The sequence below is a fragment of the Nicotiana tabacum genome, chromosome 10, assembly GCF_000715075.1.
Source record: "Nicotiana tabacum cultivar K326 chromosome 10, ASM71507v2, whole genome shotgun sequence".
Lineage (NCBI taxonomy): Eukaryota > Viridiplantae > Streptophyta > Magnoliopsida > Solanales > Solanaceae > Nicotiana > Nicotiana tabacum.
In genome coordinates, this window is record NC_134089.1 from 129,406,419 (window position 1) to 129,478,507 (window position 72,089).

General features: G+C 38.8%; 3 protein-coding genes and 1 pseudogene across 3 annotated transcripts; 2 read left to right on the forward strand and 2 right to left on the reverse strand.

Annotated features, from left to right (window-relative positions):
- Window positions 1-17,115: 17,115 nt before the first annotated feature.
- LOC107795827 (uncharacterized) lies at window positions 17,116-18,822 on the forward strand. Its single transcript, XM_016618533.2, has 3 exons — window positions 17,116-17,600; window positions 17,700-18,444; window positions 18,637-18,822. The coding sequence occupies exons 1-3, from the start codon at window positions 17,116-17,118 to the stop codon at window positions 18,820-18,822; spliced, it is 1,416 nt and encodes a 471-aa protein (XP_016474019.2).
- Window positions 18,823-36,752: 17,930 nt separating this feature from the next.
- LOC107821876 (ketol-acid reductoisomerase, chloroplastic-like) lies at window positions 36,753-41,923 on the forward strand. The gene is made up of 10 exons (XM_016648333.2): window positions 36,753-37,212; window positions 37,392-37,484; window positions 38,472-38,537; window positions 38,693-38,833; window positions 39,342-39,569; window positions 39,658-39,775; window positions 39,847-39,986; window positions 40,100-40,267; window positions 40,820-40,975; window positions 41,360-41,923. Exons 1-10 carry the CDS (start codon window positions 36,916-36,918, stop codon window positions 41,717-41,719), a joined length of 1,767 nt encoding a protein of 588 aa, XP_016503819.1. The 5' UTR covers window positions 36,753-36,915; the 3' UTR covers window positions 41,720-41,923.
- A 1,490-nt stretch (window positions 41,924-43,413) lies between these two features.
- On the reverse strand, window positions 43,414-50,649 carry LOC107821877 (bifunctional riboflavin kinase/FMN phosphatase-like; annotated as a pseudogene).
- A 16,964-nt stretch (window positions 50,650-67,613) lies between these two features.
- Window positions 67,614-71,612, reverse strand: LOC107821878 (14-3-3 protein 9). The gene is made up of 7 exons (XM_016648334.2): window positions 71,435-71,612; window positions 70,478-70,784; window positions 70,276-70,363; window positions 69,454-69,563; window positions 69,197-69,345; window positions 68,085-68,140; window positions 67,614-67,975 (listed from the first exon to the last, which is right to left on the reverse strand). The coding sequence occupies exons 1-7, from the start codon at window positions 71,505-71,507 to the stop codon at window positions 67,973-67,975; spliced, it is 786 nt and encodes a 261-aa protein (XP_016503820.1). The 5' UTR covers window positions 71,508-71,612; the 3' UTR covers window positions 67,614-67,972.
- Window positions 71,613-72,089: the final 477 nt, after the last annotated feature.

Here is a 72,089-nt window from a genome sequence, read left to right on the forward strand (position 1 = left end):
TCGGATTTGCGTGTTGATCGGATTGTGGATAATAGAAGAAATTGGGAAAAGAAAATAACAGTGTGAAGACTCAGAGAGATAGTTACTTGTTTTGAAAAATCAGTGTCCAAAATATACCGAAACACTGCCAAAATTTTGAAAGAAAAAGAAAAGAAGAAAAAGAAAAGAAAAGTTTTGTCTTTAAAATTAGTTGGTTTTCATTTGTGTCAAATCTTCCCGAACTACGCCAGTTTGATTCTCACCAGATGTGGGATACGTAGGCAACCCCCATCGGGTCCAACTTCCCTTTTGCAAAAATAGCCCAAAAACAACAAAATTTTATTTTTGTCGCAAATAAGCAGGGTGATGCTATTCTTGTTAAAAATAAGTCGAATGTCCCCAAAAGGGCGTCGGAAGGCTGTTTTTGCAAGAACAACCAATTTTGTTCATTTTTTATTTTTCAACCAGTTAACAGGCACAACCTTAAAATCTTCTTCCCCGAAGTGTTGAAAGGCCGTATCTGCAAAAAACCGGGTTTTATTTTTGAAGTAAAATTTTGAAAAAATGGTATTACTTTTTTTTGGGGTCAAAATAAGTTATTAAATCACCTTAATAAATGTGCAGGATGAGCACAAATGAAATTGAACCCTTCACAGTCCTTAAAGAGATCCCCTTACAGCTCCACATATGGTGGAATGATCTAGGAAAAGGCAGTAGAGAAATCGTGGTAAAGGTTCTGGGAGGTCTCGTCGGACTATTGAACATCAAGCCAAGGTTGGACATAATTGAAGCATTAGTACCTTTTTGGGCTGACTTTGAGCTCACACCCACTGTCACGACCCAATTTAGGATTGTGACCGACACTTAGGAGCAAGTTCTCCCAAGTAAGCCTTATCGGTATTTTACAAAAAATCGAACAGAGTTTCCCCTGTTTTTGGACTATCCCAAAAAATTTCCTGTCTCAAATCAACAACCAAACATCCTAATAGCAATTCAACCAATAGACAACTTATCAATTAACCAAAATAGTCTTCACCATTACTAGTCAACCCACTAACAACCAGAAATACTAATTTATCTCCGACTTTGATAATAAAGAACGATACTTGACATAAGACTAATAGCAAAATAATACTCATGACACTAAAAGAATAACTATGGAGCGACTCTAAGAATTCAAAGAAAAGACCATAACAATTGATAAAACAATTTCCGCCCACGCGAACAAGTGCGAGGCTCACCAAGAATTCTCAACCTGTGCGCTCTAATTAACGAAATTCTCGTCTGCGTCAACTGTTGTCTCTGTAAACAAAATTAGCGGGGAATGAGTCGCTAGCTCAGTGAGTAATAACACTTAACCTCAACCATTTTTATTTGGGGACAAGTCAGAAAGCATGCTAGTATATTAAATAGAAATTATCATAAAAATGCCCCTTTCAGAAATAATAAATAATTTTCAGTCTCATCATGTTTTTCTTGTAGTATAACACAATTGACAACTCCGTAATAAGCTCGGTAACCACTGTATAATGTCAATATTCATATTTTGGGAGGTTTCAATGAACGGATCATGTAATCGGTGTAACTGTGGAGTTCTTCGCAAGAAGTCAAATATAACGGTAGTCCATACTCGAGGAAAATTGGTAACGGTATGCTAGTTCTACCTTCCCACTAGCGATGGCTATAATGGTAATCCGTAATTACAAAGTGCACCAGGTCTAACGAACCCGTCGTTAGCTACGGGATCCTTCAATATCTACTCCCATTTATACTTGTCTCCGTAATCCGTATATACTCGTAGAAAATCTTTTAAATCAATATAGGGAATTTTAATTCTTATCAAATCATATAATTTCATTTCGATAACAGTAAATTCAAGTAACAGTAAAACAGATCTAGTGACAACGGAAATATTTAAAACCACGGTAACCATCTCAAATAACTATTTCGGTATCATATCGAGTAAAAGACTTGTCCCACATACAACTCAAAATAATCGGTAACATATTCATCTTAAAAATCATGTGTAAATCATGCAAGTTATGAAAACACAAATTGCGGTAAGATTACTACTCACAGTACTCGTGCCGATATACCAAATATGCTTTACCTCGAGCAATTCGTACAAATTTCTCAAATCAATCTATAATTATATAATATCGATCTCATGTTAATTGCCTCATTTAGGCTAAATCCATCACTAATTTAGAATACTCAATCATCAGGGTTCTTGTTTGAGTCTTAGTTTGTGGATTTATATTTAATCATAGAACTATTCCATAATTCTATCAATTTCAAACTACTTAGTATAATTTATTCCTCTAAAATTAGACCTATCAGTGCTTAAACCAAACCTTTATAGCCTTATTATCTCCATAGTAATTGTATCTTTCTTTTATATAAGAGAAAGTTGATATTGAATTCTTTTGTATTACATGAAATTGCGTAGATGCAGTGAAATAATTCAACAGATGAGGAGAAGAAGGTTAACCTCTTGAGTCGAAGGAAAGCTTTAATACTTTTAATTTGAACTCTCAATTCTTCTTAAGGCCTTTGCCCAAATTCTTCTTCTTCTTCTTCTTCTCGTTTCTTTTTCTTTTTGCCGTTTACTTCTGCTTTATTTCCTCCAGATAGGGGTTTGAAGCTTTTTAACACTTTTCACTTATTTCTAATAGGCTTTGGCCCTTGTTTTAAATTCCTTACCTTTTTTTGTTTTGTTTATTTGTTTAGTTCTTCTTTTATTTTTTTATTTTTTATAGATAGTTTATTATTATTATTATTATTTTGCTAATGACCAATACACCCTTATTAAAATACAGGGTATTACACCCACGCTGGAGGAAGTTTCGGATTATGCGGGCCTTAATGGAAACCTTAGAAGTCGATATCCAGTGTCACCAAGACCGGTATCTCTCCACAGATTTCTGGATCTGCTGAGTATTAGTCAGGATATTCAGGATGGAAATTTATCTGAAGGGTATTGCACTCTCCAATTCTTGTATCAACGCTATGGTAACCCCCGAGGTTTTGAAGAGTCGAACACTAGTTTGACCCATGACGAAAATAAAGACAAATGGGAGGCAAGGTGGGGTTTGGCTTTTATAGTAGCCTTTGTGGGTGTTATAGTCTGTCCGCGAAAAGATGGTAATATAGAGGTGGGTCTCGTAGGAATGATCGATGTTGCAATCAAGAAAGCCAACAACACTGTGGTTCCCCTGATCTTATCTGAAATCTACCAAGCCTTGACTATCTATCGGGAAGGGGGAAAGTTCTTCCAAGGCTGCAATCTGTTACTACAATTATGGATGTAGGAACATCTCTGCCACCGGGTTGGGTATATGAATTACGGTATGACCGGTTTGAGTTGCATTAAAGAATTTGAAAGCCGAGTAGTGGGTATTGAATTCCCCGAGGGTACTGAAGCTTGGTTTGCACATTTGAGCTCCTTGACCGCCGATAAAATTGAGTGGGCGTTCGGATGGCTTCCCGTCACCGAAGCAGTATACATGTCAGCTGAAGTGTGTTATCTCCTCCTAATGGGCATCCGGAGCATCCAGTCATATGCCCCCACATGGTTTTGCGTCAATTGGGAAGATTTCAAACCGTTCCCCATGACGAAGATTTGAGTAAACATGTCATTGAATTGGGCCCAAAAGCCGTATTTCCAGAAGGGAGAATTCGCCAGGTATGGAATGAATGTAGATTTCTTGAACCTAAGACTATGGTGCGGGATCTAGCTAGAGGTGAAGTAGACCCCAAGTACATTATTTGGTTCGGTAAAAGGTTCCATATTCCGGAGAGACCTGCTAAGAGAGCTCATGTTTAGCAATTCACCAATGACTCGCAAGAGCAGTGGGGCTGGTTGGCAAAAGAAGAAACCTATAGGGCCAAAATAAGTAAATTAGAGGGACAAATCAGGGACCTTAAGTTTGGAAACAGTATCCAGGCAGCTGCAGATGAAGGGGAAAAGAAAAAGCTAACTCAGGAAAATGAAGCCCTCAAAGCTCAAATCCAGAAAATGAGAATAGCTGCTAGAAACCCGAAAAGAAGTCGAGCGGATGAAAAGCTTATAAGCAGTCTGAGAAAGAAAGCACTTGAGTGTCAAGATGACCTAGAAAAGTCTGAAGCCAGTCTAGCAAAAGTCCAGGCTCAATTAGCGGAAAATGCAAAAGGTTGGACACAGTTTGTGCAACAACTAAAGAGAAAGTATGAAGAGACAATCACCAACCTGAGAAGAAAGGTAACTACTCTTGAGAATGAGGCAACCAAGCAGGCTAAAGACTTCAAAGCTGACAGGGAACATTGTTATGATTTAATGGCTCAGATGGAGGAAGGAATACAACAGTTGCAAATTTAACACCTTCACGACTCTCATGTATTAGAAGCCAGGAATCAGCACATAGGGCGATTGCTTCATGAAAAGGGTAGAATCCGAGAGAGGATTAGAGCCATTGCTGACTACATTACCGTGAAGTGCCAAGCATGCAAGGACATGACTCGTACCACCTTTTTTGCTGCAGTGATGACTTTCGTTCGCCAGATAATGTGTGATTTGGAGCGGCTGCAAGGGGATCTCACATATAGGCCCGCGGCGAGACCGAATGATGTCCCGCGGGCCCTAGGAGAATTAATGTATTTCTGATTTTCACTTTAGTCTGTTTCTGTTGGAGTCTGTCAGTCTATTTTCGAGTCTGTATTTTCTTTCTATCAGAGTTTGTTAGTCGGTTCTTGAGTCTGTATTGTCATCTTGCTATTAGAGTTTGTTGATTTCCTTTTCAAGCCTGTTAGTTTTGAGTCATTGTAATCAAAGCATTTTCTTTTTATGAAAATTTGAAAATCCCAAAATATTTTGTTATTTATTATCCCCAGAACTACGCCCGGTCTGATTCATGCGGGGTCATGATACGTAGTCAATCTCCATAGGATTCGACCATAACAAAAAAAAAGAAAAAAAAAGGATATAAAGGAAAGAATGGGAGTGGAGATAAGAAAAATGGGAAAGAAAAAGAAAAGCCGGAATGAAGCATGCAACCGTTGTGAAACATGTAGAAATACATTTAACTGTATAGGTGCATCACACCCCAATGTGCGATTGTCAGCCTGTTATTTGTTCCAAACTAACCGTTTGCTGATGTTATCTCCAGTCCAGGTTTTATAGAAAGATGGTTGATTTTGTGTTAGTCTGGCTTCGCATCCATACTTCATGAGGTCGAAAGGAAGCATTGAAATGTCTTTAGAAATGACTTTGCCAACAGTTCCTATTACAGATGAAAGTCCGTTCTCGGGCATCCCAACCTCAGAATCGGCATTTGCCGAGGAAAATAGGTTACTGCGTCTCCGCGTGATGGAAATGTGGGATGCTTGGGCAAATGGAAGAGAGCCACCAAGCGCAATCCCAGGATTCCCCTAACTCTTTCCTAGAGCAAGCGATACATCCACTGTCCTGATCAGTCACCCAAACACACCACTAGGACACCCAACTATCTCGGCCCATTTTGTGGGAACACCTTCTGAGGTTCGCCCCCAGGTGTTAATGTTCGGTGCAGCCTCAAATATCTTTACCGCTCCACCTTGCTCGGTCACGGCATAGCCTACACTGCCCAGACCTGGTTTTGACCCCTCATCTTTCACCTTCCAAACACCCACGTTCCCAATGGAACCTCCACAGTTTCCCACTTATACTTATTCTCAACCACCCCGATACAAACTCATTGTGGGGCAAGAAAAGATCACCAAAACTCCTGAGCAAGAAGAGATTGCGAAGAAGATGAGGAGTATGGAATAGAGTCTCAAAAGCATACAGGGCTTGAGTGGACAAAAAAATGTATCCTATGACGACTTATGTATGTTCCCTCATGTGCATCTACCATTGGGATTCAAAACCCCAAAATTTGAGAAGTATGATGGATACGGTGATCCTATTGCTCATCTCAAGAGATACTGCAACCAGCTGTGAGGAACCGGTGGGAAGAAAGAACTCCTTATGGCATATTTCGGAGAAAGTCTGGTCGGCATCGCATCTGAGTGGTACATGGACCAAGATATATCCCGCTGGCACATCTGGGATGACTTGGTTAGAGATTTCGTCAAGCAGTTCCAGTACAATATTGATATTGCTCCAGATAAGAACTCATTGACAAACTTGAAGAAGAAATCCTCGGAAAGCTTCCGAGAGTATGCAGTTAAATGGCGTGAATAGGCCTCCAGGGTAAAGCCTCCGATGGATGAGGTTGAAATAGTCACAGTTTTCCTCCAAGCTTAAGAAGCTGAGTACTTCCAAAATATGATGTCCGCAATGGGTAAATCGTTCGCTGAAGCTATCAAGATTGGCGAAATGGTGGAAAATGGGTTGAAAACGGGTCGAATTCTAAGCCAATCCGCCATCAGAGCTACCTCCCAAGTCATTCAGGGTGGGTCTGGAGGAGTGGTGAAGGGCAAGAAAAAGGAAGAAACATCCATCGCAGCGTCGGGGGAAAGAAAACACCGTACTCCTAGAACCTTTTTCTCAGAAAGGACCCCGCAACACTACTACCCCCACCAAGACGTAGCCTATGCTCCTCAGCCATAACCAGTCATGAATGCTCAACCTTATGTCCGGCCACAACAACAAGCCAACCGGAACCAAGCTCCATTTCCTAGAAACTAGCCTCCTTACCAAAACCACTACAACCCCCGGCCTCCACAAAATAATTTTCACCTTCGTGAACCCCCCAAGAGCCAAATTTTACACCAATTGGCAAACCTTACTCCATCCTGTTACCAAAGCTTGTTCCAATGGGTCTGCTACAGCCTGTTCCTCAAACCAGGCAAAACCCAGCATCACCCGCTTACAAAGCCGGTACCCGATGCGCCTATCACTTAGGGCAGAAGGGCACGACACGGATGACTATTGGACTCTAAAGAGAGCCATGGAAAACTTGATAGAACAAAGGAAAATAGTGCTAAGGGATGAAGATATTCCCAATGTGACTAACAACCCGCTGTCGGCCTACAACAATAGGCCGATAATAGGAATGATTTGTGAGGACAAGGAATTTGACCCAGCATTGAAGGTCATCATTGCCATCGCTGATGTACAAAAGAAACCAAAAGCTACCCCGAAGCAAGACAAAGGGGAGAAAAAGAACAAAACCACCCTCCAAAGTCAGAAAAGAAAGTTGAAGTGGAAATTGGGGCAATGCCTCCCAAAGATGTTTTCCTCTATATCCCTCGAGGCCACAAAGAAAAACAGATGGATTTGAGTCTTCCTAGGAGATTCAAACTGAATAAGACAACCCAAATGTATGTGCCCAAAGGAGCTTATGTGATGCGGGGGCCAATTATCTACCAAGGCTGAGTGAGCCCGTTGTTATTGGCCGCGCACCACAAAAGCCTATGACGGATCCTACCGCTGTGCCCTGGAATTACAACAAATCAGTGGTGACTTACAAAGGCAAAGAGATCTCGGGAGAAGTTCAAGAAAATAACTCGGCAGAAAAGTATTTCAATCTGGAAGAGATGAACAATGCCACTAGAAAGCGCTTCTCATCTAAGAAGACCGTAAGTGACGAAGAAGCGGAGGCCTTCTTTCAAAAGATGAAAATGGCAGATTATGAGGTGATCGACCAGCTTCGAAAATTTCCCGCACAAGTCTCCTTGTTATCTCTATTGATGAATTCCACCAAACATCAAAAGGTATTGATCAAGACCCTTAACGAAGCATATTTGCCTGTTGAGACTTCTGTAGAGCAGTTGAAGAGAATGGCCGAAAGATTTTTCGCAATTAACCAGATCTCCTTCAGCAAAAATGACTTGCCACCATAAGGGGACGCACATAAAAAAGCCATGCACCTGATAGTCAAATGCGAAAGGTACTATGTGAAAAGGGTTATGTTGGAAGGAGGCTCTGGGGTAGACATTTGCCCACTCTCAACTTTGCAGCATATGGAAATTGGTACCGAGAGAATCCAACCCAACAACGTCTGTGTACGTGCCTTCGATGGTATCAAAAGGGACACAATTGGAGAGATTGATCTGATTCTGACCATCGGCCCAGTAGACTTTGAAGTAACCTTCCAGGTTTTGGACATGGACAAGTCCTACAATTTTCTCTTAGGAAGGCCGTGGATTCACGCAGCAGGGGTTGTGCCTTCTACTCTCCACCAGATGGTGAAGTTCGAACATGAGGATCAGGAGATTGTGGTTCACGGGGAAGATGAGCAATCGATTTATCGGGACCCGTCAGTCCCATGTCTTGAAGCAAGAGAAGGAAGTGAGCACATAATCTATCAGGCCTTTGAAATCGTGGTCGTTGATCAGTACGAAGAAGGAAAACCTTGTCCTCAACCCCTCCTTTCTAATGCATCAATCATGATGGCCAAACAAATGATCAGGCATGGCTACAAACCTGGGAAAGGGCTTGGGAAATTGTTGCAAGGAATAGCTGAACCTATCACCCCGACCGCCAATGAGAAGTTCTTTGGGGTAGGCTTTCGGCCTACTCCAGCTGATGTAAGATGGGCAGATGATAGAAAGAATGATGGTTAGGTCTTGCCTCAGCCGGTGCCGCATCTATACAGAACATTTGTCAAGCCAAAATACAATCAGGAAGAGGAGGATAAGGCCTTTACGGCCGAAAAAATCGAAGAAATATGTGGGGCCATGAGGAAGATACGGTATGAAGCCCACATTGTTCAACCAGGGGAAGGCTCAAGCACCGCTGAGGTGCTGTATAAGGGACCTAATGCCAAACTGCAAAATTGGAAGGCTATGCCATTCCCAATCAAGAAGGAGTCCTGGTAGACCCGTCCTGCCACTTTTTTTGCATCACGAGTTATTCCAGGGTGTAACTTGGATGTTTACTTTAGTTTCCTGTCTTTTAATTTCCAATGTAAACCTTGTTATCTTCAAATTCAATGAAATGAAATCAATATTTCATCATTCATCTTTCTTTATTCTTTCTGATTTGGTTATTTTTCTCTTTTATTTCTTCTTTCAGTTCTAATAATGCGGCTTTAAATAACATGACATGCTTGCTGACTTCATGCCCAGATCCAAACACGCTGTCTAACTATGAAGTAATGAACTAAGAGCCGGAATATGATGAAGAATAGGCTTTTAGGGAAATAAATTGAGAATTGGAACAGTTTGAGAATAAACCTAAGCCGAACTTAAATGATAATGAGCCGGTTAATTTGGGTACTTCTAAAGAAATCAGAGAAAATAAGATAAGCATTCACACATATGAGAAAACCCGGGACGCATTGATCCAACTTTTATTTGAGTTCAAATATGTGTTTGCTTGGTCATACGATGACATGCCAGGACTAAGTGTTGATTTGGTGGTTCATAAGTTGCCAACTTACCCCCATTGTCCCCCTGTCCAGCAAAAGCAAAGAAAGTTTAAAACCGATATCAGTGACAAGATTAAAGAAGAGGTCACAAAATAGTTGAAAGCGGGGGTGATCCGAGTGGTTCGATACACCACATGGTTAGCCAATGTAGTTCCAGTGCTAAAGAAGGACGGGAAAATTCAAGTGTGTGTGGATTACAGAGATTTAAACAAGCAAAGTCCCAAAGATAACTTCCCTTTGCCTAACATCCACATCCTTATTGATAACTGCACCAAACATGAGATACAGTCCTTCGTGGATTGTTAAGCAGGATATCACCAGGTGTTGATGGATGAAAAAGATGCAGAAAAGACAGCTTTTACCACACCTTAGGGTACATACTATTATAGAGTCATGCCATTTGGTCTGAAGAATGTCGGGGCAACCTACATGAGAGCCATGACTGCCATTTTTCATGATATGATGCACCAAGAGATAGAGGTGTATGTGGACGATGTAATCATCAAATCCAAAACTTAGGATGACCACGTTCGGGACTTGAGAAATTTTTTTGAGCGGTTGCACAAATATGATTTGAAGCTAAACCCGGCCAAATGTGCATTCGGGGTACCATCCGGCAAACTTTTGGGATTCATAGTTAGTCGGAGGGGCATCAAGTTGGACCCGGAAAAGATAAAGTCAATTCGAGATTTCCCTCCTCCAAGAACCAAGAAAGATGTTATGAGTTTGTTGGGAAGATTGAACTACATCAGCCGATTCATTGCTCAGTTAACATCCACGTGTGAACCCATATTCAAATTGCTGAAGAAAGATACGGCAATCAAATGGACAAATGAGTGCCAAGAGGCTTTTGATAAAATCAAAGAATATCTATCGAATCCGCCGGTATTGGTCCCACCTGAGCCAGAGAGGCATCTATTCTTGTATCTAACAGTCTTGGAAAATTCTTTCGGTTGTGTCCTCGGGCCACATGATGTGATCAGAAAGAAATAGTAGGACATTTACTATCTGAGCAAGAATTTTACCAGTTATGAAGCCACACTTTATTGGAGAGAACTTGTTGTGCTTTAACTTGGGTCGCTAAGAAGCTGAGGCATTATTTGCAAGCTTACACCACTTACCTTATAACCGGGTTGGATCCTTTAAAATACATATTTTAGAAGCCAATGCCCACTGGGAGATTAGCAAAGTGGTAGATCTTGCTCACGGAGTTTGACATAGTCTATGTTACTCGCACGACAATGAAAGCACGAGCGTTAGCAAATCATTTGGGTGAGAACCCGGTTGATGATGAATACCAACCTTTGAGCACTTACTTCCCAGATGAAGAGGTAATTTCAGTTGAGGCAATATCTGAAGACACCCATGCTTGGAAAATGTTCTTTGATGGGGCGGTAAACCCAAAAGGTGTTGGAATTGGGGCGATCTTGATCTCACCCATCAGCCAACATTATCTAGCCACATCCCGGCTTCGGTTTTTCTGCAAAAACAACATCGTCGAGTATGAAGCCTACATTATGGGTATGAACATGGCAATTGACCAAGATGTCGAAGAGTTGTTAATCATGGGAGACTCAGATCTGATTATCCGACAAGCTCAAGGAGAATGGGAAACCCGAGATGTCAAGCTTATTCCTTATAGACAACATGTGGAAGATCTTGGCAAGCGATTCAAGTCAATAGAGTTCAGGTTCATCCCTCGTTGCCATAATGAACTGGCCGATGCACTTGCTACTTTGGCCTTGATGCTGCCATACCCAGGCAATGCCCATATCGATCCCTTGGAAATCCAAATCAGGGAAAGGCATGGCTATTGTAATACAGTTGAGGCAGAGCCAAATGTTCAGCCATGGTATCATGACATCAAAAGATTTTTGAAAACCAAAGAATACCCCGAGCAAGCCAGTGGCGACCAAAAGAGAACCATTAGACGGCATGCAAGTGATTTCTTTTTGAGTGGTGATGTCTTGTACAAAAGGACCCCGGACCTCAACTTGTTAAGATGTGTTGATGCCGAAGAGGCCGGAAGAATCATGTATGAAGTACACGCAGGAGTGTGCGGACCCCACATGAACGGGTATGTTTTGGCAAAGAAAATCCTCCGAGCGGGCTATTATTGGATGACCATGGAAAAAGACTGTTTTAGCTTTGTTCGGAAGTGTCATCAGTGTCAGGTGCACGGGGATTTGATTCATGCACCGCCTACAGAACTGCATCCCATGACGGCACCTTGGCCATTTGTTTCCTGGGGCATGGATCCGATCGAGCCAAAAGCCTCAAATGGACATAGATTCATATTGGTCGCCATCGACTATTTCACGAAGTGGGTTGAAGCAGTTACTCTCAAATATGTCAACAAGAAAGTTGTGGTAGACTTTGTGCACTCTAACCTCATCTGTCGTTTTGGTATTCCTGCAACTATCATTACGGATAATGCTGCAAATTTGAATAGTAATTTGATGAGGGAGATATGCAAACAGTTCAAGATAACACATCGGAACTCTACTCCTTATCGTCCCAAAGCCAACGGTGCCACTGAAATAGCAAATAAGAACATCAAAAGGATTTTGAGAAAGATGATCCAAAGTTCCAAGCAGTGGCATGAAAAGTTGCCGTTTGCGTTATTGGGGTATCGCACTACTGTGCACACATCGGTCGGAGCAACCCCGTACCTTTTGGTTTATCTCACTGAAGTTGTAATACCCACGGAAGTTGAAATCCCTTCTCTACTGATCATTGTGGAAGCTGAAATTGAAGATAGTAAGTGGCTCAAAGCCCGCCTGGAGCAGTTAACCCTGATTGATGAGAAGCGAATGGCCGCAGTCTACCATGGGCAGTTGTACCAACAAAGAATGGCCCGTGCTTACAACAAGAAAGTGCGGCCTAGAAATTTTAAAGTGGGGCAACTCGTTCTAAGGCGTATTCTTCCCCATCATCAGGAAGCAAAAGGGAAATTTGCTCCCAATTGGAAAGGCCCATACATCATCAGAAAGATATTGCCTAGAGGAGCATTATACTTGGGAGATATCGAAGAAAATAATCCTGAGGCAGCTGTGAACGCAAACGCGGTAAAAAGGTACTATGTCTAGTCCTTCTGCAGCAATAGCACTATCCAATTGGGATGACGAAGGCTTTCATTCTCGCTACCCCAAACACTCCAATCCTTTTGCTAACCCTTTGAGCCGGTTATTTTTCTTTCATTACCCTCTTCGGAACTTGAAAAAAAAAATAATAATAACAACAACAACAACAAAAGTAAAATGTTTTCCTGAACTACGTTCGACTTGATTTCGAAAGGATACGTAGGCAGCCTCTCTCTGGGGTTCAGTCACACCAAAATAAAAATTCAAGTTCCCCAAAAAGTAAAACTGGGGCAGATTTTATAATGGTTCGGCGATGATCCCGCCTAAACGACTCCAAAGTTGTAATTCAATCCAAATTCTTTTTACCCCAAACCTTGTTTAAGTCCTTCCGATCAATCGGCGAAAGGTCTTCAAAATCGGAGAACGCAGTTGTTTGGATCAGATGCAATCAAAATGAGAGAAATAAAATGATAGAGTCTTATTGGTGAAAACTCACACGGGCACCATGAGGCGATGGTGAGTAGGGAAATTAAAAATGAGACAGTCTTGTTAGTGAAAACTCTTAAAAGAGCACTATCAGGCGACGGTGAGAAGAGAAATGAGAGAGGTCGATTGGCGAAAACCCGCGAAGGGCGCCGTCGATCAAAAAGAAGAAACCCCTTTCAACCATTGGCACTGAAAGAGTCCTGGCAAGGTTTCTCAGTTTTAAAAGACGGGTCATAATGAGTTTATGAGAAGTTGGATAGTTGTGCAGATCGGGCATCCAGTCCAAAAAGCATGTCATGTCTATTGAAGTATGCATACACTCCAGATAAGTCCTTCTTTCCTCCCCGAAAGGGACACTTCTACTTAAATTCACTTTCTTGTCCTTTGTTTATGTTTCTTTGAATCCCTTTCAGTCTGACTCTGTTCCGAAACTAATACAAAAAAAAGGTGGCAAGATTGGTTTTACAGGGTTCTGCTTAATAAAAATCGAGTCCAAAGAAAAGTACCCAGCCTCAGCGGGTGCATCGAGTGGATCCCAACTGGCCGTGATGGCTGATGCTCTGAAATCAAAGTTATTGAAAAGAAAAAAAAACAAAGGCAAAAGCTTAAAGGCGGAATAAAGTGAAAGGGTCAAAGCCCCCACGTGGGTAAGCCATTATGAAATCTTAAAGGTTGAGTCCCTTGGTTTGAAAGATAGATCAATCTTCAAAAACCAGCAAGCAGCGGAGGTTCTCACCAAAAGAGTTGAGCCGAGATCGAGTGATCAAAACAATCAAGGCCACAAAACCAACCACCGTTTCAAACTAACAATTGTTCTTTGTTTAAAATTGAAATAGGTGCAGCCCAAGGCAACCGTGCAAAAGCAGGTGCAGCCAAAAGAAAAGCTGCGCGAAAGCTAGAAACAGCTTTGCAGTAACAATCAATCCAGAAGGGAAGTTTTCCTCCAAAATTCTTTCCTGCATTTTATTGAAATAAAAAATAATAATAAAAGAAGAGAGAAGAAAAGAAGAAAATCCAAAAAAATGATAGCTTAGATTCCCAACCTCAATCTTTTACTCCTTTTTGCCAACATTAGGGCTCTAATCCCTAAGTTGAGATTTTAGACATAGGGTCTCCATTCCCTAGTCGCCTTTTTACCAACATTAGGGCTCCAATCCCTAAGTTGAAATTTTAGACATAGGGCCTCCATTCCCTAGTCGCCTTTTTTCCAACATTAGGGCTTCAATCCTTGAGTTGATGCTTTTAGACATAGGGTCTCCATTCTCTAGTCACCTTTTGCCAACATTAGGGATCCAATCCCTGAGTTGATGTTTTTTAGACATAGGGACTCCATTCCGTAGTCGCCTTTTTACCAACATTAGGGCTCTAATCTCTGAGTTGAGATTTAGACATAGGGCCTTCATTCCCTAGTCGCCTTTTTACCAACATTAGGGCTCCAATCCCTGAGTTGAAATTTAGACATAAGGCCTCCATTCCTTAGTCGCCTTTTACCAACATTAGGGCTCCAATCCCTGAGTTGATGCTTTTAGACATAAGGCCTCCATTCCCTAGTCGCCTTTTATTAATATTAGGGCTCCAATTCCTGAGTTGATGTTTTTAGACATAGGACCTCCATTCCTTAGTCGCCTTTTGCCAACATTAGAGCTCTAATCACTGAGTTGAGAATCTCTAATCTCAATCTTTTACGCCTTTTACCAACATTAAGGTTCCAATCCCTGAGTTGATACTTTTTAGACATAGGGCCTCCATTCCCTAGTCAACTTTTGCCAACATTAGGGCTCCAATCCCTGAGTTGATGCTTTTTAGACATAGGACCTCCATTCCCTAGTCGCCTTTTGCCAACATTAGGGCTCCAATCCCTGAGTTGATGCTTTTTAGACATAAGGCCTCCATTCCCTAGTCACCTTTTGCCAATATTAGGGCTCCAATCCCTGAGTTGATACTTTTTAGACATAGGGCCTCCATTCTCTAGTCGCCTTTTGCCAACATTAGGGCTCCAATCCCTGAGTTGATGCTTTTTAGACATATGGCCTCCATTCCCTAGTCGCCTTTTTACCAACATTAGGGCTCCAATCCCTGAGTTGAAATTTAGACATAAGGCCTCCATTCCTTAATCGCCTTTTACCAACATTAGGGCTCCAATCCCTGAGTTGATGCTTTTAGACATAGGGCCTCCATTCCCTAGTCGCCTTTTATTAATATTAGGGCTCCAATTCCTGAGTTGATGCTTTTAGACATAGAGATCCATTCCCTAATCTTTCCTCCTAAGGACACACGATCCTTACTTTATTGCTTTCAATAGAGAAATAATGTAGGTTTTGGTTACAAATAACTCACGAAATTTTCCTAATAAAAACTGGTGCAGAAAAATTTCGTTCGTTTGTCTGTTTTGGTGTCTGAGCAGGTTTGACCTTGAGGCGCAGGATTCGAGATGACCAAAAAGATGAGTCTCAATCCAGAACAAAGAAAGGAAGAAAACGAACAAAAAATAAAGAAGTGAACTCAAAGGTTGAAACAGAGAAGGATGCGGACTGCTCAAGATATGATTGAAGTCGCAAGCTTCGCATGTCCCGACTTGATCTAAAGCTGAAGAATGAACCAGCAGTTACAGCTAAAGAGCATCAAGATTCAGATCGGAGTCTGCAGCAATACCTAGCCAAGACTCAAGATCAAGCTTCAAGAGATTTATAGATAAGAATCTTGTAACTCGTAGTTGATAGATTTAGCTAGCTTAGATTTTGATTTTCCTTTTGGTGTAATAAGGGAGTCAACAAGCAGTAGCAACAGCAAACAGTAAAATCACAACTCCCGGTAGTTCCAGCTACCAAAACTCTAAAACTACACTGACCTGATTCCTTTATAGCCAAGGATATGTAGGCAACCTTTGAAGCAAGGTTCAGTCAGACTCTTTTTAAAAACATTTCTCATGGAGTGTCAAACGGGCAAAACTCCCTCATGATTGCTCATTTTATCTTTGCCCGAAAACCCTTCGTGTCTCCGAGCAATGAGGGGCAGCTGTGAGCACGTGATTTTTGCCTCACCTGAATTGCTCCTACATAATCCCAAGAATTAGATTTTTTTCTTTTAATTATTTGTTATTTTAGAAATTATTGTAGAATTTTTCTTTTTGTTTGCATTTTTTTTGCGCATGTCTAATTTTTGTTTAAGTCATAAAAATACAAAAAAAAATTGTGCATTTTCATTTAGGGTTTAATTTAACATTTTAGGATTAATTAATTAATTAAGTTGTTTTATAAAAAAGGAAAAACACAAAAAAAAATTAGTTAATTTGCACCTTTTAATGTTAATTTTTGATTTTAGTAGTTTTTCTTTAATTTGTTGTCTTAATTAATCGTGATAATTTTTTATTTAGCTTTAATTGGTGTTTTTAGGGTAATTAAATTCTAGGATTTAATGTGGATTTTTATTTAATTTTGGAAAAAGGAAAAGAAAAGAATTAATTTAAGAAAAGACAAGGGAATTGAAAAGAAAATAGGAGAAGGAAATATATTGGGCCAAATCCAATTAAAACCCTAAGCCCAATCATTTATTCTCCTAATACCCATCCAAATAGCCCCAAAAATCCGGCCCAGTTCTGCCTTTACCCTACCTCATCGCCTCACTCAAGCCAAACAACGCCATTTCACGCCTTTAAATCAGGACCGTCGATCTCACTTGATCGGACGGTCCGGAACTGAGCTCCCTATGATATATAACTGTCCAAACGCTCACCCCTACCCCCTCGTCTCTCATCTCTCTCACCCCAGCCTAACAAAACCCTAAAGCCGCCCTTATCTCCACCAGCCACTAGTGGCGGCGCCACCGCAAACCACCACCAAAAATACACCGCTGAATCCTCTCCGCCACCCAACCCCGAATCTCCAATCACCTTCCCTTAAAACTCCTTGGAACGTCTCGAATCTTGATTCAAAGGAGAAACCCTAGCGCCGCCCTTGTTTTCTCCGGTAGCGGCGCCACCTCTGTTCAACCCCAAACTAACACCAGAGGACCTCCAAAGCTCCCTCACTCCAAATCCCCATTTGTTTTCCCTCAAACAACGAAGATGAAGAAAACATGGAATTTATACCGATAACATCAGATACAATTAAAGAAATTGCTGAAACTTCTAGTGCTCCTAAGAAATCAAGAAAAAATCTCCACCATGTAAAATACTTAGGCATGATGCATTACCAGAGGAAGTAAGAGTAGGATCAATTTTTGAGAACAAGCAAAACATGACTAAATTTTTCTGCAGCTTGGAGATAAACCAAAAGGCTGAATTCACTACTGTTAGATCATGTTCAAAGAGATACGAGTTGAAATGCATCATGGAGAAATGTGGTTGGAATGTACATGCTACAAGAATAAAAAATTTCACACTTTTCAGGGTGATAAAATATCATAACAACCATGAATACTCGATTGATGCAAGAAAATCATATCAGAAGCATACTACATCAAATTTTATAAGTGAACAAATTTTAGAACATGTTCGAGACAAAACGATAGAGATTACACTAGCCTTTGTAGAAAATGAAATAAAAAAGAAATTTGGAATTGATATTGGTTATCACAAGGCATGGCGCGCTGTTCAAAAAGCTATTTCTTGCATAAGGGGAACACCGCAAGAGAACTACCAGATTCTTCCTTCATACCTACACATGATGGTGCATGGAAACCCAGGAACGTACACAAGCATAAAAAGAGATAAGCAGAATCGGTAAGTTAAGCAATACTAACCATCAGCCTGAAGTTTCAAATGTTCCTATTTGAAAAACTTCACACCTTATGATTTATTTTTTTGTGTTTCACTGTACAGATTTGCTTACATGTTTTTTGCTCCTGCGACATCAATAACTGGTTGGTGCTACTGTAGACCCGTTATTGCAGTAGATGCAATATTTTTAAAGTCAAAATATCGTGGCATTCTATTTATTGTTGTATCAAAGGATGCAAACAATCAAATCTTTCCTCTATGCTTTGGTGTAGCAGATTCAGAAAACAATGAGGCATACATTTGGTTCTTCGGGGAAATGAGAAAAGCAATTCAAGTCCATCGTGAACTGGTTTTCTTGTCAGATAGAAACCAATCGATTGCAAATGGGATTAGAAAAGTTTTTCTTGAAGCTCACCATGGTATCTGCCTCTATCACTTTGAGAAAAATTTAGAGCAAAGACATGCAAAAGCCATGGTAATAAATCTTTTTCAAAGCATTGCAAGGTCATACAAATGTGAAGATTTTAATCAGTTAATGTCTCAACTCAAAAGTGTTGACAAGAAAACATACAACTACATAATGGAAAATCCTCCAGAGAGATGGGCTCGATCGTGGTTCTCACGGCGACGTTATGATATGCTGACAACAAACTTGGTAGAATCAATGAATTCCATGTTACTAAAAGTTAGAGAGATACCTATTTTAATAATGTTAGATTTTATCCAAGAAAAGTTGGGAGAGTGGTTTTACGAACGCCGAAAAAAAGCAAATGAAACTTTTCACAAAATATCAATATGGGCAGAAGAAGAGATGACTAAGAAGATGGACTTGGCTTGTAAAATGCTTGTGAGTATATTTATTAACTTCAGGATTCACTTAAGCGTGTTTTCTCTAAAGTAATTAACTAATGCATAAGCACTTAAGCTTTTTATATCTGCTGTAGTGATTTACTGCTTATATATAAAAAACTTCGTACTTTTTCTTTTTGAAGCAATAATACACTTATGTAGTTTATCTTTATTTTTTATTCCTTCTTAGGTGTTCAACCTTGATTCAATATTGTTTAGAATAAATAGTGAAAAAATCGAATTCATTGTGGACTTAAAGAAGAGAACTTGTGACTGCTTGGAATTCCAACTTGATGAATTGCCCTGTCCACGTGCAATTGCTGCTATTAATAAGAGATATTTGCAGAAATCTGATTACTGCTCAAAATGGTATTAAAGGAAACATAGTTCAAAACATATGAAGGACATATGAATACCGTGGGAGATCAAAAATCATGGGATATTCCACAAAATGTAGAATCTGAGATCAAAAAACCTCTCGATATAGAGATTTTACAAGGAAAAAGACAAAAGAAGAGGCATATCCCTACGACTGAATCAGTACCATTGAAGTCTACCAAATATAGTCGATGTAAACAAATTGGGCATAACAAAACAACTTGCTAGTCTTCTCCAGCACCTCATCCATATTCCAAGAAACACGCTGAAAAATACTCCAACGTTCAATAATCCTTGGTCTGAATTTATACTTTCATTATTGTATGATATACTTGAAATGTGATTGTTTTCGTAGGAATAAAAAAAAGCTCTTGGACTCTTTTATATATTGCTGAAATACAAACCACTCATTTTTGTTGCGTAGGCTTACAGGTTTGGTTGTATTTTAAAAAAGTACGCAATGACTTCAACGAGAAAAAATTATATGTGAAATACATATCCTTAACACACACACATACACACACACATATATGTGCACAACAAACAAAAGAAACATACGTACAAACAAAAACTTCAGCATCTTTAGACTGAAATTATAGAAAATGAACTAAATAACTTCAGCATATTCTCTCTGAAGTTTGGAAAAAATCATTACAAAAATTGCAGACTGCTGGACAAAACTTAAACATAAAAGGTTCAAGTTTCTAACTTATATATGGTAACTTCAACTAAGCTAACTTCAGCCTTCAAAATTTAAAAAATTATACACAAAAATATAACAAAGATTTTCATTTATATAACAACATAAAACATTAACAAAACACGACCATCATCAAAACATTGACAAAACAAAAAGAAGAATCATAAAAAATATTAACAAAAAATCACAAAATAAAAACATAAAAAGGAATTACAAAAACTAAGCATCATCACCATCATCAAAACAGTACTCATCAATTTCTCAAAATATCTCGTCATCATCAGAATCGGAGATAACTATAGGATACTCGGGAAAAGACCACAAAGTCCAATGAGATCAATCTTCAATTTGTTGAATTTATCACACAACTGACTTTGTTCAACTATTACTCCGTCCATAAGAGAAGGAAGACTCTTCAGGTTATTTTGTAGCTTGGCATAGTCGTCCTACATGGGAAACTTAAAACAATCAAACTGCTGGACAACCTTGTCAAACGAGGTAGAATAACCTTCAACGTTCAAGGTTAAGCCAGATCTTTAATGATTCATCGGCAAAAAACTGTGGTCTGATTCTCTCCCAATCAGCCTTTATTTGATCTCACTTATGCATAAGATTAGACATTGGTATGTTACTGTTCCAATCATACTTCAAACTCTATCACTTTTGCATAATTTCATCCATTGTAAGCTTCCTACTTCCGCTTGCACCAGACATTTTGTCACGATCCGGATTTTCCACCCTCGGGAGTCGTGATGGCGCCTACTAGTGAAAGCTAGGCAAGGCAACCATTTGAATTATTTTACCTTTTTTCCATTTTTAATCCTTTAACAATTATGAGCCAAAATTATATAAACAGCGGAAATTAAAAGCGAAAGACTGAAACGTAATATATTAATAAAGATGCCAGTATCAATCCATACATGAACTACCCAAGACTGGTGTCACAACTTCATAGACTATCTAGGAATACTACAAATATAGGTCTGAAAGATTTACTACAACGTTGTCTCTGAAATATGTAAAAGAAATAGACTAAAAGGATAGGAGAAGACGCCAAGGCCTGCGGACGCCTGCAGGACTACCTCGGAATCCCTGACTAGATTGAAGGTAGCAACTCAGCGCTACGATCCGTATGCTCCAGTACCGGGATCTGCACACAGTGCATAGTGTAGTATCAGCACCACCGACTCCATGTGCTGGTAAGTGCCTAGCCTAACCTCGGCGAAGTAGTGATGAGGCTAGGACCAGATTACCAAATAAAGCTGTGCAGTTATATCATATACAGTGGAAAATAAAAGCAGAAATGCACAATTAAGGATGGGAGGGGGAACATGTTGCGGGGAAAATCAAATAATAACGGAAGGACAGAAGATATTTATAAGGAACACTATAACTCAATTATCAACAAGAATCAAAAATCAAACAAGTGCATGACATCACTCTTCATGCTTTTACTCTCGTCCTCACCATAAGAATCAATATAATCTGCACGGCATCACCCTTCGTGATTTTACTCTCGTCCTCACCATAAAATTAATATAATCGGCACGGAATTATACATCGTGTGGCACGGCATCACCCTTCGTGCTTTTACACTTTTCCTCACAAAATCATACACAACATCACCCTTCGTGCTTTAACACTCTCCCACCAAAATAATGCACGGCATCACCCTTCGTGCTTTAACACTCTTCCTCACCCAAACAGCAATCACAATCAATAAGGGCAAGGAAATAAATAAAATCATAATGAAATCCCGGCAAGGGAACAATAGTACAACAATCAAATCCCGGCAAGAGAAACAATATCAAAACAATAATGTCCCGGCAAGGGAGATAACTTTAAAACAATAACATCCCGGCAAGGGAGACAATATCATAATCCCCTCTTTTCTTTTCTTTTTCACATTTACTTCGCAACTCAATTCACAACTTGAGTCAATGCTCTAAAATGTTCAATTGCCAATTATACTTCGACAAATCATTTTACAACTTGAGCCAACGAGCTTCAATGTTCAAATACAAACCTTGAAGGCATAATCAATACAAACGGAGTCATATTAGTTATAGTATAAGACTTACGGGCATGCTTGACACCAACGTATAGATACTCGTCACCATGCCTATACGTCGTACTCAACAATTAACATATAGCAAATAAGACTCAACTCCTAATCCCTCAAGCTAAGGTTAGACCAAACACTTACCTCGATGCCACGAACACAATTCAAGCAGCCTCAACTACCGCTTTACCTCTTGTTTCCACCACCAAATCGCTTGTATCTATCTAGCCACAATTTACTTAATGGTATAAATAAATGCTAAATGAATCAACTTCAATGCATGAAAATAGGTTTTATAAAGTTTTCCCCAAAAAGTCAAAAATCGACCTCGGGCCCGCTTGGTCCAAACTCAAAATTAAGACCAAATCCCGATTACCCATTCACCCCCGAGCCCGAGTATATAATTGGTTTTGGAATCCGACCTCAATTTGAGGTATAAATCCCCAAATTTCAATAGTCTTAGGTTTTACCCAAAATTCCCAATTCTACCATGAAAACCCCAGATTCTAGGATGAAATCTTGTTAAAAGAAGTTAAGGAGTGAAAGAAATAAGTTAGAAATCACTTACTAGTGTTTTGGAGAAGAAAGGATGTTTGAAACACCTCTTACGTTTTAGGGTTTTTGAAAAGTGAAAAATAACTGAAAAGTCCGTTTAAATATACCCCTCTCAGACCCTCTCCGCGGACCGCACTAAAAAGACTGCGGCCGCGGAGCTCCACCCCTGACCGCAAGAAATTGAGCGCGGCCGCAAAGGAATAGCCTTGCCCTACCGCGGACCGCATGATTCCCTCCTCGGCTGCGAAGTCCCCACCGCGGCCGCAAAGGTTTTTCTGCGGACTGCGAGACCTAACTTCAAAGACCTGCAACTTTTCTCTGACCCTGCAATTTTTCTAAGTGTAAAAACACCCCGGAACCAATACAAAACTCACTCGAGCCCTCGAGACTCCAAACCAAATGTGCATATTAACTCAATAACATCATATGGACTTACTCGTGCGATCAAATCGCTAAATTAACATCTTTAACAACGAATTTTGCTTCAAGATCAAAGAAATATCTCATGAACTCTTAAGTTCCATTTTTAACAACCAAGGGTCTGATTCACGTCATTACAAGTCCTTTCTCACCAAACTTTACGGGCTCAATTTAAATACTATATAAAATCTGTACCGGGCTCTGGAACCAAAATACGGGCCTGATACCATCACTTTCAAACCTATTTCATTTCCAAAAACTCATATATTTTCTAGAAAATAATTTTCTTTAAAAATTTATTTCTCGGGCTTGGGACCTCGGAATTCGATTTCGGGCATACGCCCAAGTCCCATATTTTCCTACGGACCCTCTGGGACCGTCAAATCACGGGTCCGGATTTGTTTTCCCAAAATATTAACCGAAGTCAACTTAAATTCATTTTAAAGGCAAGATTTATCATTTTTCACAGATTTTCACAAAATAGCTTTTCGGATACATGCCCGGACTATGCACACACATAGAAGTGAGATAAAAAGTAGGTTCTAAGGCCTCGAAATACAGAAGATTGGAGCACTGGAACTCCAAACTCCAGTATAATATACTGGAGTTCCAGTATACTTATGCTGGAACTCCAATATAATATACTGGATCATACTGGAGTATTTTTCCGGATTTTGAACAGTATTTTCGTTCAGATTTATTTTTGTGGCTATTTTTGAATGACCACTTGTAAATCTGACTATTTTTGAATTTCTCCCAAAAATAGGATATGGCCCAATATCTAGTGCGATGCAGTTTTCTTGGCAAAAAGGCCCTCAATACCTCTTTGTCGCATGGAAATAGAAAAGAAGAAAATTGCACCCAAAAAAAAAGAAAAGAAAAAAGGAAAAAAAACATAAATTAACGGTATCTAATTAGTATATAATTTATGTATATTAGTTACAAAAAATAAATACTGAATCTGATCGACTATTTGTATAAATATTTCAATAACAAATGTATACTAAGCAACATTGTCTTTTTTTCCTTCCAACAAGCGTCTTTCCGGGCAATTCAAATTAGTAACAGTATGTTAAGCAAAGAGAGAAATACTTGCCCTTTCATTTATAACCATTATTACTAATTTGAATTCGTGTAGTTTGAGTTCACTAAAGGGAAAAGCTTTCCCTACAAATATTTCTTTATTCCTGAGGCTCGAAATCGAACTATCCACTTAAGGATAGAGGAACTCGTCCATCTCACATTCCTATTACACCCCTTAGTAGTGAGAGAATACTTGTTATTTTTACAGTATTTTCATCTCCTCCTCAACGTCACTTTTCCTTAGTGAAGTATTGAGACTAACGTTTACAATAAAATATATTATCTTGTCCAACTGAAAACATACTTGCACAACTGTTTACCTGTAAAACGATACAATTAAATTGTTACGTGGTTTATAGGCAAGCAAATTGACTTGATCTAATAATAAATAAATGAAATTAAAAGTAAGACTTAGCAAATGAAATAGAAGAAGGTGACAAGCCTAACTCCGAGAGCAGTGTCTTCGAGGATAAAAATAAGAGCAATGAAAAAGAACAAATAAAGTTGTTTAATCGAGGGCAAAAATGGAATATAGCATAAGTTTTGCCAAGACCTTCGTGTGTTACGATGGCTGCTGAGCCTGGTATTTATAACTATACTTATGGAAATAAGTGTTGGTAAACCTGCATTTGTAAATAATGATTCTGGAAATTAGAACGTTAGCTTATAAACGTAAATATAAATGATATAAATGAAACAGAAATTAATTCAAGCTCACTGAATTCACAGTGTTTCCTTAAGGAACTTAATCCCCTCCTAGTACCTAAGGTTATGGATTATTTCCTCCCAGGATATAACGAATTACACACTGGTGTAGCGGTACTTCAAACCCAGTGTTTCAGCGAACACAAAGTTCGGCAGCAAATTACACTTACGGTTGCTTTGTTTATAGTTTAATACAATGCAGAATAAGGGAGGAGAACTCAGAAGTCGAATGGAAATTCTAAGAGGAAGGAATGCAAATTATAGCCAACGTTGAGTTTTCGGTGAAGAGAAGATCAATAGCTCTCAATTTTTGGTGTGTCATTCTCCAACTGCTGCTACTCATATTTATAGCAGTCAGTTGTGAGACCAGCCACCCTCCATGGTGGAGCATGCACTAGCTTGTTATGGAGCAAGCACTTAGCCATAGTGGGAGGAGCACTAGGCGGCTGCTATTGCAACTGGTGGTACAATACACGGATTGGAACATATCCGTTACAAACACGGATAATATTACGTTAATATCTACTATTAACAAATAAATTTGGTCCAAAAAATTAATCAATCAATCGATCATTTGACCAAATCCAAATCCGAAGCCGAAGCCGAAGCCGTAGCCGAAGCCGAGCCGAGCGAGCGACGACGACGGTGCGAGGCTTGCCCTCTTCTTAACTCTTTAAGAGCTACAAGAAGAGTAATTGTATATATACCCACCAAAATCCTTTTCCTCTTCCAATGACGGACAATGTTTCAAGAGAGGGAAACTTAAAATTTTACTCAAAAGTTTCATTTTCCCTCAATTTCCCATTCACCCTCTTTTTAAGTCTTTTCCATCTTAAAACTTAAAATCCTCAACAATCCCCCACGTGAATGGGGAATGGCTATATCACGGAAGTATGCATGAAAAACTTGTGTGATTTGCAAGCAAGGATTAATTGCATCTGGATAAGTAGGTTTCCCTTTGAACTTTCCGTAGTGAACTTATGTCGGATATACTCGGTCAATCGGTAGATTTGATATCTTTGAACCGTCGAACTTTAGTGTATACCTAGACAACCATAAGTCACACAATCAACCCTTAACCGTCTTTGGTTCTCATTGTTGTGTTCGTTTCAGCCATGAACACTGCCTGGTTTCATAAGTGCGTAGAGAATTGGCCTTGCAAAATTCTCCTTGAAGCGGCTAACACTTCACACTTACATAGGTGAATCCTAAACGTGTCATCCCGTAAATACACTATTTAATATACCCCGTATCAAATTTAGAAATCATTAAAAAGCCTTAATGCTTTATCCTTGGTACTGAACATTGTCTCATCACGAGAATGGACCAAAATTTTTGTTGACAATATTGAACCGTCATTAACGACTTTGTTTGATCTCCTTGAACCTAGATCTTGGGATCTCCAGTCTTCTAGGTAGAGTTACCGCCACAATGACTTGTTCTCGGCCATAGTCTCATTCCCCTCGATGATTTCTCAACTACCTCTCTAGTTAGGCCTTTTGTAAGTGGATCTGACACATTATCACTTGACTTTACATAGTCAATCGTGATAATTCCTCTAGAGAGAAGCTGTCTAACGATTTTATGTCTTCGTCGTATATGACAAGATTTACCGTTATACATAACGCTCCCAGCCCTTCCAATTGCCGCTTGGCTATCACAATGTATGCATATTGGTGCCAACGATTTGGGCCAAAATGGAATGTCTTCCAAAAAATTTCGGAGCCATTCAGCTTCTTCACCGGCTTTATTTAAGGCTATGAACTCAGCCTGCATTGTAGAGCGGGTAATACATGTTTGTTTGGACGACTTCCAAGATACCGATCCTCCACCAATAGTGAATACATATCCACTTGTAGACTTCGAATCAGTTGAACCGGTGATCCAATTTGCATCACAATATCCTTCAATCACCGCAGGATATTTACTGTAGTGCAAATCAAAGTTTTGGGTATGTTCTAAATATCCCAAAACTCGTTTCATTGCCATCCAATGAGATTGACCTGGATTGCTCGTGTATCAACTCAGTTTACTTATAGCACAAGCTATATCTGGTCGTGTACAATTCATGATGTACATTAAGCATCCCAACACACGAGCATAATCCAATTGTGATATGCTTTGGCCTTTGTTCTTTGCTAATGCAAGATTCACGTCAATTGGAGTCTTTGCAAATTTAAAGCCTAAGTGCTTGAATTTTTCAAGTACTGTCTTAATATAATGAGATTGTGACAATGCCAGACCTTGAGGAGTCTTTTGGATCTTAATCCCCAGAATTAAATCCGCAACCCCCAAGTCCTTCACATCAAACTTGCTAGTTAGCATACGCTTAGTCGCATTTATGTTGGCAATGTCATTACTCATTATCAGCATATCATCCACATATAGGCAAACAATGACTATGTGATTTGGAACATTTTTAATGTCCACAGATTTATCACATTCATTTATCTTAAAACCATTTGACAACATTGTTTGGTCAAATTTTGCATGCCATTGTTTGGGTGCTTGTTTTAGTCTGTAGAGGAACTTAACAAGTCTACATACCTTCTTTTCTTTACCTGGAACCACACACCCTTCAGGTTGTTCCATGTAGATTTCTTCCTTCAAATCTCCATTTTAGAAGGCTGTCTTTACGTCTATTTGATGAATTTCAAGACCATAAACTGCAGCTAAAGCTACTAGCATTCGTATGGACGTAATTCTCTTCACTGGAGAATATGTATCAAAGTAGTCAAGACCTTCTCGTTGTCTATATCCTTTGACAACAAGTCTTGCCTTAAATTTATCAATAGTGCCATCATCTTTTATTTTTCTTTTAAAAATCCATTTACAACCCAAAGGTTTATTTCCAGGAGGAAGATCAACCAATTCTCATATATGGTTGTTCAATATGGATTCTATTTCACTATTGACTGCCTCTTTCCAGAACAATGATTCCGAAGAAGACATAGCTTCTTTAAATGTCCGAGGCTCATTTTCCAATAAGAAAGTCACAAAATTTGGTCCAAACGAAGTAGACGTTCTTTGACGTTTACTACGTCTTGGATCCCCCTGATTAAATGTACTTTCTTTATTTCTTCCTGAGGTCATTTAGATCCTTCACCAATCGACTCGCATTCCTTTTTATACGGATATATATTTTCAAAGAACTTAGCATTATCTGATTCTATAACCGTATTATTATGAATGTCGGGATTTTCTTATATATGAACCATAAATCGATATGCTTTACTATTGGTCGCATATCCTATGAAAACACAATCAACTATTTTCGGTCCTATTTTTACCCTTTTAGGTTTAGGAACTTGCACTTTTGCCAAACACACCCACACTTTCAAATAATTCAAGTTGGGGTTCCTTCCTTTCTATTTTTCATATGGAATGGATTGTGTTTTGCTATGGGGTACTCGATTTAGTATCCGGTTAGCCGTAAAACGGCTTCCCCCTACAAATTCTGTGGCAAACCAGAACTTATCAACAATGTGTTCATCATCTCCTTTAATGAACGATTCTTTCTTTCCGCAATCCCATTGGATTGGGGCGTGTAAGGGGTTGTTGTTTGATGAATAATTCCATATTCTAAACATATTTGTTCAAAAGGAGATTCATATTCACCACCCCTATCACTTCTTATCATTTTTATTTTCTTGTTAAGTTGCGTTTCAACTTCATTTTTGTATTGCTTGAATGTGTCTATTGCTTCATCTTTACTATTAAGTAAGTAAACATAGCAATATCGAGTATTGTCATCAATAAAAGTTATGAAATACTTCTTTCCACCGCGAGATGGTATTGACTTCATGTCACAAATATCTATGCGAATTAAGTCTAAAGGATTTGAATTCCTTTCAACCGACTTATAAGGATGTTTAACATACTTAGATTCCACACATATTTGATATTTTGATTTTTCGCATTCAAACTTAGACAATACTTCCAAGTTAATCATTTTCCGCAAGGTTTTATAAATTACATGACCCAAACGTACATGCCATAAATCATTTGACTCAAGTAAGTAAGAAGAAGCTGAAGTTTTATTATTAGTTTCGACAACTATTACATTCAGCTTGAAAAGGCCCTCAGTATGGTAACCTTTTCCTACAAATATTTCATTCTTACTTATCACTACCTTGTCAGATACAAAAACGCACTTGAAACTGTGATTTACAAAAAGTCCAGTAGAGACTAAGTTCTTCCTAATTTCGGGAACATGAAGGACGTTGTTCAAAGTCATGACCTTCCCAGAAGTCATCTTGAGAAATATCTTACCATATCCTTCAATTTTTGATGTAGCAGCATTTCCCATAGAAAGCATCTCTTCGGGTCCAGCAGAAGCATATGTAGAAAATGCTTCCCTCACAACACAAACATGGCGAGTGGTTCCAGAATCAATCCACCACTCCTTAGGGTTTCCTACCAGGTTGCATTCAGAAAGCATGGCACACAAGTCCTCAACATCATCATGCTTTTTACCATGTTTGCTTGACCCATTTTCTTGTCTTTCTTCCGAGCACGACACTCCGTAGATTTGTGTCCGGTTTTCCCACAGTTGTAGCAGTTTCCACTGAACTGCTTCTTGTTTGGGTTGTATTTAGGACCAGAAGCCTTCTTTCTCTTTTTGTTATCTTCAATAATATTTGCTCCCATTATTGTTGAATTTCCACGGCCTCTCCTTTCAGCAGCTTTATTGTCCTCTTCGATTCTCAATCGAACAATGAGATCTTCAAGAGACAACTTTCGTTTGTGTTTCAAGTAATTTTTGAAGTCCTTCCACAGTGGAGGAAACTTCTCAATTATTGTTGCTACTTGGAATGCTTCATTGATGACCAGACCTTCAATGAAAATTTCGTTAGTAAAATTACTAAAATTTTAACTTTCAACATCAGCATTCATTTGAAATATACCTTCAGCAAGTAGATCATGAATAATCACTTGCAATTCCTGGACTTGGGTAATAACAGACTTGCTATCTACCATTTTGTAGTCCAAAAATTTTGCAGCGATAAATTTCTTCATCCCGACATATTCAGTTTTGTATTTCTTTTCAAGCGCATTCCACAATTCTTCTGACGTCTCCATGCCACTGTATACATTATACAGATTATCATCCAGTCTGCTAAGAATATAATTCTTGCACAAAAAGTCAGAATGCTTCCACGCCTCAATCACGAGAAAGCGTTCATTCTCTGGAGTTTCATCGGGTAGATCAAGAACATCTTCCTTGATGAACTTCTGTAGACATAATGTAGTCAAGTAAAAGAACATCTTCTGCTGCCAGCGCTTGAAATCAATCCCGAAATTTTTTTCAGGTTTTTCTGCCGGTGCCAAATCCGGTGTTCAGCTTGTCGATGCGTTGGCAGTCACCATCGGAACAGCTTGATTTCCGTTGTCATTCGCCATTTTTTTCTGTAATGACACAAACAAACATTTAAAACTGGAGTAAAAAATCAAGTAGATTTTAATCTCCAACAAAACGCCACGAAGACTTTAAAACTGGAGTAAAAATCACGTAGATTTTAATCTCCAACAAAACGCCACGAAGGCTTTACTCTCCAAACAAGAGTACACAAAAACCACAAAGGTTTTAGTTTCCAGAATAATAAGAATAATACAAATACAGAAATTAAAATTATTAAATTCCTTAAGCTTGTTGGTAAACATGTATTTGTAAATAATGATTCTGGAAATTAGAACGTTAGCTTATAAACGTAAATATAAATGATATAAATGAAACAGAAATTAATTCAAGCCCACTGAATTCACAGTGTTTCCTTAAGGAATTTAATCCCCTCCTAGTACCCAAGGTTATGGATTATTTCCTCCCAGGATAGAACGAATTACACACTGGTGTAGCGGTACTTCAAACCCCAGTGTTTCAGCGACAAAGTTCGGCAGCAAATCACACTTACAGTTGCTTTGTTTGTAGTTTAAAACAATGCAGAACAAGGGAAGAGAACTCAGAAGTCGAATGGAAATTCTGATAGGAAGGAATTCAAATTATAGCCAACGTTGAGTTTTCGGTGAAGAGAAGATCAATAGCTCTCAATTCTGTTTTTGGTGTGTCATTCTCCAACTGCTGCTGCTCATATTTATAGCAGTCAGTTGTGAGACCAGCCCCCCTCCATGGTGGAGCACTATTGCAACTGGTGGTACAATACACGGATTGAAACATATCCATTACAAACACAGATAATATTACGTTAATATCTACTATTAACAAAAAAATTAATCAATCAATCGATCATTTGACCGAATCCGAATCTGAGCCGAGCGAGCGACAACAACGGCGCGAGGCTTGCCCTCTTCTTAACTCTTTAAGAGCTACAGGAAGAGTAATTTTATATATACCCACCAAAATCCGTTTCCTCTTCCAATGTGGGACAATGTTTCAAGAGAGGGAAACTTAAAATTTTACTCAAAAATTTCATTTTCCCTCCATTTCTCATTCACCCTCTTTTTAAGACTTTTCCATCTTAAAATCCTCAATAATAAGATCCTAGGATCAAGCCCACTTAAATGATAATAAAGGAGTCATTGATGAATTAGTAAAGACATGCTATGAATGCAAATATTCTCTGCAACGGTTGTCCACTTAATGTCAGAGGGTATTTCTTCATTGAATGATATCCAATGAAGGAGTCATCGATCATTTGACCAAATCCGAATCCGAATCCGAAACCGAAACCGAGCTGAGCGAGCGAGTGACGACGACGACGCGAGGTTTGCCCTCTTCTTAACTCTTTAAGAGCTACAAGAAGAGTAATTGTATATATACCCACCAAAATCTTTTTCCTCTTCCAATGAGGGACAATGTTTCAAGAGAGGGAAACTTAAAATTTTACTCAAAAATTTCATTTTCCCTCCATTTTCCATCTTAAAATCCTCAACAATAAGATCCTAGGATCAAGCCCACTTAAATGATAATAAAGGAGTCATTGATGAATTAGTAAAGACATGCTATGAATGCAAATATTCTCTGCAACGGTTGTCCACTTAATGTCAGAGGGTATTTCTTCATTGAATGATATCCAATGAAGGAGTCATCGATCATTGACCAAATCCGAATCCGAAACCGAGCCGAGCGAGCGAGCGAGTGACGACGACGACGCGAGGTTTGCCCTCTTCTTAACTCTTTAAGAGCTACAAGAAGAGTAATTGTATATATACCCACCAAAATCTTTTTCCTCTTCCAATGAGGGACAATGTTTCAAGAGAGGGAAACTTAAAATTTTACTCAAAAATTTCATTTTCCCTCCATTTTCCATCTTAAAATCCTCAACAATAAGATCCTAGGATCAAGCCCACTTAAATGATAATAAAGGAATCATTGATGAATTAGTAAAGACATGCTATGAATGCAAATATTCTCTGCAACAGTTGTCCACTTAATGTCAAAGGGTATTTCTTCATTGAGTGATATCCAATGACAATATACGATTTGCTCCCATTGACCATGCTCCCTTGGGGTTTAACCGATGTCAATTGTAGTTGTAGTTTCCAGTGTTGATTGCTACTTGATTCGTTTTTCACCTGTCTTCGATTTCACGTGTCATGCTATTAGTTTATGACTTATCATTCATCATAAATCAATTTTATCCTGTACAACAACGATAAGTCAAAATTTTACTACAATTCCTAACTTGGTACATTAAGAGATTCAATACAATTATCAAACGTGAGACACAAAAAAGATGAGTCTCAAACTAATAGAGCTGCATCCTAATGAACCAGTTAAGTGGCATATAGCCTGTTTGGCCAAGTTATTAAAATTAACCTATTTTGAAAAGTATTTTTCAAATATTTTTGGTAAAAAACAGTTTGTGTTTAACTAATTAATTTATGAAATACTTTTGAGCAATAATTACTATTTGACCGAAGTTTTAAAAATTACATCTACTTTTACTTAAAATATTATTTTTTTCAAAAACTTGGCCAAACACCTTAAGTTTGGAGAAAAATACTTTTGACCAAAAAAACTTTGGCCAAACAAACTACTATTAAAGTATTTGATGGTGTTTTGCGTACTTAATTACGTATTCGATTTTCAAGTTTAGCTAATTCTTTTTAAACAGGAAAAAACAAAATCTGTATTGTCTCTACTTTTGTCTTTTTATAAACTTGACAGATTTCACGTTGATGTCCCCACGTGCGCGCTTCGTGATCAACACACAATCTTCTTAATTTATTGCCTCGTAAAACTTGACGCTCCAAACAGTACTTTCAAACGGCTCTTGCCTCTCTCAAAGGGTTCCTTCAAATGTTTCTGAAAATTAATTTGCAAAAAGTAATGCTAGCAAGCCATTCATAATTTTTCTAAAATGGCAAAAGAATTTTTCTAGAAAGGTTTTTGAACTTTTGTAAAAAATTAAAATAATCAGAAACTCCTTTAAACCAAAAATAACATAACTTATATCCCATAACTTTATAATAGTTGTCGTTTAGTTAAAGACAAAATTATTTCAGAATTATAATTCTAAAATTTAATATACATTTTCTCTTAATTTTAACTAATTTTATTATCAAATACTGAACAAATTTAATAAAAAAAATTTATGCTATATAGTATTATGCTGGAATAGTACAATTTTTTAAAATATTCATAAAGTAGACTCATATTGAAACAACACAAGTGTTCACCCAAGTCTAAGCAGGGGAGGATATAGCATAAAGTTACGGTTCAATTGAACTTATAGCATTCGAAGTGGAGCATAAATTTCAGTGTAATATTATAATATTACCAATGTCACGATCTAAGCGTGACGATCCAAAATAGCGGGACATGATGGATTAATGAGAAGATACAAGTGTTACACCTCCTTTTTCCTGCACCCCCGGAAGAGAGGGTATAAAGGAGTTTTTTCCAATTTAAGTGACAATCGAAACGAGATTATTTATTTAAAATTCAGAGTCGCTACTTGGGATAATTTATGGTGTCCCAAGTCACCGGTTTAAAATTCCGAATTGAGGAAGTTTGACTCTATTTACAATCTGCGAACATAGAAATCCGGGTAAGGGATTCTATTAACCCGGGAGAAGGTGTTAGGCACTCCCGAGTTCTGTGGTTCTAGCACGGTCGCTTTGATCATACTTGGCTTAGTCGAATTGTCTAATTACTTATTTTTAAAGCTATGTGCATTTCCCAGATACAATCTTGTAATAATTTAGTCCTTTGTTTATGTCCTATACTGAATTCTTTCTTTTAACTTATACCAGGGTCTTCTACGGCTGTATATTGTCAACATATATGCTGCATGGACAATAATTCGAACTCTTAAGTGGAGCTAACTTTGGATTATTGATCGAATACCTTTTGTTCCTTCTCAGCTTCCTTTAAATGTAAGCTATTACTTCTTCTGGTCGTTCCGTCGCTTGTTGCGTGTCTACTTAGCTTATCTTAGTTCCCACGCATGTCAGAATTTTCATGCAACTCATATTATCTCAAGTATTATTTTTGATTTTACTTCCCGTTCATTAGCCACGGTAGGTGCCACTTTCTTATGAAGTGCATACAATGTTGTTTTAAGACTGTTGTTATAAGATCATTTCCTCTTTAGGTCACTGAGTTTAGGTTGAAGCCTTTTTCCTTATTTTCCTTGCTAGTCGTTTGTTGTAGTACTTAGGGAGGACCCTCTGATTCTTGCAAGGCTGGGAGCTTATTACATCATTTATCCAGCGGAATTTTTGATGATCTTTCTTACTTGTAATTATCCTTACTTACTTATCTTCATGCCCTTGTGCTAAGGATTTCTTTTGAGTTGATATTTTAATTGTCTTCCAAGTGGAACTCTCTTTTATATCTGTAACCCTCCTACGGTACCTTTACTACCCCAACTTCTATCTTAATATTTCTCAAGGTTACGATGTCATATCTGCGAGACTGAATGCCTCATGTTGGGGTTCACTATGTTTATCTTGCACAATCTGTTGATTTGTATGTATCCTCTTGTCTAGCCATAACTAGGATTTTCCTGAATCAACTACTAACTACTCATTGGTCCATTCTCATATCAGTATTCCACGTAGTAATTCTTGGGTTATTTCTTTTGTCTTAACTTACCTCTCGCACTAGCTCCTTATTTATCAATAACATCTCAGGCAGGAACCCTTGCTTCCTTTCCTTGACGTCGTGTTTGTATAATATTATGGAATCGTAGCATATCTATGGGATTTGAATAAGTGCAATTTCATCTCATTCTCATTTTTATCACATTCTTTCTTTCCCATTCTATAGTTACTAGAACCACTTAATTATGACTTAATATCACATCACTCTGTATTCCCTCCTTTAGGGGAGTACTAAGATTTAGTGCTACGATAATCTACATATAAATGTTTTACCTCTTCATCTTTGGCGTCTTTTCACATCATTGATGATCCTTACTCACTTTGTATTAATCCTTCTGTACCAAGGGTAACAAAATTCCTTATTCGCGAGGGTGATACTTAGTATAATTGGAAGATATGGTCCCTTAAGCTTAACTTTGCTCACATTTCTTGCTTTAGGGAAGCGTCTTCCTTAATGGACATTCTCTGAATTTTTCACGAATCTTCTTTCGTTGTCCATTTTACTATTGCCGAAACGAAATCTAAAAATCTCACGATACCGACTATTATCAAATCACTCAACTCCTAATTCATGTTTAGTTTATCTCGTTCATTAGTCCATACCGATTTCTATTACTCTGGGATCTAATTTTTCCTTCTGGTAGTCGCGTTAGAGTCACGAACTTATTTCTCGAAATAAGGATATGACTTTATGGTCTATACTCTTTTTCCTTATTTTTGGATCTACCGTTGTCATCCATGTATCACATCTTACTCATAATGCTTCATTATCTCTCTTTTTATTTCTCTGCTAATATTTATGCCGATCATCTTATTCTGAAAACTCCAACAAGACATTCTTTTGTTTTTAGCTCCCTTTTGCTCCGTTCAGTGGCTCTTCGGGTTGCTCAACATTCTCGCTCTATTAGGGACGGGAGCCATATTAAGGTAATATTTATCCTTCCCAGGATTTCAGTGCATGTCTTTGTAGTACTCATATCTAGCAGTACTATTTTAGAGTGCACCATCTAGGTATCTCACAAGGAGATCTATTAGCACATTTGCAATATCTTTCAGAAATATCAACTAACACAAACAATCCATCCACCATTTTGGGGTACTCTAACCCCAGCTGGATTCTGATATCTCGTCCTTTTCTTAAACTACACTTGTTATCCCCCATAGGGCATAATTGAGATGGGTATGGTCAATTATATATACCTCTGTTACTGTTGAAGGTAACTCAAAATGTGTATATCTCCCTTCCTGAGTCGTAAGTAACTTCATTAACTGGGCGCCTCGTACCCTTCTTCACCTTGCCTTTTTTTACTTGTTAAAACTTGTATCTACCTTCTGATTCTCTCGTTGCTTTTTACCAAAAGGGTGGATAGATATTCTTGCCTTAAGACTCCTTATCAAGAAGTTTTACATGTTATAGTACACATATGTTCTGCTAAAGACCTTACATTTGCTCATCATAAGAATCATGAAAAATCGAGTTCCTCTGACTCAACTCTTCCACAGCCACGTGCAACCTCTTACCAATTGTCTTTCTGGATGTAGGTGTCGCCGTGTTACGAATAAAATAGAATTTAGGAGTTCGATTTCTTACAACTGAGCTCTACCACACGATCTAGAGTAAGAAGAAAGAGTGACAGTCCTAAATGACCTGTAGCCTCCTACTTATAAGTGTGGTGCACGACACATCCATAAACAAGACTCTACTAGACACGGTTTGTAGACTCCCTAGGACGGAACTACTCTGATACCACTTTTATCACGTCCCCAGATTCGGGGCATAACATAAGCATCTTAAATGTTGAAGCCACAAAATTTAATTTTTGGATCCACCTCTAAGTCTAAGTTGTTATAATTTCTTATTTCTTTAAAACTCAGATTTACATTTTTCAAAACTATATAAAACTATTGTAAATCACAAATTTTAATATTAAAGATATAAAAGATATTCAAAAATCACAATAATACAATACCGTGTTTGGCCAAGATCCTCCAAATTCAAAAACACATATCTTTTTTTTCAAATCTGAAGTGTTTGACCAAACTTTTAGAAGAAATAAAAGTGATTTGATCAGAAGCAGAAGTAGTTTTGGAGAAGCAGAAAAAAGTAGATTCTCTCTAAAAGCAAAAGCTTAGAAACAGTTTTTAAAAGCTTGGCGAAACGCTAATTGCTGCTCAGAAGTGTTTTTCAAATTAATTAACCAAACACAAATTGATTTTTAGCAAAAATACTTTTGAGAAAAATATTTCGAGAAACCATACTTCTCAAAATAAGCTGATTGGCCACACAATAATTTTGTCATCCTATTTTGCAAATCGCAATATAATGGAGAAACATATTTCAAGTAGAAGTGTAGAACAGCATTACCAAACCCTTTTAACCTAGCTAACTACCACTGCAACATATAAAGCGGACCCACATTTCCTGCGCTCTCGCTCTCTCTGCTTCTCTTATCCCTCTCTACAACTTTCACAGGCTTTGGCTGCTTCCCACTTACACCATGGCGGCAGCGGCGGCGGCTACTTCATTCTCCATCTCCACTTCCACATCATCATCATCATCCAAATCCCTAAAACCCGCCCTTGCCGGTAACTTAGGGTTCCTTTCCACCTCAACTCCGTTGCTTAAGCCTCTCAGAGCCAAATCCGCCGTTTCATGCGGCAGCAGCTCCAGCTCCGGCGCGGCTCTCGACGCTCGCATGGTCTCTGCACCTGCTGCCGTCAAAGCCCCTGTTTCTCTCGATTTTGAAACCTCCGTCTTTAAGAAGGAGAAAATCACCCTTGCTGGCCATGATGAGGTACTTTTCTTTTTAACTTTTAACAAAAAATAACTTTAAAAATGAATTCATCTAGTATTATCTATCTTGAAAGTTAGTTACATTGACTCTGATTGTCTAAAGTTAGTATCGTCCTCTTTATCTGTCTGTTTTTGAAGTTTCTGAGCATTGATGTGTAATTATGTAATATTGTGGTGTAGTACATTGTGAGAGGAGGGAGAGATTTGTTCAAGTATTTGCCGGATGCTTTCAAAGGAGTCAAGCAGATTGGAGTCATCGGCTGGGGTTCTCAGGTGAGATATTTCATGGACTTAGTTTTTGTTGAATTCCCTTTTTTCTCAGAAATTACTGCACTAATTTATATTGATTGATTGATGTTCTCAAGTTAGAAATTGATAGTAACAAGATGTTTTCTGAGTCAAAGGAATTAATTGGTGTTTGCCATCTTTGCTAAGTGAAAAGTTCCCTTACAATAGTATTTTTAGTGTTGCCATTCTAAAGTAAAAGAAAAAAGATGATATTTTTGACATCATCTGGTAGTGAAGATGTTGGTTAATAGAACTTTTTGAAGATTTCTTTTTCTACAATACTGAAATCTGGCGAATATTCCTCGCTTTTTGTAATTTCCTTGTGAGCTATTATATGGTAATGTAATCAGTCACCCAGCTTTGCAACTGTTCTTTTCTGGTGCACTTTCTGAATTGGCTGTAACACTTTATCCTGAGCTGAAATTTTTTCTGGCAGTTATAGGATTGTAGTCATTAATCATGAAAATGGCAAGCTAGTATATCTAGTTTAAATATTTTCTGGTTTACATGAGTTATCTTCGTCTTATTTTGGTGAAATAGGACACATTTTTTCCTTATCTGTGATATATAACTATTTTCCATGCTTTCTTTCATGTTGTATTCTCCCTTCTTCAAGTGTTTTTAAAGGAGAAAAACGAGATATGAAGCAGACGCTTCTTTAAAGTGAATTTATTAAATGTACATGAATTTAGTGATATAAATATTGAATGGAAATAAATAGCTAATTTCAACTTCCAACATACGATAATGCTAATATTAATCAAACTCCTCAAAAAGTTGAGTGAAAGAACCGTCAAGCATTTCTTTTGGATCACTTTGACTGTTTGAACTGCACACTTATCTGAAGCGCATGGTTTCACCTGTGAAACGATATCCCCTCGCTTCCCATTAAAGCGACAGAGTGATAGATTCTATAATATTTCTATTTTTTCGATACTTAAATTTGCTTAATAAATAGCATCTCTTTTGTAGGGACCTGCTCAAGCCCAGAACTTGAGGGATTCTCTCGCTGAAGCAAAATCAGATATAGTCGTTAAGGTAATACTTCCATCTTCTTCTGCTTTCTCCTCGCCATACCCCAGAGACGTATAAAAGTGGATGATGGTGTTGATATTGTTGTGAATGTGTGAATTCGTTGTTATAGTTTTGGCATGTTATGTTAAGCTTACAAGTGCAATGTCTGTTTCATGCAGATTGGTTTAAGAAAGGGTTCAAGCTCCTTTGCAGAGGCCCGTGCAGCTGGGTTTTCTGAAGAGAATGGGACCCTTGGTGACATATATGAGACCATCTCTGGCAGTGATCTCGTGCTGCTTTTGATTTCTGATGCTGCTCAGGTTGGACAGTGTTTTAGCCTCTGTGCATTTCTTTTGATAAGTACATTCGGTAATTACATTTTATTTTATTGAAGAATTCCTTCAATAGTTCAATATCTTTTTTGTTGATCCTATAGCGGTTTTTTTACTAAGATATGATATAGTTTATGGTATATCATTAATTCATGCCTTTTATTCTTCATCTTTTGAAATCACATTCACGTTTGGGGTGCTCAAATGTGTGAATTACAATGTTCTGGCCAATCCTTTTTTTTTTGGTATAACTATTGTTTAAACATGAATTTTTGTATTTGTAATCAATGTAAACTGATATTTCTGATGGGGGTGGGGGGTGGGGGGTGGGGGAGGGGTTTAAAACTCCACAAATGCTTCAAACTGCTCAAATGAACCTCTGTGAACACATCTAGATTAATGATTGCTTATCGGGCGAGTTATGCTTTCACCAATGTGCAGACTACTCCCTTTGTTTCACTACTACTCTGTTTCTAATTTTATGATGTATGTGCAGGCTGATAATTATGAGCAAGTGTTTTCTCACATGAAGCCAAATAGCATACTTGGGCTTTCACATGGATTCCTCCTTGGCCATTTGCAGTCAATGGGCCTTGACTTCCCGAAGAACATTAGTGTGATTGCTGTATGTCCCAAGGGAATGGGTCCTTCAGTAAGGAGATTATATGTTCAAGGAAAAGAAATCAATGGTGCTGGAATTAATGCAAGTTTTGCAGTTCACCAGGTCTCTTTCAATACCTTTTCTCTACTTTCTTTCCCTCGAGCCCATTAGTCTTATGTTCAATGAGATGTGATGCCTTTTACTACTGCAGGATATTGATGGAAGGGCCACAGATGTTGCTCTTGGATGGTCTGTTGCCCTTGGTTCTCCCTTTACTTTTGCTACTACTCTAGAACAGGAATATAAAAGTGACATTTTTGGAGAACGAGGTTAGTGTGTTTTCAAGTCTCTTTCTTGCCTATTAAAGCCATTATGGTTGAGTAATTGGTTCTCTCATCAGGTATTTTACTTGGTGCTGTCCATGGAGTTGTTGAGTCACTTTTCAGAAGGTTCACTGAGAATGGAATGAACGATGAGCTTGCATACAAGAATACTGTAGAGTGCATAACAGGAATTATTTCAAAGACCATATCAACAAAGGTTGGTTTTTTATTTTTATTTTTTCGTAATATTATTATGTTGAGAAAGATTATTATTTATTGTTTTTGTCAAAATCGCTCTAAAATTGTTGTATGCACGTGTCCTTTTTCCAGGGCATGTTGGCCGTGTACAACTCATTGACTGAGGAGGGCAAGAAGGAGTTTGAGGCTGCATACAGTGCTTCATATTACCCCTGCATGGAGATATTGTATGAGTGCTATGAAGATGTAGCTACAGGTAGTGAGATCAGGAGTGTTGTCTTAGCTGGCCGTCGCTTTTATGTAAGTCATTTCTTGAATCTGTAGTTTTATGATAGTTACTTGCCTGGATCTGTAGTTTTCTGAAATTAGGTTAGGTTATTGAGAAAGTTTTTGGAGAGCAATTTTGGTAAAATTTGTGCAAATGGATCATCTTTCCAGAAATGTTCTCCGGGAATATTTGGAATAGTTTGTGAGTCCTAACTTTGGGTATTTTGGTCATAAGAAAATAGTGTCAAATTTGACTCCTGAATAGAGTTTGTTTTACACACAAATACAATTAATTCAGGTTTGGTGAACTTTCAAGTAAAATATCTAATCAATATGGGCCTTGTTCACCTCTCTCAGCTATGAGAATAGCAGAAGGGCATTGGTTTTACCCTCTGTATAAGTTTTAAACCGTAATGTTTCTACTACTTAGCCAGTGCCTTTTTTGTATTCAATCCTAATAATTTGTCGACATGAAGGAATTTAATGTTATCATGTGTTAGACTGGGTAATATATAACTTCAAGTGGGTTGTCGAAGAAAAAAGTGAAATACGATAAGGATTTTATCCTTTGTTCTGTACATGCAGGAAAAGGAAGGCTTACCAGCTTTCCCAATGGGGAAAATTGACCAAACAAGGATGTGGAAGGTTGGTGAGCGCGTTCGAGCAAAACGACCAGCTGGTGATCTTGGTCCTATGTATCCTTTCACTGCTGGTGTCTTTGTGGCATTGATGATGGCCCAGGTTTGCTTTCCTATTTAAGACACCACCCTACTTTTGTTCTTATTATACTCTTGAGCCATGGAAGTAGATACATACTGTGTTTTTGCTTGGAAGAGTTCCCTAGCAACAAGCAACTTAATTTTCAGTTCCTCCTTGCTCCTTTTTTAAATAATCTTATTTGATGTCACTTGAGCATCTGAATCTTGGCAAATTGAGAAAGTTGTGCTTTTTGAAGGAAATTTTGTTCGAGGCTTTTCTGAAAGTCAATTGGATTTGACAAGTTTTTTAAGTCATAAAATCACACTGTAAAAGTTCCTAAATGAAGAAACAATATGTGAATAAGATAGGTCCTACTTTCTGACATATCCTTGTCATTTAACTCTTTTTTGTCTTAAATATAAACAGATTGAGATTCTAAGGAAGAAAGGCCACTCTTACTCAGAGATCATAAATGAAAGTGTCATTGAGTCTGTAGATTCTCTCAACCCGTTCATGCACGCTCGTGGAGTGTCATTCATGGTTGACAATTGCTCTACAACAGCGCGTTTAGGATCCAGGAAGTGGGCCCCTCGATTTGATTACATTCTCACCCAGCAAGCACTTGTTGCGGTGGACAATAATGCTGCTATCAATTGGGATCTTATCAGCAACTTCCTATCAGATCCGATACACGGAGCTATTGAAGTGTGTGCTCAACTGAGACCCACCGTTGATATTTCTGTCACAGCTGATGCTGATTTTGTTCGCCCTGAGCTCAGGCAATAAGGCCTTTGTACGTCACTTTGCGAGAGGAGAGAATTTTGTGGTATTGTAAGGTGGAGACGTATTAGTGATGTGTGCTTCTATGGAGGCAAGAATAGTTGCTCAAATCTCTTAGTTTATAAGAATGTTATCCTTTTGGTTGCCACTTTCTTTTTAATGTAGCCTTTTGTTGAGTAACTGGATAAAATAAATTTGAAATTTGGGGAACCTTTCAGCAACTATAATTTGGCAGCAGCCAGCACCTTTGAATAGGTAGGTCAACATAGTCTGCATTTGTCGCCTCAAAGAGAGTCCTAAATCACATCATAAACATCAAATCATATCTTGGCAAAGGACTGATCGTAAGGATCTTCATTTGCTACCTAATTGGTGTTATTTAGTACTAGTATTTTATAGCATTGTGGGCGTTGCCTTTGGTTCGTGCTTCGGAACTATTAGGAATGATTTGTTAATTCTCAAACACTAGTTCCGAATTCTGTTTAAATAGAAAAAGAAATTAGATAATACAGCTTTAAAATGAGAAATGGAATAGATAATTAATTATATTACTCGGTCAGAATAAGGAGTTTATGAGTACATTTTCCCAAGAGATGAAAAGGTTGCTTCCATATCATGAACAAACCTATCAAGGAAATATGCGTACTAAACAGAATCCCATATTAATTATCTTCAACGATTTGTGATTTCTGCTTGAATGCTGCTTTGGAAACCTCATTCTTGACCGTTGTTTCTCTAATTGATTAATGCAGTTGAATGGGTAATGAGGAAATTTGAGTGACCAAATTGATTAGGAGTAGGAATTGTTCTCTATGTTTCCTAATTTGGTTTCCTTGAATGACTAGGAATAGGAACTTCTGATGTTTTTATTTTTTTTTATTTTACTTTCTTAATTTATTAGGCCGGCAAGTTAAACTAGTATCTGGTTTATATACCAGCAGACGAGCATGAAGCCTTCAGGTATCAGTTCATTTAAATCAAATATTTTTAACACCCACTTAGGCATACAAGTAAATTGTACAAAATGATATGATCTCAGGGGGTTAGAAAAAGAGCTCATCTATGCCCTTATTCATAAGTGGAGCATTAGTTTATTTCAATTAATTTTAATTACGGTGATTAGCACATGGAGTTCCACGTGGCAAAATTTTAAGCTCCTTTTTTACCAGCTCCCCTCCCCCTTCCAAATCATACCTGAACCTCCACTAGTAACTAGAACAGTCAAAAGACGTGCCATTGGATCGCTACATGAGATAGTATCATCCTTTCCCTCCAAAATTTTGGTAGAAATGATATTTAAAAATTATCCGGTACGTCCTGAATTTCAATTTTAAGTTTAAAATTTCAGGAGAAAATAAGTACTAGTATCTAAATAGCATCTCTAAGAATGGCCAATGGTGATCTTATCCTTTATTGAATCCTTGACCAAACTGAACGTGTAGCAAAGATTTAAACATTAGTAAATAAATCCGTAATTTTTAAGCTTTAATTCGCATAGGACCCTGAGAATACTAAAGCACTGAATTCGCCTGGGAACATAGAGTAAGAAGGCTGCAAAGACTGAAGTGAACACAACTTCATTATTTTCAATTCATTGGCAAAGCACTAATAGTAACTATGAAATACATCCATGGGACTATATTAAGTTTACAGACGCATTTGTAGGCAGGCCACTCTTCCATAACCTTTCTTCGAGAGTAAGAAACCAGAACCATGATTTAAGTTCTAATTGTCAAAATTATTTCTTATTCTTTTCGCCCTGATCCCCCAAAGACATATTTCCTCCTTCAGGGTAACAGAAATAACTACTCACTGTGCTAATGCCGATAAGATCATGTACTAATTAATTTTCCATAAAGGTTGCAGTCATCTTATAAAGCAACTTCAGAAAAGAGGGATTGGAATGCACCAAGGGAGAATTCGGAGCGATTCAATGCAGCACTCGCAATTGACTTGTCTTCCTCAAGTATTTCAATTTTGTCCGATTTTCCCTGTATGAATGATGCATTGGAACATGCTAAAATTAGTACAGATGAGAAATTTGAGCAAAGCTAGAGTAGAATGAGTGCTTTAAAATGTGAACAATGGATACATCAGAAAATCAACATCTATGTACAACTTGGAAAAGGGTAGAAAGGACTAACTATATTGTTTTCATTAAAACTAAAAAAAGAAGGAGAACAGGGGAAGTATCTCCTTAAGCCTACCATATTTAGTCCATTCTACCCTATAGGAAAAAGACTTAAGTTGCTGTAATGGGAAAAGTATGTTTTGGCTACAATATTACAGCAGCAAGAGAGTGCTTTTCTGCTGTAATCATGTGGAATATCTATACCATAAACTTGCAAATGGACTTAGTTACATGAATATTAATTTTAGGGTCTGACTAAGCAACTAAAGCAAGTATGAGATGCAGGCATTCATATCACTAGAGCTGTGAGATCCAGCCCCATAAACAGAAATAAAGATAAAAGTGGGATAAAGGTATCTAATGGAAGTTCAAGAGGTGGTTCAGTTCAGAAGGTATCTAAACAGAAATGTATTCGGAGTGTGTGTAACACAGTGGGTTTTGGGTTTTCAGTTTTGAATGGTGAGTCTCTTGAGGACTTTGCGATAAAACAGCCTGTTTCAATGATATGTTTTTCTCTTCTTGAGCAGCGGTTTTCCTGTTAGTTGATAAGGGTTTTCCCCGTAAATCTCGTTATTCTTTTTTAGTATGGTTATTGACTTATTATCATCCTGGTGGGTATTTCTTAGGTCCTAAGATAAGTCACTGTCAAAGTAATTTAACAACTTTCTTTATCACCTCATCGCGTGATCCTCTGATGTAGCCTACAATCACAACTTCCATTTTGCACTCCTGGATCTGCTCATCACTTGAATCTACTATACAAGCTTGCTGAAATAGAATAGAAAATCAACATGGTTATCTTTAAACTAGGAAAATATAGAAGAAAGAGAAATTTGAAGTAAGAATCCGACAAAAGATAAGAGAAAAGAAAAGCTAATGTACATCAAGTAGGAATTAGGGCCTACTGCAAATAGACACATTTTAATTACAAGCAACAACATGCATGAAACAATTAAAATCGGCTAAAAAAACAAGTGAACTTTTTGTCATCGCTTAAAACGAATGCATTTCCAAAATTTTGCACTGTTTGATGCTTAGTCAGTAGCATGTCAAACTATAGATTACACAGAGACATATAGAGTACCACCGCAATAGACACTCATAAATTTTGTATGCATAAACGAAGTATTCTGCATTATCCTTAACTGAAGACAAATAAGCAACCAAAATAGAAAGAGTTACATGAGCATTCAGCAGTGTCAATTGAAGAAGCATTGGGTAGTTTACTCACCATCTTTCTCTTAGAACTGCAGCAGCCATGTCCCCAACCACTTCCGAGAACAATCTTTATGAACTTGTATGCCTCCGGTTTTGCCCAGCCAAAATAAAGTCCAAACACTTGATCGGGTAGAGCAGACGGCCCATCATCTGGATATGATCTTTTGTCAGAATTTTCATTTATAGCAAGAGGAAGCTCTAATAACAAGAAAAAATGGCATGATTGTAGGAGTATGTCAACTTTCTTAAAAAAAGATAAATATTATAGGAGTATGACAAGAATTTTGAGAGCCTAATATCATAAATAAGAAGGAATCAGGGAGGGAGGGCATGAGGCTTGTCCAAGACCTGTAAAATCATGGAGGATGCCATTTCTGTACAGACCCCTGAAAAAAACAGGTTCAACCAGCAATGCATTACCAACCCCTGCAATCATTAAATGATACAAGTTGCATCAATGCAAGTAGGACATTCAGGACCATATCATAAAGTACGCATACAGGAAAAGAAGCATACAGTCTTCAAATGGTGGGAGACCCCATAGTTCCGGCTTTAATTCTAGGAGTGAACGAAGCACAGAATCAGCTATTGAATATTGATCAAATTCAGAATGGAAAGATGGCACAGCTACCACCTTCATTTTAGCAGCCTTGCCTGCCTTGACTCCAATTCTGTCAAAATAATTGGAGAAGGAGCTATTGTCATATCAATTTTCAGTTAATAAACAACGTACAGCGGCGTGTGCATTAACTGCACAAACGTGTTCCTGAATATGTTGAATCATTAATCATCAGTTCACGGAAGAGAAAATGAAAAAAGGAGCAGGTTAATTTATAGGAAATGCAGGATCACTTTGATGCCTGCTCTAATCTAACAGAATATATAATCACTGAGAAAATAATTAAAGACAGAAATACAAGTAACCCAAAGCTCCTCACATGCGTTAGTGTGTGCCACAGCACAACTTATCTTTTCATGAACAACTAGGTAAAAGTTGTCAGCACTCAGCACTACTAGAGTTAGGATAGCACACGTTCACATCCCATGCGAATCATTTTTAAGTTGCTGCTTATTAGCAAAAGGGTATCCTGGAATATATCTCTAGGCTTTGATGCTAAGGCAACAACTAGCAACCATCAAAATTAGCAGCTTTACAGAGTTCGGTAATTAAGACTTGCATGTGTGTACTTATATGTATCATCAGCTTATTTCAGTCTCATCCAGAAATGATAAAAAACAAGAGGATTTAATGGTTAAGGCCTTTATGTGCTAAAATAAAGATAAGACTCCTACTCATTCCAGTTTGCCACTAATGTTTCTCTTGGAGTTAAAATAACTAAACATGATCCATGCACTGGGTAGGGTAAACTGTTAAACTAGTGCTGGATTTCAAGAGCCGAATTTTTGCAAACTTAAGCTCAAATTCAGTTCTCAGTCCCACTCAATAATTGTTAGATGAAATGATATACTCATGATATCAACATATGTTAGACTCAAGATCAGCTTCAAGAATATGTGTTCAGCTAGTCAAGTTTGCTATTAGTGGGGACAAAAGAAGAGGAATGGCAACTTATTGAGGTATATGTTAATCTGCTATAAAGTTAAGCAGTAAACTAATGCTAGTTATGCTGATCACTACTATGTGACCACGTAAGTTTGACACTTGAGAATAGAAATACAAGCACTAACATGAAAGATCGGTGATTTCTATCGCTCACTAGCACACAACATAGGTATGTAAAGAACTGTTGTAAACTAGAAATGAGAAATGATGAAAAGGCTACTTACACAGAATCCTCAATCACTAGGCAGTGAGCTGCATCTGCACCCATTTGCTTTGCAGCTTCCAGAAATCTAAAATCAATTCAAGAATTCACACGAAATCAAAAGGCAAAATATTAACACCCCTGTGACACCAACTATCAGCCAATGGAAAAGAAGCTCAGATCTGTCACTGATTTATGCAAATTTTGAAGTGATTTTAGACCAATAATAGCTTCCAAACATGGATAGATCAATCCATGAATCCAGATTTATTCAACAGGCAACACATTGTTATTGGATCTACAAGACTTATTTTAGGCATTATAAGGAAAATGAGACTAATTTTAAAGTGGAATGCATCTGTCAGTCATGTTAATGATATACATCAAACAGACATTCTCTCTGAATAAGTATATTATTTATTACGAAAAAATCATCCAGCGGAGGCAAGCCGTTTATCTTAGAATGTGCATTGGCCCAAAGTAGACATAATCTCTTCCAAAGTGGTGGAAAGAACATATGCTACTAATACGATGATATTTACCCCATCCCCCAGTGAGAAAATAATTACAAGGCCAGTTGACAGTGGGAATTGAAACTGTCACTTTGCATCAAGACCAAGAATAACAGATAGAGTGTAGGAAGGAAAACTTTGCCCTGCTAAGCCAAATCTTTAGCCCCATCCATTTGGTTGGCCCTTAACATGATGACACAACTTTGAAAATTTTGCAAAAAGAGGCTATACATTCTGCGGAAAGTGTTATCTATGCCAAGGCGAAGTAACTGTTAATCATTTGTTCTTGCAGTGAAAAACAGCATTGATGTGATGGAACATGTTCCTGCAACTTTTCAACATCAGATGGGCCATTTCTGGAAGTTTGACACAGGGTTTCCACAGTTGGGCAGGAATAAAGATACAGAAGATTCGAAAAAAGCAAGGGCAAAGAATGGCACGCTGCGCATTATGGGTCATATGGAAGGAGATGAATATAAGACACTTTTGAAGGAATTAGCTACATCAACTGAAATACTTTCCTTACATATTTTGTCTTTTGGTCAAAACAATGTTATCTAAATAGCAGGATCAAATGATAGATTTCCTTAACTTTATGAGCTGCTGAAAGAGTAGTACTATGAGCAGTTAGCACATGCTTTTGTAATTAAGCACCTTCTTGGTGCTGTAGCTATCAATCAAGTATCCCTAGCTTGTCTTCAAGAAAATTGTGATAACAAGAACTTCAAAAGGAATAGAAGATATAGAAGTATGTCATATCTTATACAGAGCTGTAACAGAATGGTTCAAAGTATCAGCCACAGTAGAAAGCCTAACTTACATGTCTGGAGAAGGCTTCCCTGATTTAACCTGGTCACTTCCAAGAATTACGGAAAAGCATTCTTTCCAACCTAGGGAAATGGAAAAAAGTATTAGGTTAGATCAAAATACGCACCTTCACTAGGAAATAACTGAAAGAAAGTTGATGTGATGACCACGATTGGAAGGTCATAAAGGGTGACCTCATTTTGGAAGAGAAGGAAATGATTTGTACAAGAATAACAATTAGATGATTCGGCAAAAATACTTTACAGGTCTTACAGGACTTTAAAGGGATTCATATTCTTTTACAACTAAATTTGATTTCAAGCGGATCATCAAGAAATTCACTTGAGTTATCGGTGCATTCAAGCAACTTGGGGCAAAGATGAAAGCAGTAAGCATTATGTAATGTACACCAATAATCCAACTTTCAATATTAAATACTCTTTTTATGCTTCCTCAGGGATGAAAAAAGTAACACAGAAGCCACATGTATGACAGCAGAGAGCAGCATCTGATGAAGTGTTAAACACTGTAACAGCTCGCAGAAAGAAATTTCTCAGTCCTAAGGAACTGTTTTAAGGACTATTTACTTCAAAATAACAACACTAATTGATGAAACAAGAAAAAGAAAAATGATGTGTAAATGAGCATAATAAAGATAAAGTATGTTTTACATTAGTTTCTTTATGAGTTTTAGCACAACCTTTTTGGAGAGAGACTTTCCCATCTATGTTTTTCCTTTAAGAATTGGAAGCAAGGGCAAAGGGAACTCCGTGCTTATGGAGATGTCTTATAAGGCGATTAGCACCAGGAAGTGCTTTGGCTTGCAACCACCTACAACAAAACAGGAAATAAAATTATACGTGAATACTCTGTTGCACATTTGTGCAATCATTGAATATCTTAAACATGCCAGTGCAGGGAAACTGGTACAAGTTAATTTGTCACACACTTGACACTACGTAAAGATGATGTACATAATTATTGACAAATGGACGGTCGATTAGTGCATAGTATTTTACAAGAATATGTTAGTTATACAGAAGAGAGCACTAATATTGTGAGACTAGTAAAAATACTAAGTATGTCATGGCAACAAGTATTTCAATTTCATCATATCATCAACTAAAATAGGAGACATTATCGCAGAACATGTCAGCTTGAAAACATTAGATTACAAATTTTTAACACATTGTTAGAAAAAGGGAAAATTCTTATGGCTGTGGAAGCAACAGGAGATGACTTGTATCCAATGCATAAGAGCAATAGGACAATGTAAAGACTGACAATCCCATTATTTATCCAATATGAAGTACAATGAGCGCAAAAATATGATGATTGTTTGTAAGATGAGGACATCAACCAACAAAGACGGATCCAGGACTTGAACTTTATGGGTTCGAGTTTGGAATTCTACCACAACCCATTCGATTTACTAAATTCATAATCAATTTTATACAACTTTAGTGATTTTTGAACACATTAACGGGGTTTGAACCAAAGTTATCGGGTTTGTACGAACCCATAACTAATGCATTAGGTCCGCCCCTAGCAACCAACTATGCTTTACAGTTTACTAGCGAATGTCCATATAAAATTATATCCAAAATAAAAAGAATCAGCTAATATAGTGAAAAGAGGAACGAACTTGTCACGATAAAAGGGCATGATTGCTTCGATATACTGATCGGGCGTGAGCGGGAGGTCATAATCCTTGACAATTCCAATAGCATACTCTTTCTGGGTCATGCCCAATCTTTTCTTTTCCTTCTCCTTATCTGGCACTTTCCCATATCCAGCCAGAAATTCCTTCAAAATTTCCTTTGTCAAGTGCTCTAAAACACACACACACACACGCACATCCAAGATTTAGTATCACATCACTGGGCTCGGAGTAATGCAGTCTATTATATATACACTCATTCTTATTACTCCCTTCATCCCAAAATACTTGTTAGTTTTCACTTCGCGAGATTCAAACTATGAGAAGAATTGCAAATTAAAGTATTTTCGTATATCATTCGAATATCCAAATTTTAATTCTAAATTATTAAATTAATCTAATCTATTTTGACTTCAAAGGTTAGTCAAATTGACTCTTGAGAACGAAAAGTGACAAGTACTTGGGATGGAGTATTATTTTTCTTTTTTATTCTTGTATATGTATACATAGTTCGAGTCAAAAGCATGATTCAGGTGTAAAGGACTAGATCCAAACAAACAACAAATACTAATGCTGCAAACCCAGAAAATTAAAAATTTTAAAAAAAAAAAACGTAAAAGGAGAGGGACCTGTGCTTATAAGGGTGCCGTCCAGATCAAAAATGACGGCTGAAATATGGGCCTCTACATTGTTGTTTGCAGAATGAAGATCGCCCATTGTTGTGTTAGAAAAATGTTAGGCTTAATGTGAGTGTGTGGAATTAATGAGCTGAGAAAGATGAAGTATTTAAAGAAACATTTAACGAAAGGATCGATTCCAATTTGCGTTTGGGTAAGGTGCGTAAAGAAATGTGTGTTAGTTAAAATAGTGTGAGTGGAGAGCCTTCCCGCCTTCCACTCGAGGGAGAAAATATTCGGTATTCCACTATCGGAAACCACCAATTAGTATTATCTACTATTATGCCCGTAGGTATATTTTTTTCCCAAGTCCTTTATTCCAATATACTCCCTCGAATCACTTTTACTTGACACGTTTTTACTTTTTACGCCCCTTAAAAAATAATAAATAAAATGTATAATTTACCATGTTACCCATATTAATTGATGCATATTTTATTGGATTTGACAAAATGATTTAAAATGGTAATAAATACTGTGGGTAAAACAGGAAAAAATTTATTGTCTTCTCTTGATATGCGTAAAGTACCAAGTAAAAGTAAACATCTATTTTTAATACACATGCCAAGTAAAAGTGACCGGAGAGAGTATAGTACTCTTCTTTTTCCCCCAACTAATTTAAGTTGTACTGTGCACGGACACAACCATAAAAATTCTACTAACTAAAACTTAGATAGATTAAAAAAAGTTTATTTAATGTTGTATACGGCTAAAATCGGAGAGTCCGATTTTATGATTATTACGACGCTCCATAGCCCATCTCCAGAAGGCTCGAGGCAGCTCGAGGTTCGACCCCGAGGGTTTCCCTATGTTCGATCTCGGGGCAGTGCAGATCGGTGGCAATCTTAGACAAACGGGAAATTCTCAAAAGGCACGTGGTTAAAGCTGACCAAGTCTACAAGAATAGTACATGTCCGTACCGTGACATTAAATAGTTGTACCAGCTGTTTACCTTTGTAATATGTACTATGTTGGGATTCCCCCTCCTATGTAAAATGGACCCTTGTCATTTTGTAAACATGCATGATATTCAATACAAGAACAAGAATATTCTTTGCTCTCTAACTTAAACGTTCTCCATTGTATTTCATTTGATTTATTGCTTACATTTAGTGTGTTTAATTGATTGTTTTTTATTTATTACTCATCATTGATTATAAAGAGCCACCATCAAGGCCCTCAAAACTATTAGTCCTTCATTGTTCATCCCCAGCCAAGCTTGTTAGCTCAACCTTGAGGCCCAGCTTAGGTCAGTCCAAGGCCCCGATCCGCAGTCGTTCGGTTTGAATAACAGCGCTGCCTCTTATTCTTACTTTACTTTCCTAGCTCACACTTAGCATCTATTGCCTAACAACTAGCATTAAAATAAATCACGTATTTTTAGAACCACACAATCAAATTTAATTTAATTGTAATTACCATTTTCAAGGTAAACAGTTTGGCACCCACCGTGGGGCTAAAAATAATAATGATTGTTTTCGTGCTGGCTTATTGAAAATACAAGTTATTCTTCACACTTTTTCTTGCCCAAGAATCTTTGATTTCAGGTCAAAATATCTAACTCAGTGAATGCACATGAAAATAACGGTCCTAATGACCATGAAGAGAATGGTGTAGCTGTTCCAAGCGTCGGTGTACCACTGTGAAACCCTGAGGATGCACAAGAGCCAATCCCTGTGGATGTGGTCTCAAGAAATTCCCAACACGTTGACGTAAGCTCCCACACTAACGGGAGTATACACCAAGAAAACCAATAAGAAGCTCAGAAAACCCCAGCTCGGGAGGAACGAGAGGTTAGCCTTCACGTCATTTTTGAGATGTTGCAGGCACAACAACTGGTGTTTGCTCAACTGCAAAGCCATCAAAAAACTCCAAGCATAGCAGCCCCGGAAATGGCTCCTCGAGCCGAACAAGTACCAGAAAGATCGAGCAATAACGAGTCAGCAGTCGACCCCGCTATTATGAATATGCTCGAGGACCTCACAAAGAGGATTGAATCGGGCGAAAAGAAGATAGAAGCCAGTGACAAAAAGGTGGAGACCTACAATTCAAGGGTCGATTAGATCCCGGGCGCACCCCTAATTCTAAAGGGTGTAGATTCAAAGAAATTCGTACAAAAGCCATTCCCATCAAGTGCTACTCCAAAGCCCACCCCGAAGAAATTCAGAATTCCCGATCTCCCAAAATACAACGGACCCTCGGACCCCAATGAGCACATCACTGCTTACACTTGTGCTATAAAGGGAAATGACCTGAAGGATGACGAGATTGAATCCGACCTGTTAAAAGAATTCGGAGAAATACTTTCAAAATGGGCCATGATGTGGCACCACAACCTACCCCCGGATTCGATAGACTCATTTTCTATGCTGGCAGATTCTTTTATAAAGGCACATGCCGGTGCCATCAAGGTTGCTACAAGGAAATCTGACGTCTTCAAAATCAAACAGAGAGAAAATGAGTTGTTGCGGGAGTTTGTATTCGCTTTCAAATGAAGCGAATGGAATTACCACCAGTCTCCGATAACTGGGTAGTGCAGGCCTTTGCCCAAGGTTTGAACGAACAAAGCTCGATAGCTTCGAAGCAGCTAAAGCAGAACTTGTTCGAATATCCTACCGTGACTTGGGCGGATGTCCACAACCAGTATCAATCAAAGATTAGAGTCGAGGACGACCAACTAGGAGCCCACTCGGGCTTAGTATATCCTAGCAAGATCCTCGCAAAGGAACTAACGCCAAGCAAGGAAAGGCACCAACTGTACACTGAAGATCGAAGAAACGCCCCAAGGTGTAACATACCCCAAAATGAGCGAAGGGCAGATCGAGGTCAGAATCCTTGGGGACTCATAAGCAGGGCCGGATTTGATAGACACGCAGGACCGACGGAGGCACCCTGATTATCTGAGTATAACTTCAACATTGATGTTTCGGACATCGTATCAGCCATAGGTAAAATCAAAGACACCAGGTGCCCAAAACTCATACCATCGGATCCATCACAAAGGAACCCTAACCTGGTGTGCAAATTTCATGGCACACATGGTCATAGGACCAAAGATTGCAGACAACTTCGAGAAGAAGTAGCCCGACTAATCAACAAAGGGCACCTTCGAGAGTTCCTCAGCGACCGAACCAAAAATCAATTTCGGGAAAGAGAGGCGAACATGAAAAATGAAACGGAAGAGCCACAACATGTCATCCATATGATCGTTGGAGGAATCGACATCCCACGGGAACCCATTGTCAAACAAACAAAAATATCCATCACTAGGGAAAAGCGAACTCGAGGTTACATACCCGAAGATGCTCTCATATTCAGCGAAGAGGACATCGAGGCCCTGTCTCAGCCTCATAACGACGCATTGGTAATTTCTTTTCTTGTGAATACATTTCAAATTAAACGTGTGCTTGTGGATCCAGGTAGCTCGGCCAACATTATCAGGTCGAGGGTAGTGGAGCAGCTCGGACTGCTTGACCAAATTGTGCCCGCCTCTTGAATCCTCAATGGATTCAACATGGCGAGCAAGACAACGAAAAGGGAGTTCATCCTCCCGGTCAACGTGGCCGGCACAACCCAAAATGTCAAGTTTCATGTCATTGAAGGTGACATGAGGTACAATGCCTTGCTCGGAAGGCCATGGATACACTGCATGAGAGCAGTACCAACAACCCTTCATCAAATAATGAAGTTTCCAACAAAGGACGGAATAAAAAAGGTATACGGGGAGCAGCACGCAGCAAGAGAGATGTTCGCAGTGCACGATGTGGCACCGATATTGACACCTTTAGCATCGAAAGAGCCAAAGGATAAACAAACAACGAAGTAGCAATCACAAGCTACATTCTCGACTGCACCCGGGTGAATGAGTAAAGGACCGTACCGTGTCCCCGAAGCGAGCAGTTGAAGCATATTGAGGCTCGAAGCGCCATCACTACTAAGGTATAACTGTCTCCCTTTTCATTTGTGTCTTACACTAACCTGTGTGCATGTGTTCGGTTAGAAAAATGGAAGCGCTTTTCAGCTTGAAGACCTTAGGTTTCAAAGCATGCATTGCACTCTTTTCCTTCGATCGGATTTTATCCTAATAAGGGTTTTACCGGCAAGGTTTTTAATGAGGCAACATCTATATGCTACCTAAGGAGAACTTAACAAGTATTCAAGGCTTCTCTTGAATCAACCCCGAATATTGGGGTTCATCCCCCCGAGAGATCACCACCCCAGAGAAGTCAAGATGAGCCAAAAAGGGTCTCGATAGAAAAATGATATATTGGGCCAAACGGTCAAATGAACCGTGTCCACATAGAATAATCGAACCCTAGACGACAAAAATATGTATACTTGTACCAAGTAATCAAAGGAGTATCTTTTACCATCAAAACGCTCCATGCTTCATAAAAGTTTGTTATTTTTTACAAGAAACGGCCCTAGGGCCAGAAATTTCCCGAACACCCGGGAACTGACTTCAAAAGCTCGAGGTCGTAAGACCTCTGGGCTGGAAACTTTGAGCTCATAAGCCTTCAATGAGGCAACATCAAGTTTATAAAGAACGGCTCCAGAGCCAGAAACTTTCAATGTCCCAGGGACTGTCACTGACTGTCACCCTATTGAGCTATCAAAGACTCGAGGCCATAAGACCCCAAACGGGCAACCTCGAGCCCGAAAGCCCTCCATGAGACAACCTCGAGCTCACAAGAACCCCGTAAGGCAATACTAAATCTGTAAAACCTCAAGCAAGGCATGAATCATACTTGTGCCAAGTAACCTATCTGTAAGACCACAAGTAAGGCATGTTCAAATTTATAAGACCTCACAAAAGGTATAATCCCGATCCTAAATTCAAGGCTATATATTCGAACTTGTAAGACCCCTAAAAAGGCATACCCTCGATGTAGACTCCGAGGCTACCTCACTCGGGGACTAAAAGGCTACGGCTAAACACAAATGACTACGGTCACAAGGCTCCAGCCAAACTAACGCGACTCGGGGATGTCCGCCTGTCGCCATAAAATCACAAGCCTTCAATTACTTCGAAAAGAACCGGTTAATCAAGCTACCCTCGGCATAAGCAAAAGAGCTTCGATCATGTCAGCTCCAAACAATAAAAAGGATTTGAGACAATTTAGCCATCAATCAAAACCTCCCGAGGTGCTCATTTACCATTACATAACGGCTCAAAATTGAGGTTCTTATAGAACCATCGAAGAGTCGGACGAACACAAAAACTTCAAAAAATTCTTTAATAAGGGATAAATAAAGCCATATTAGAGGTCATACCGACCCAACGCGTAAGAGCCTAAGCGCCAGCCTATGTTAGAGGTCGTACTATATTAGAGGTCGTACTAACCAACGCGTAAGAGCCTAAGCGCCATCCTATGTTAGAGGTCGTACCGACCCAATGTGTAAGAGCCTAAGTGCCAGCCTATATTAGAGGCCGTACCGACCCAATGCGTAAGAGCCTAAGAGCCAGCTTAAAATTCAAAAACTTAAGGGTCGATGAGCTCGAATCGAAACTCGACTCGAAGACTAAGCCCAAATTGGTTAACTAAAAAGAGCCTAAGGGCAAATGCGTAAGAGCCTACGGGCTAGCTTAACGAGCCTCAGGGCCAATTTCTAAACCTAAGGGTTTTACCCCAAAGCCCAATTCATCCAGCTAATCATTGACAAACGTCAAAATTCAAAACAAAAGAAAGACATATACAAGCAAATGGAAATGCATGAAAGGAGAAAACTGAAAGGTTTCTTTATATATATACATGAAATAATACAAGGCTTCAATTGCAATGCTCTCTAAGAGCCCTATACATAGAATCAGAAAGGAAAAGCCTATTCTACTTTCCCCTCGAGGACTACAGCTCAGTCGGACCCTTCCTCATTGTCCTCGGAATCGAAAATGAGGAACTTGGTGTCGTGTTCATCTGCCTTGGCCTATTCTATCTCTTCCGAGAGGTCAAAGCCCCTAGCGTGGATATCCTTGAGGGTTTCCCTTCGGGATCTGCATCGGGCATATTTATTACTTCTACTCTCTCGATCGGAAGCCCCTCTCAGCTCAGCCCAAGCATCAGCGGCGTCTTTTAAATAGATGACCACTTTCTTATCAGCCTTAGCTCGAATCTCTTCGGCTTTAGCCCAAGTGTCCACGACCTCGGTCTTCATCTTTAATAGGTCAGACTCGAGCCTTGCAATCCTGCTCGTCTGGACCAAGCTAGTTTCATGAGCATTCCGGACTTGCACCTGGAGGGCAGAAGCCTTGGCTAATGCATTTTTCTTGGCCGCAACTTGGGCATCTATCTGAGCCCTTCGCTCATCACACTCATTCTTGACCTGACCAACTTTTCCCCAAAGGCCCTCCAGGTCCTCCGTCCTACTCTACAACTGAAATGTCAAAATATTAATCTCCGAGGGTAAAAGAAAAAACATTCATCCCCTTGAAACAAAGGTTACCTGTTTCTCAAGGCGGCTGTCACGACCCAAACCGATTGGCTGTGACGAGCACCCGGTACCTTACCCAACCGAGTACTAATATAACGTATCTTTTCATGTCATACTATCATAGATAACTGAGCCGGAAGACTGTCGTGAGATAAGTAGAATACAACATGTGATACCAACTTATACATAAGACATATGGGCCTATAAGACCAAAATAACCACTCGTATACTGAACATAGACCGACAAGGCCATACAATCTTTTACGTACATGACATCTGTCTACAAGCCTCTAATAATACATAATTTTTATAAAGATCGGGACAGAGTCCCGCCATACCAAACAATACACGTCTAAATCGTACTAACCAAATAAGCAACTCCGAAGCAAATGGAGTGCACCAACACCTTCCGCTGAGCTAATAGCCTACTTGGGGGGCTCTCGACCTGTCTATCGGGACCCGCGAGTATGATATGCAGTGTCCCTAGGCAAAAGGGACGTCAGTACAATAATGTACCGAGTATGTAAGGAATGAAAATCTGTAAATAATAGACATGAGAAAAACATGGAGTAAAAGACTCGACATGGAAGTCTGAATAGCTCTGTGAATCATTTAATACTTATAATGTCATACATATGCGTATAAATGTCATATCATGCATGGGTATATGCGTTCATAACATCATCAAGCCTATGAGGGTATCCCATCATATCATCTCGGCAACTGTGGACAATATCATCAATGTATACCAACTTATTAGGTGGTGGTACGTATATAACACCGTAACCTTTTCCCATATCCCATATACATATAATATATATATATACGCGTATATAACTCCATCTGGTCATGGGTCAATGTACATGAATGCAATGCATGAGAAGTACGTCAATAAATCTTCCGGAATGTCATTAGACCATTGTGCCTTGAGTAGTATCATGAAGTAAACATTTTTTTTCAACTTACGTATTTTTTTGAGACCGATGAATAGATGATAGAATAATAAGACATATGGGGAATTAAGAACATAAGCATCTCTAGTATTTCTATGAATAGAGTCATTTATGAAAATTGTGCATTTGCTCGTTATGTTTGTGTCATATAGATCATGCCAAAAGAAAGAAGGGATAGCCTTAACATACCTGAGCCGGTTCTCTTGATAATTCCTCTAATACATCTCAATTTCAACATGTAATCGGCAAGATCAGAGTAGGAAAAAATACGTATGATATTCTTGATAAAGATTGCATCGTACTCCCTTAGAATCGCAAAATCCCGTTGCTATAACATTACGTAGTCTCATATGATTTTTGTAGAAGAAACTCACGTTACCATCATACAATATAATCTCTTGAGAATTTGCTGAAGCCATGTTCATTACTTTGTAGAGATTATAAAGTGAATTTTGAGAAGTCTTTAACCTTGGGTGTGGGCCCCACATATATGATAACTAAGCCACAATTTTCACCAATTATGCCACCTTTCTATATGATTCATTAGTCATTAAATTGACTCTATCTTTCTACCAACTCTTCACAAAACGTGGATTTGTCCCCCTAACCATTATCCAAGTAGTTATCCACCAAAATTCAATTTACAAGTTAATCCCCCACTTAAAAATCCATAATTATCCAATTATCCACATAATTAAGAATTATCTCAAATTACTTAAAATGCTACTCATTTTTAGTACATTTTGCACACCTTACTATTATGGTCATGTGGTACCTTGTATGTCACTAGTCCATAAATACCGAGTATTATAGATCGGACCGTATTTTATCTCAAAATATCAAACCTCGATGAACTCATTTTCTTTTATTTGCTTACCCTCTCACCTTTACGAATTTACTTATCACTTATTTGAAATAGCATAGTGCTTATAATCTCAAAATAATCACATTCTCGAACTTACGTCGGTTAACTTACGACGAAACTTTAACGTACGAAAATGCGGATGTAACATCTCATTTCCAAGCTTTCATCAATTTATTTATGGCTTACTTTCACGTACGAAAATATAGGATGTAACAGCGTCCTTCGTAGTTCAAGCTTCGATTCATCTCGTACCGAAGGTGTATCAACTCCTTTGCCCTTTTATCACAAAGAAGCTTGAGGGATTTCTCCCCGTCCAAGGATTTCCGCAACCTGGCTTCACAGCGGAGCAACTCGGTCTTGAGCTTGTCAAAGGCCTATGAAAAAGAAGCTCAGTGAAAATATGAAAATGCAAAACTGAAAAACCAACAAAGCCAACCAAAACTCACCACAGAACAAAGCCGCTGAGCCTCCTCAAAAGTTGAGCATACATCTACTGGCCTGGCCTCGTCGTCCTGAATCGAACCGCTCTCGGTGGGGATATGATCTCTCAATACCCCGCTTGATTTAGGCAGCCCCTGGCCTCGAACATCCCTCGAAGTACCTTCGACGAGAGAAGAAGACAGCGGCAGAAAATCTTTATCCCTCGAAGTACCTTCGATGGGAAAAGAAGACAACGAATAAAGAGGAACCATTTTTCTGAGGCTAGAAGCCTCGGGTGCTGCAGGCTCAGCTGATACATCTTCTTTGAGCCTCCGTGCAAGACTTTTCTCGCTATGAGCACCCTCGTCCTTCGAGGATTCCTTCCGTTTGTTATTATTCCTCGGCTCTGAAGCCGATGATCCTTCCTCCTCTCCGAGGGGACACGGTCTCATCTCACAAAATTCTCCAATGCCTGTGGTGACGGAGTTAATACATATAAAAGAAAGTACCTTTCAAAGAGAAAAAAACCTACAACACTTACCGTGGTGTTTTGCCTCCCACCTACCGTTCGACAAGTCTCGCCACTTACGCTCATTGTAGGTCGAGCAAGCTACCAGTTTTCGAGTCCAATCCGCCAGATCGGGGACCTCGTATGGAAACCACGGGATTGCTACAGAAAAGGAAAGAAAACACCTTTACGGAGTCTGCCTCCACTATGAACAAAAATGACAAAAGCACAAGTGTACCACTTACGTGTGAAATTCCATTTCTCAAGGAATGGTAGGAACTCTACGGGGATAATGTCAACAGTCTGTGCTCGGACAAATTGACTCATCCACCCTCGGTACCCGTCTTCTTCATTAATGTCAACAAAGGGCCGGGTGGATTGACATCACAGAGTGATCAGGCCTCGCTAATGCAAGGACCGGTACAATCTAATAAGATGGACAAGGGTGAACTCGAGCCCAGCTTTATCTGCAAAGAACCTTATCATCAGCACTATCCTCCAAAACGACAGGTGAACCTGTGCTAGGGTAACCCAATATCTTCTACAAAACTCGATCAAGACTCTATCGAGAGGGCCCAATGTAAAGGGGTACGTGTATACGTTCAAAAATCCCTCTACATGAGCCATGATGCTCTCTTCCGGGGAAGGTACCTGCAGTACCACCTTTTCTCCCCATCTATAGTCTCTCCTAACTGCCTCGAGGTGTTCCTCTCCTATTAATGAGATGAACCTCGATGCATGCTCCCAATGTCTCGGAACATTGGGAGGTATCTCTAACGTAAAGTCCCTCCTCGAGACAAAGCATCTCGAGGTTAACTCACCGGATGCCGGCGGTGTACCACCGACCGAGCGAGAAGCAGAGGCAGAACTCTCCTCTTCTTGGTGAATGGATTTGGGCATAGCAACCATAACTATGGTGAAACAAGAGAAGGGAAATGAAAACTTAGGCGAAAGCTTTGAATTAAAATGGAGAAAGAGCTGACACAAGGAAGGAGAGATCTATAAAAAGGATAGTTGCTCAAAGTAGCGGAATCCTTAAAAAAGAAGAAAGCAAATACATATATAGAGCAAGCGGCGACTGTTCGCCTATTCTGAAGGCCAATTAATTCGGACCATGCCATTATCACTTTTGGGGAAGTGTGCCGGTGGAATCACCCCGGTCACCTCACGGTCATTTCATACGAATGATGCTGTCATACAACGTTCGTAGGATCAAGATTCCTGTATCAATCTAGCCTCGAGATGGTGCTCGATCTCAAGGATCTCTATTACTATAACTATGGGCTCTAAGGAGCCATCAATATAAATCTAGCCTCGAGATGGTGCCCGATCTCGAAGATCTCTGTTACTACAAAAATGGGCTCTAAAAGAGCTATCAATCTAGCCTCAAGATGGTGCCCGATCTCAAAGATCTCTGTCACTACGAGTATAGGCCCCAAAAGAGCTACCGAGATCTATATATCAATCTAGCCTCGGGATGGTTCCCGATCTCGAGTGTCTCCATTATCCCAAGTATGGGCTCTAAAGAGCCGACATCAAAATTCAAAAGATCAGCTTTGCACAAGCACTGAAAAATAAAATTTAAAGGCTTGAAACAAAAGGGTCGTTTTGCATTCTCAAAAATACATTTACAGAATGTGTCTTTACAAAGCACACCCGAGTAGCCCATATGCAAAAAGAAAGAAAAGGAGAAGCAGAGATGACGACGCGAGTCTACTCCTCACCCTCACTACTGTCTGAATCACTTCCGGAACCCTCATCCAAAGTAGTTGAATGTGCTGATGCTTCTTCCAAGGCTCTGGCTTTCTCAATCTCAGCGGAGAGATCGACGCCTTCGGTGCTTGATTCCTCGAAGGCCTGCCTCCTAGCTTGCAAACGAGCATGAGCAATGGCTCGAGCCAGCTTCTGCTCGACCGTCTCGGATATCTCTCTGGCTCGATTGTTGGCAGTGGCGGCATCTCTCTTGTATGAGGACGCATTTTCTTTAGCCTCAAACTTGGCCACAGATAATGCAGTGGCCTCCTTCTGAGCACTTCAAAGAAGATCCTGGGTCGAGGCCAACTCTCCCTGCAAAAGGTCTTTCTCCGAGGTCACGACCTCATTCTACCTCTCCAGCTCTAGGATCTCCGTATCCTTGGCTGCAACCTCTTCCCGAAGTTACCCCACCAGAGCATCATTTTGCCTAATCTGCAAAGGCGAATCGAGATAGTGAGATAAAGTTATAAGAATAAAAAGATGAACTCATGAATGTCATGTTACCTGCTCAGCAAAGCTATTTCGTTCCTGGTGCACTCCCTCCAGACTTGCCCGAAGCTCACTCAACTCCTCTTCCTTTCGGGCAGAGGAAGCCATCGACTCCTTTAGCTCCGATGTGAGATTCTCGAGATCCTCCTCACGGAATGAAAGCTCATCTTGAAGCTTGGAAAATGCTTGGTCATACAATTTCTTGACCTACAACAAAATAGATAAGTTATAAAGGAAAGAGTAAAAATTTGAAGCGCAAATGATATGCCAAGAATATCACCTACTTTTGAAGCCTCTCAGCCTCCTTGAGGGTGATGAGGGCAGCGAGATCTGTGTACTCGTCGACATAGACGAAGTATTCCTTGAATGTATCATCAGATCCCTGAGAGGCCCCCACATCGGCAACGCCCCTGTTCTGGGCATCCCTTAGTTCCCCCGGAGAAAATGAAGGGCCTGATTCGAAGCCGCCCATGGCATCAATTTCTGTAGGGGTTCTTTCTCGACCCCGAAAAAGTTTGGATATAGGCCTTCCGAAATCTCCAGCCAAAGATTCTCCATCACGGATTGTACCATGTCCAACCCAAGGCTTGGGGACCGCACCCAAACCCTCCTCGAGGGTCTCTTCAGTACGAGTTTGGTCCATATCATCCACCACCGACTCGGCGGCCTTCCGACCAACAGTTTGTGGAGCATCAGCACTCCGTCTTGCCTTTTGTACCAAAGGGTGATCGCCATCATCATCGCCTTCATGAAGACTTGCCACAGTTGTCGAAGTCAAGACTGTGGCATCGGTCTTAGGCTTGCGGACCTTGGGTTTCTTTGATTTTGGAGACTCGATCGACGCCTACTTCTTCCTCTTCTTACCCTTGTCGGGTTTTGAGGCTTCTTCTTCGCCAGGAGGAGGCGGTCTCATCAACACACCTTCCCCCGAGGCCTGCACAGGCATGATATATTAAACTTATTGTCACAAAGAATACTTATAAGAAATTTGGAAACAACAGCAAGAAGAGCTTACCGTGGTTCTTAGTCTACCACCGCGTCTTGGCCAAATCACGCCAAGTACGCTCGTTGTATGGAAAACCAGAGTCTAGTTGTGTGATCCATCTCGGAAGGTTCTGAACAGCACTGGGGAACCAAATGGTGGTTGCATAATCAAAAGAAGATCATTTTAGAAGAAGAAAGGGTAGTAAAACGTGCTCGATATAGTAATAATACTCATGTTTCATGTTCTATTCCTCCGGGAATGACATCCTATCAACATGGATGATGTCCGAGGTCGTTACTCTGACAAACCGGCTCATCCATCCCCGATTTTTGTCCTCATCGATGCTCGTAAAAAATGTCTTAGCGAATCGATGGTGAAGCTTGGTTAAACCCCATCGGAAGAGACGGGGGCTGTATAATCTGATCAAGTGGTTGAGGGTGAAGGTCATTCCCTCGATCTGATTGGAGAAATATCGGAGAATCTAAACAATCCTCCAGAAAGAAGGATAGATCTGACCGAGTGTCACTCGGTACTAATGACAAAAGTCAAGAATCACCAGATCTATCGGCAGGGAAGAAGAATCTACGGGTCCTAAAGTAAAAAGGTATGTGTATACGCTGAGGAAGCTAGCTTTGTATTCTACTATGCTTTCCTCAGCTTTGGGGATCTCTACTTGCACTGCCTCCCCCCATCGGTAATCTATCTTTACTCTCTTCGTGTCGGTCACCACACTGACGTACCGAGACATGGGCTCGCATCGGCCTGGTGTAGAAGGAGGTTTTTTAATGGTAAAATCGGAGACCGTATCAAAGTGGCCAGGGGTACATTACTTAATACTTGAAGGTGTTTTTGGTTTGCCCTTGGACGGGCGTGATGAAGAAGTGGTACCATCTTTCTGAGGTACCGTTTTTGAGGTTTTTGCCATGATTATAGCTCAACTTCAAAGAAAGAAGATTAAGAAACAAGTACAGAAAAGAGATGAATGCAGAAGATGGTAACTTAGCTCTGAAAACTTGAAGATATTGTAAAAGTATGAATGACAAGCAATTGAGGTATTTATAGAAGCCGTTTGGGCAATGTTTGAGAAGCAGAAGAGTCGAACCAATAACAGTTCGTGGGCTTCTCGATAATCGTGCTGCCATTAACCTCTGCGCAGCCTTTGATTCATGTCATTTAATGCTCTGATGGGATGACGTCATGATGGAAGTATCGAAGAGGCAAGAGTTCAAGATTGTTTCTTATCATTTTTACTCTAAGAAACACAGGGACTATCTGTATACGGCTAAAATCGGAGAGTCCGATTTTATGATCATTACGACGCTCTATAGCCCGTCTCCAGAAGGCTCGAGGCACAGCTCGAGGTTCGACCCCGAGGGTTTCCCTATGTTCGACCTCGGGACAGTGCAGATCGGTGGCTATCTTAGACAAGCGGGAAATTCCAAAAAGGCACGTGGTTAAAGCTGACCAAGTCTAAAAGAATAGTACATGTCCGTACCGTGACATTAAATAGATGTACCAGTTGTTTACCTTTGTAATAAATGCATATATACTATGTTGGGATTCCCCCTCCTATATAAAGGGGACCCTTGTCATTTTGTAAACATACATGATATTCAATACAAGAACAAGAACATTCTCTGCTCTCTAACTTAAACGTTCTCCATTGTCTTACTTTTGATTTATTGCTTACATTTAGTGTGTTTTATTGATTGTTCTTCATTTATTACTCATCATTGATCATAAAGAGCCACCATCAAGGCCCTTAGAACTGTTAGTCCTTCATTGATAATCCCCAGCCAAGCTTGTTAGCTCAACCTCGAGGTCCAGCTTAGGCCAGTCCGATGCCTCGATCCGCAGCCGTTTGGTTTGAATAACAGTGTTGCCTCTTACTCTTACTTTACTTTCCTAGCTCACACTTAACATCTATTGCCTAACAACTAGCATTAAAATAAATCACGTATAGAACCACACAGTCAAATTTAATTGTAATTGCCATTTTCAAGGTAAACAAGTGTCACGTCTTAATTTAGCACGAGTTTTTCAAGGTTCACTCCATCTTTTAAGTCGCATCCCCTAGGAACTCTCTACACAACCTTCTTGCTTCTTTAAGTTAATACTCCCTCCGATCCACAATAAGTAATTTTTTGATTGTTTTCACACAAATTAAGAAATTTATCTTCTAACATTAATTAGCAATGAAATTGAGCATATTAACATTTACTATCTCTTCATATAAACACTCCTAACACATACTCCAACACTATTTACTCCAAGGGCAATGTAGGAAAAAAATAATTAATTCATTCTTGAAATCTGAAAAAATCAGATATTTTGAACCGCCAAAAAAATGCCAAAAAAACACTTATTATGGACCGGGGAGTACTATCACTCCCTATCTCATTTTATCTGATATTATTGATTGGACATGTCATGGTGTTTGAGATATTCTTTCGACTTTATATATTATATTATTGATGGTGGAGGAAAATACCAAGCATAGCTTAAAAGGTTTATTTGACGAAGGCACTTTTGATTAAGATTCCAATATTTATATGAAGTTGAACCTTTTCAAGTAATGAAAGATATATCAACATATTAGTAATAGAATTGCGCCAGATAAAAATGTTTCGAACTGAAGAGAGTAATAAATTCAGACGTCTAGAATAATATAGTTTGAAGCCGAAAGACATGTTTAGGGTGAAATTTCTGCAAGAAGATAGGAGAATAGAAATTTGCTGCTTATCATATGCGAAAGGAACAGTTTTGAATTGGGGTCACTTTTGTATGCGGTGAAATCGGAGGGTCTAATTCCTTATCATCGAGGCACCTCAGATGATCGTCTCGAAGGCTCGAGGCTGCAAGGCTATGTCCGAGTTTCCTCCCTCGAGGTTCGTCGACGCTCGACCTAAGGATAATGCTGACCACGGCTGTGATAGAAATGGAGAGTTCCCAAGGTACACGACTAGGACTGACAGAGTCTAGTGGACTACTCTAGCCCTGAATCTGGGTGTCATCTAGCTGTCCCACCCCCATATCTTTGGAATTAATATGTTTTGTACTATGCTGGAATTCCCCTCCTGTATAAAGGGATCCTTGTCATTTTATAACCCCCATGCTGTTACTTCCGTTGCTCCATACTAAATAAAGAAGAACATTCTCTTTGCTCTCTAATACATTCTTAGATATTATTGCTTCCATTTTATTATCTTCATTATTGTTCTTCATTTATTGCTTATCATTGGCCATAAGAGCTTTTGTTGATTTTATTATAACTGTTAGTCATACTTCGACCACCTTCGATAGCTCCAAGCTGAGCTCCGGAATCCACCTCGAGGCCCCTCGAATCGACAAGCTTGAGGCTATCACCTTACTCTTGGCCCTTGTCTCGTTTCTAAGTATCACACATAACATCATCTGTTTAACAACTAGCATAAAAATAGATCACATATTTTTAGAGTCCCATAATCAAATTTAATTGTTATTACAATTTTCATGGTAAACAATTTATCAGCCATTAGACAAGTTGCCCGTGTAAAGTGGCACGACCCGGATGCAAATTGGATGCGTATGCATAATATCACGTTATAGTAGATCGAGGGTAACTTTTCGAGGATTCCTTCATTAAAATATTCATAACTAGGTAGAAATGTTAGCTCCCATGTGCATGCTTTTTGAACGGATAATTTTTAGTTGGTTATTCCAAGTTGCTTAAACCACAAAGAGGATTATATTTAAAGATATCCATAGAAGCGAGAGAAGAGTGTAGAAATTAGAGGAACAAAGGATAACGTAAAGATTAAAATAGTTCACTGTTGTAACTACAGAATACAGACGTTAGTCTGGACATAAACTTGGAAGACGGACTAAAGTCATGTCCAGAGAACACAGAAGTATCCAACTTTCTACGAAATTACACTGCTATATACCGGTGAGTTGGAACAAGATTGCAGGTTTTCATAAAGAAGTTTGGCCAGTTGTGCTTGACTTGAAAAGAGTCGCAAGAACAAAGTAAAGTCTTTTTTCCAAGTCTTAAAGATCAGCAACTTGCTAAGATAAGTAATATGTTTAACGTCACACGCAAAAGTTCTTGTTTTCAAGCAGCGTCAATTGTACCACGATCCTTGGTCAAATATAAACAACTCAGATGGCAGTTCCCAGAGACAAATGACAGGGAAGATACTCAACATGGATACCCACTCTTTCAAAACAAGCAGAGCTCAGACAAAAATAGTACTTCCTCAAACACTTAACTATCAAGAATCAATTACTTTTGGCCACACATATGAGGGGGGTTATAAAGTCAACGTAACCAATCAACCTAGGGGGTTATAAAGTCGATGTAACCAATCAACCTCCACAAAGATGCAGAGCAAAAGGAAAGGTGCAACGAGCTTTCCAGGAAAGAACGTAACAGCACAACGCCTTAGAAAAATCATTAGTTATCAGGAGCGACTTAGAAAAGTCAATTCATTATGAATCGATATAACCCACCAATTTTATCTGAGCATTTTCGCCAATGCTCCGTAAGCAAGAATACTGAGCAAGCCTTTTGAAGGCAACTAGTTCTAGATATTCTAATTCTTCCAATCCCTTATCTTGGATTTGAAATGCATAAGATCTATCTAAAGATAATACTCATGCTCCCAGAGAATAAATTCTGCAAGTCAAAGATGCCAATAATTTATGCACCACTATAGCAAAAAATATGCTTAGCTTCAAACTAAATGATGAAAAAGGTGAGAATTATATAAAATTGGTGATTTAAGATAATAAGTTTGAGAGATCAAACAAAGAGCTGATGTCCTCCCATTTGGCTGGGGCAGTCATCTGAAAAATAAAACCACCTATGGACCAAACCAATCATCTAAAGACTGAAACAACTCAATTTACGGATAGGAAATAGCACAGGGATACAAATCTCACACATGCTGAATTGCAGACACCCAATTAACATGTAAAGAAACTGACACAACATGCCCATAAGATAAGTATCTCTACCAGGACTTAACAAACACATATTCTCTTGGTGTATCCTCATCCTCACACCTCCAAATACCCAAGGTAGTTCTAACCATTAGGCCCATTCACTGCAAGAAAACAAGATATTATGGTTTTGAATGACTAGGTAATTGAATTACTACCAGTCTAGAAAAATCTAAAATTAACTCAACGAAGGACCAGATTTAAAGAACCTACCTCTGCATCTTCACCTCCACCTGCTTTGTTTGTGGCATCTCCCTTTTGGGCATCTTCTGCAAAGGAAAAACAAAATTTTAACAAGATAATACACTAGATCAGAAAGTTAATTTTCCCCTCTGATTCAGTAAATTAGGCAATCTGTTCATCTAGCCCAACTACCAATAGCGTCATTAATATCACATCTTTTAGCCTCGTCAAACAATCCCTTGGACAAATTATCATATATTTCTAAAGGAAACAATTACTCATTAGGGAAAAGCATTTTGGTTGAAGCGCACATGTAAACTAACTGACAAAATTAACCAAGTAAACTGTCAAAATTTCTGATCTCAGCGCCTTAAATACAAGCAGATATCAAGATTTAAACTGAAGGCTAGAAACAAAAAATGAACAAAAGAAAAAGCTCTTGGTTAATCCTATGTCAGGAAAAGCTCTCATGAAATAAGAAAACACCCTTCAACAACTACTTCTTTGTCCGACTTTTCCCCCTTCAAGAAAGAAGTAATGTCACCTTCAACCACGACTTTTTTCCCCTTCAACTACGATTTTTTGCTAAAAATAGTGAGTTAAGAGTACAATGCACTCCAAAGCTCTCTTAATGCCACTTTTTTTTTTTTTGATAAACCAAGATATCCCACTGTGGCACATGGTTCGAAACCCGGTGGATAATGCCCCCCCCCCCCTCTACCTTCCGTGGCAGTGTTCGAACCATGATGTGTTTAACCTACATATCACACACTGCGTTGTGCTCTTACCATTAATCTAATAGCCCCGAGGGCAGTTCTCTTAATGCCATCTAAAAGGTTGCAGAACCAAATTAGTTCTTTCTGTAGACATCTCACACGTGATTGAGCTATCCAAAAACGCTGAAGAAGCTATAGCAACTACTAGCAGAAATGACAGGCAAAAAGACTAAGCCTCATAATAGTATAAGAGAGATTTTATAAAAAAATTAATATATTCAAGCTATACAAGGATAGTTACAAGAAATAAACAAATAAATAAATAAAGTGCCGTCTGCCAGGTAAAATTTATGAACACCAACAAAATTCTAGATTATAAAACACCAAGGTGACCTATAGGATATTAGAATATGAGTCAAAACGTACCTGCATCCTCTGGAAGATCAGAAGTCCACAAGGTGAGATTGTCCCTTAGAAGCTGCATAATCAAGGTGCTGTCTTTGTAGGAATCCTCATTCAGGCTATCCAACTCAGATATTGCTTCATCAAAGGCCTGCTTTGCCAGATGGCATGCCCTGGAGAAAACAGATTACAATCAACTGAGCCTAGGAACATGTATGGACGCACCAATTTAAAAAAAAGGGATGGATAACTTCAAGAAGATGAAAATCCAAAAGACAAACCTTTCAGGCGAATTCATGATCTCGTAGTAGAAAACAGAGAAATTCAAAGCCAATCCCAACCGAATAGGATGAGTGGGTGGTAATTCCGCCTCTGCAGCAGTTGTAGCTGACTGCACAAGGTTTTGCAAAAACCAGTAAGTGGAAGCAGATAGATATAGATATGCGTGGCGTCGTGGCCAAATTAATAGGAGTTCAACATATAAATGAGGTAAGGGGAATCAGAGAAAAGAAATGAGGAAAGAAGCTCTAAATGTAAATGCATGTAAATAAAATATAAAATACACTCCTCTAAGGTCAACATATTTGATATACAAAGGGTCTTCACTTTCACCCCACGTAACCCAAGTTGTGGCACATTTTCCACTGTTCTGCAATGGTCTTTGCTAATACCAAATACACCAAATCGTATGAAGTGTAAAGCTAATAGCAACCAAAGAAGCACCATTCCCAAATATAGCAGATATTCTTTATAACATTGGAATAGAGGCAAGGACTCAGATTAAATGAAAATACCCTAAAAACAGATTCTAACAAAAAAGATTCAAGGGATTAACGCTCTCATCTGTGACATTTTCCACCTCAGAACATCAACCAATTCAAAATCACGACACTTCTTTTGTATCAAAGAACTTAAATCTTTTGGAGGATAAATGCATCAAAGAACTCAATATTCAATGAGAGTGATATCTTTAAACAGTTCTAGAAATAATAGATGATTGGCTACAAAATCAAAAGCTAAAATCAAGAATATGGGGAAAACACGAGAATTGACATATGTGCCACTCTATTTTTAAGATGCTAGGTCGCAAGCAAACCATATACCTGATATGCTTTCAATGAAAGCTCTGCAACCTCTTTCTTGTCATTGCCAGATTTAAATTCAGCAAGATAACGATAATAGTCTCCCTTCCTACAGGCATAGACAATTCAAGCTGACAAATTAAACAACTCTGACATTCTACATTTCCCAAAACAAAATAATTATGAACTCAAACTGACAACACACAGCAGTCAGAACACTCACATCTTGTGGTAAAACACAGTTGATTCGCCTGCAGTGCATGAAGGAATTAGATGCTGATCAATGACCACCATAATATCGTTGCAAATGCTGGTGAGCTCAGTCTCCACCTTTTGTCGGTACTCCTTGATTCGCTTGACATTTTGCTCATTTCCTCTAGATTCTTCCTTCTGCTCAATAGAGGATAAGATCCTCCAAGATGCTCTCCTAGAACCTACCACATTCTTATAACCAACAGAAAGCAGATTCCTTTCCTCAACAGTCAATTCAACATCCATATTTGCTACACTCTTCATTGCATCAACCATTTCTGTAACATAATTCATAATTCATTAACAATATTAAATTTTTAACCAATTACATCGAAAATGAAGCCTAGTAACATTTTCCTTGCATATAACCAAAGCGGATCAACAAAAAGTAAATCCGTGTAGAACTTCCTAGCCAATAAAGAATAATACATTTGCTATTATATTACTTCTTAATACATTAAAAGCACCAACTGTACAGCATCTCAACAAACAAAGTTCTTTTTTAACTAGAAATCGATTTTTGAAGGTTTTCCGAGCAATTCAACATTCTTCAAGTGCATCAATCATCTCTGTACTAACCCTTTAAGGTACTAAAGTCCTACAATCTACATAAACGATTGGAGCCTAATTACATTATTATTGCATTTAACCAAAGTGGATCAAAAAAAGTTAATCTGTGCTAAACTGCTGGCCTAAGTCCTTTGCTAATATATGAAATTTTAACACATCGAAAGCAACAAGTATAGCATCTCAGCGAAATTTAATATTTAATATTCTGAGTAACAGAAACATCATTATCAGTTTTCATTTTTTGAAGGCTCTCTGAGTAATCAGTAATGCAATCACTCAAACTTAAGCATATAATAAAAAGTAACAGAAACATTAATAGATCTATACACAAACACACAGAGAGAGGGGAAACCCTAACCATCGTAGCGTTCGGCTTGCTCAGCAAGCTTAGCGACGTAGACGAAGTTCTCGCGTTCTTTGGAGGAAGCCATGTCCGATCTCACAAATGAGAGATTTTGTACTGACAGACGAAGGGAGATTTTGCGCTTTTCCTCTCCCTTTTTGCTTCACTTGGCTCTGTGTGAATGTGCTTACTCGACCGCGATTTTACAGCAGGCGGACACTGAGTGAGAAATTACATACAAGGGCTTCTTCTAAAAGGAAATAGCACTGGTTCTCCTTTAACTTTTGCTTTCTACTAAAATAGCCCCATAATCAAATTTTTCCCTGCCAAAAATATAATGCTTTACCTGATTGTCCTGCTAATTCGCGACAAAGAAAAATATTGTTGGATCAATGTTTAACCTAAAAATTGATTATTAAATTAAATTATTAAATTTATGTAATTAGGCTACAAGCAATTGAATTCATCCAATTTAGGTCAATTTAATTCTTTGCTGATTCAAAAATAATTAAAATAAAGTAGAAAAGACAATAATACTGAAACGACAGTAAAAAGATAATAAGAGAAATTCTTATTAAGATGTTTTCTATAACTGATGAACAAAACTGATAGTTGAAGGTAGCAATAATTTTTGTATAATATCGAATGAAAGCATGAAATTAAATGGTAT

Coding starts and splice junctions, on each gene's coding strand:
- LOC107821876 (XM_016648333.2), top strand. CDS start 36,916: ATGGCGGCAGCGGCGGCGGCTACTTCATTCTCCATCTCCACTTCCACA. Junction 38,538..38,692: donor AATCAGATATAGTCGTTAAG/GTAATACTTCCA, acceptor TGTTTCATGCAG/ATTGGTTTAAGAAAGGGTTC. Junction 40,976..41,359: donor TGGCATTGATGATGGCCCAG/GTTTGCTTTCCT, acceptor AAATATAAACAG/ATTGAGATTCTAAGGAAGAA.
- LOC107821878 (XM_016648334.2), bottom strand. CDS start 71,507: ATGGCTTCCTCCAAAGAACGCGAGAACTTCGTCTACGTCGCTAAGCTT. Junction 70,785..71,434: donor GCAAGCCGAACGCTACGATG/GTTAGGGTTTCC, acceptor ATTATGTTACAG/AAATGGTTGATGCAATGAAG. Junction 68,141..69,196: donor TGATCTTCCAGAGGATGCAG/GTACGTTTTGAC, acceptor TTTCCTTTGCAG/AAGATGCCCAAAAGGGAGAT.
- LOC107795827 (XM_016618533.2), top strand. CDS start 17,116: ATGACTAAATTTTTCTGCAGCTTGGAGATAAACCAAAAGGCTGAATTC. Junction 17,601..17,699: donor AAAAGAGATAAGCAGAATCG/GTAAGTTAAGCA, acceptor TTCACTGTACAG/ATTTGCTTACATGTTTTTTG. Junction 18,445..18,636: donor ACTTGGCTTGTAAAATGCTT/GTGAGTATATTT, acceptor ATTCCTTCTTAG/GTGTTCAACCTTGATTCAAT.